General features: G+C 33.8%; 2 protein-coding genes and 3 non-coding genes across 5 annotated transcripts; 3 read left to right on the top strand and 2 right to left on the bottom strand.

Moving 5' to 3' along the window:
- The first annotated feature begins 4365 nt into the window (after positions 1-4365).
- Positions 4366-6049, top strand: LOC105794322 (U-box domain-containing protein 21). The gene has a single exon (XM_012623454.2). The coding sequence runs from the start codon at positions 4522-4524 to the stop codon at positions 5854-5856; it is 1335 nt and encodes a 444-aa protein (XP_012478908.1). The 5' UTR covers positions 4366-4521; the 3' UTR covers positions 5857-6049.
- Positions 6050-15708: 9659 nt separating this feature from the next.
- On the top strand, positions 15709-15815 carry LOC128040124 (small nucleolar RNA R71). Its single transcript, XR_008194783.1, has one exon. It is a non-coding gene; the product is annotated as a small nucleolar RNA R71 (small nucleolar RNA).
- An 18701-nt stretch (positions 15816-34516) lies between these two features.
- LOC128040078 (small nucleolar RNA R71) lies at positions 34517-34623 on the bottom strand. Its single transcript, XR_008194737.1, has one exon. It is a non-coding gene; the product is annotated as a small nucleolar RNA R71 (small nucleolar RNA).
- Positions 34624-43288: 8665 nt separating this feature from the next.
- Positions 43289-44341, bottom strand: LOC128039957 (uncharacterized). Its single transcript, XM_052628899.1, has 3 exons — positions 44008-44341; positions 43697-43839; positions 43289-43621 (listed from the first exon to the last, which is right to left on the bottom strand). The coding sequence occupies exons 1-3, from the start codon at positions 44339-44341 to the stop codon at positions 43289-43291; spliced, it is 810 nt and encodes a 269-aa protein (XP_052484859.1).
- A 9500-nt stretch (positions 44342-53841) lies between these two features.
- Positions 53842-53948, top strand: LOC128040089 (small nucleolar RNA R71). The gene has a single exon (XR_008194749.1). It is a non-coding gene; the product is annotated as a small nucleolar RNA R71 (small nucleolar RNA).
- The last annotated feature ends 18141 nt before the right edge of the window (positions 53949-72089 follow it).

The following is a 72089-nucleotide window of genomic DNA, read 5'->3' as shown; positions in this document are numbered from 1 at the left end:
GGGCGTGTCTCTCATACGGCCTAGCCACACGGGCGTGTGTCCCTTGTACCTTTGAAAATTTTACATGTTTTCCGAAAATTTCTTAAGTACTCAGTTTAGTCCCAAACTATATCTAATGTCTATTTGGGGCCTCGAGGGCTTGTATTATGGACTATATGAATGAATTTAAATGGTTTTTGATTTGAATGAGAAAAGGATATGATATGTATGATTGTTTTATTTATAAGTCTGGTAATGCTTCGTAACTTTATTCTAATGTCAGATACGGGTTAAGGGTGTTATCTATGACACGACTATGTGACCCTATTTCAAATACTCACTTGGGCAAACGCACGGGCTGGGATACAACTGTGTGTCGAAATTTCGATTACCCACACGGTTTAGGCTATGTCACAAGGCCGTGTGACACCTGTTTTCAAAATTTTTGAATTTTTCTAAAACTTTCTGTTTTATTTCAAATTAGTCAATGATTGTTTCTAAATTATTTTTAAGGCCATGTAAGCCCGATTTAAGGTAAATAATTATATTTATGCTATGAATGATATTTGAATTTGATTATATGTTATTTAATTTGATATTTGAATGGTTAAATGCTAGTAATTGTTATGATATGTGTTGTAATGCTCTGTAACCCTAATTAGGCGACAGAGACGGGTTAAAGGTGTTACAGTCTCAGTGTCAGAGTCTTATTTGTAATTAGTTTTGATAAGAATATTATTTCCAAAGTAAGTAAATATTCAATATGTTTAAACTACTTTGTAAAATATTTAGATAACAATATTTTAATAATAACTGCATTAAATCAGAATGGCAAAATATACATTAAAGAATGTGTTAGTTAATTTACGATTATGAAGTGTAGCACCCTGTAGTCCGAATCCAATGATCGGTTCGAGTATGGGGTGTTACATGCAATCCTTAGAATACATTTATGGCGAACTTTCAAAGGTTTTGATATAACGCTTGACTATAAAATAAAGCTAACATCCGGAGTAACTTGTGAAAGAGAGAGCTAACAGATCAGGGTGCCTCAAGGAAGGCCATTTTATAACCCTCCTCTCAACTCGAAAGGGGGAATACTGTTGTATCTCTATTCGTGTCAAGACACGTGGCAAGCCAGAAAGATGCTTGAACACTAAGCCTGTCACCAGCAAACTGGGAGGCCACCCTTAAGCTCTCATTTTTGAGATGACCATCCGGACAAGCACATACCATATGTCATCCGGATCCCTGAGCTTCATTGGGAACATGAAGTTGTTGGTTACCAAACATCACGTGGTCTAAATTGCTTTATTGCATCAAGTCAGAATGAATGATAAGATCTGTCTTGTCACAGACATCATTGTCCTATCGAATACATTCCTCCACGGGCTCCATAATGATGGCTAGATGGCAAGTCCAACACGTTAGCACTATCTTACATGAGACCCTTGCCTATAAATACTTCTAGGAACAATGAAGAGAGGATTGATCCTTCAAGAATACTAAGCCTACACTTTGTCAATACTCCTTCAACCCTTAACCTTTACCTTCTCTTCACCTCCACTCTCCATAACCTCCGACTCTCCGTCCTGACTGGGTGAACTAGCCCTCATAGTAATCACCCTTCTCTCCTTTGTGCTCCTCCCTTGTTGTACACCGCGTAAACAAATAGTGAGTTAATGACCTCCATTAGCAAGTTAATGGAAGGGTGACTTAAGTGATCAATTTTAAATAGTTAAATGATTAACTTATAACTTTTCATAATTAGATGATTCAAGTGTAAACTTACTAAAAGTTAAATAATATAGGTGTAGTTTATCCAAACTTTTATTTTTATTAATTTCTTTTGTTTTCTCAGTTTTCTGCCATCTCTATCCTTTCTCCTTTTAAAAACAAACAAAATAAAACAAAGTTGAAAAAATATTTTATTTTCTTTTTATTTATCTCTAGATTTTGCCTCATTAATTTTCGAATGTGAAATAGTAATGATTTCACAACGCAAATGGATTTTTATATAAGATTGAATCAAAATCGGGTTTGATCCTAATAATTCCAATCCAAATCTTTACCAACAAAAATACTTTTTGTTTGTTTATCGGAAAAATTTGGAGCGAAAGTCAAAAAAAAAAAAAAAGAAAGAAGAGAAGAATGACCACCGACGAAGTATGGGAAATCAAAGAGAAACATCTAGAATGAGATTTCAAATAAAATCATTACCAACACAAGAAATATTATGTTGGTTTCTTGAAAAAATCAGGGAAATTGTCCTTAGGCATTTTATTGGATTTTCATGCCACATGAGATAACGTTATAAATGGAATGAAAATATCAAACTAAGAATTTGAATGTGATATAAAAAGTCAAAATAAGTTTTCTAAAGTATAAGCTGTCAAAAGAATTTCTTCAATTTATTTACACAACCTAATATAAAAGAAAAGTACTTTCAAAAATAATATAAAAAAGTGTACTTTGGCAATCTTACAATTCACAAAGTTTTTATGATATCAAGCAATGTCCATTATCGGTCATTATCGAAAATAATGTATATATAGTTGGTGAAAAGAAAAAAAAATGTTATATACAATCCAAATTTTAAAATATCTTATTTTATGTGGAATTCAATCAGCTTCAAGTTTATATATATATATATATATATATATGGTCATATAACACGCATTTTTGCAGAAAATGATGGGAGAGTCGGCCATCTGTTGGTTTTAAGGCATAAGACTGATGACTGATCATATGATATGTTGTATATTAGGTATTTGAAACTTTAAAAACACCAAGGAATAGTCCACGGTCATACTCTCTTACCCTTCTAGAATATGACCGTTAGTCACATATCATACTATACCTCATAACCTTCCTTCTGCTACTACAAACCATCATCGGTGTCAATGCACTTTGCCTATTTTCTGCAACATATGGTAAAGCCTTTGGGACTTCCACTACCACTTTTCTTTCTTCTTTCCCTTTCGGCGACGATCCTCCAGTTTTTCTTCCCACTGTTTGCTAAAGCACTATCATAATCTTTCTTTCTTTGGACCTTTGTTAATGCTAAAATATTTTATTATTTTTATTACCCATTCATTCTTATTCTAGATAAAATGTTTCCCGGATAAAAAACAGTAAGTCCCTGGAAATTATCATCACTGTTGGGGTTTAACTATTAGCTCGTTTGGATGGTTGGCAGTTTTAAGTTAATAATATCAATGAACTATGACTACGGTTCATGACGTTATGTTCTATATCAAACATAATATACCGGCCAAATGGATCTCCTCTTCACTACGAGTTAACAGTTGGATATTAATCACCATGCTATTATAAATATTATTTATGGCTTCTTCAACTAAAAAAAAACTTCATTTTAGTCTTTTTTTTTTTTAATTTTTTTTGTCTTTTTAATCCAACTTGCTTCTTCTTTTTTTTGGTCAAATAACCTCAAAGTAAATGGAAAAATTAACTTTGTTTACTTTTTAACATGAGATACACATGGGTTGCGACGTGAATATTTTTAACTATTTTAATTTTAATAAGAGTTTTATATTTTTAAATTTTAAATTTTAAAATTTAATTAAATGCTGACGTGTCTTTTACGTGTATTCCACATCAATAAAATTCAAAATTGTTAATTTTTCATTTCTTTTAAAGTGATTTAAAATATTTAATATAGCTTCCTGCGTGTTTGGTACTGCGTGAAAATGAAAAATCTCAAATAATAATAGCATTTCCTGTGTATTTTCTAAATAAAATATTAGATTCAAGCATGAAATTTAAAAGGTTCCGTGTAATTTCCAAGAAGTAGGAGTTAGTTCTTGTAATTGTATTTCGATAATTTTTTTTACTTTTTAGATTTTAAAATTTAAATTCAATTATTAATATTGTTAAAATTTTTGTTAATTCAGATTAATTACATCTTTTTTTCAACAAATTAGACCTAAATTTTAAAATCTGAAAAGTAAAACAACTAAAAATAATATAGGGACTAAATTCTCAATTTTGAAAAAGTACAAGAAGTATAGACATATTTTAACCAATTTAAAAATCCGACTCATCTAAACACGGAATTTAATATAATTATTAAAAAAAGACTTTTAACTATAAAAATTGGTCAAAATGATCACATGGGGAGACCGAGAGCGGCCGCTAGTGTCCGTCAGTTCACACCGACTCTCATACTTAGACGGCGCCTTTAATCTTTTGGTTTCGTCAAAGTTTTGATTTTCTCCGTTCCAAAATCCGCACCCTTTTACCATTTCAACATCTCCCATCATTTTTATTTATCTAATTCAACGGTCAAACTTTGAGACCTTCATCACGCCCTCTCTCCCATGCTTTCTTTCTTTAATTTTCAAGCTTTTCTATTTCAAATTTAAATAATATTCTTCGGGTTTTAAACGTTGAACCACCATCCTCCTCCTCGTAATATAACAACAACATATATGTTGCCTTAATCACTCACCCAAAGCAAACCCCAACATTCTTTCTTAGAATCCAAACAAGAAATTTTGAAAAAGAAAAAACTGTTTTCCAATGATGATTTCTTCCTGGAGGAGGAGAAGAGCTGCCAGGCGTGAAGGGAAATTGCAACAGCAAAGGAACGACAATGGAGAGATTGAGCTTACGGTTCCAAGGGATTTCAGGTGCCCCATATCACTAGACTTGATGAAAGATCCCGTCACTTTGTCTACAGGGATAACCTACGATCGAGAGAACATTGAGAAGTGGATTGAAGCTGGGAATTTCACTTGCCCACTCACCAATCAAGTTCTCAGGAGTCTCGAACCCATTCCAAATCATATCATAAGGAAAAAAATACAAGATTGGTGCGTCGAGAATCGATCCTATGGGATTGAAAGAATCCCCACGCCTCGGGTTCCCGTCACTTCCATGGAGGTTTCCGATATTCTTTCCAAAATCAACGTCGCTTGTATGAAACAAAACGGAAAAGGGTGTCAAGATTTGGTTTTAAAGATCAAGTCGTTGGCAAAAGAGAGCGAACGTAACAAGCGTTGCTTTGTTAGTAATGGGGCAGGCTGCGCTTTATCGGAAGCTTTCCAAGCATTTTCCAGGGCGTCTTTTGATGAAAACGTTGCTGTTTTAGAGGAGATATTGTCAGCTTTGGCGATAATGTTCCCCCTTGATGTAGAGGCCAAAGGTTTCTTAGGATCAGCCTCTGCCATGCGTTGCTTGATATGGTTTCTAAGCAGTGGAGACTTGTCTAGGAGAAGAAACGCAGTTTTGGGCTTAAGAGAGCTTGTTTCAATAGATGAGAGAAAAGTCAACGAGTTGTCAGACATGGAAGGTGCCATTGAAGCATTGTTCAAGCTGATTAAAGACCCAATTTGCCCTACATCAACAAAAGCTTCATTACTCGTCATTTACAAGATAATCACATCATCTCCAACAAAGGAGAAACAAGTGAAAAAGCTAGTAAACTTAGGCATAGTATCGTTGCTGCTAGAAACGTTGGTAGACTCCGAAAGAGGCATATGCGAGAAGGCGTTGGGTGTTCTAGATGGTATATGCAACAGCGAGGAAGGGAGACAAATGGCCTGCAACAATGCCTTAAGCATGCCGGTTTTGGTTAAGAAAATCCTTAGGGTTTCCAATTTAACAACCGACTTTTCGGTCTCCATATTGTGGAAGCTTTGCAAGAAGGAGAAAACCGAAGATGATGCAAGCGTTATACTTGAAGCTCTTCAAGTGGGCGCTTTTCTAAAGCTTTTGCTGCTTTTACAGGTCGGATGTGTTGAGGAAACTAAGGACAAAGCTTCCGAGTTGCTGAAAATATTGAATCTTCATAGAAACAAAATGGAATGTGTTGATCCAATGGATAATTTCAAGGATCTGAAAAGGCCATTTTGATTGTAAATGATACATCAGTAGGTGTGAATTTTTGTTATGATTTTAGATACAAGACAAAAAGTTCTCAAGTATACAAATCAAGCTTCATTTAAATGTCGTTTTGCTATTTTCTATTTGATAACAAGAGTGATTTGTAATTTTTCTTTATATTCAACCGTGTATAAAGTTATAGAAGCTTGCCATCTTTTTCAAAGATACTATATAAGTTTTACATTATTTATACTATTATTTAATTTGTTAGTTGAGTTGGTGTCGTGAGTTAGCTGGACACTAGCTCGGTTATAGAAATTACAGTAATTAAAATAAGTTATGTGATTTGAGGGTACTTTATTCTTTTATTTTAACAAAATCAATAAAAATAAAAATGTGCATCTGGTGGGATTTTAAATTTACTACTTAACTAAAACTCCATTTTTAACATTTTTTTATTTTAATACGCACAATTTATTATCTCCATAAGTTGTATATATTAATAATATTATTAATCGAGTTGATGTCACAAGTCAACTCGACAATAATTCACAATTGATGACAACACTATGATAAACATTTGTAGTGCATTAGTATTGTTAATTTAATGTATTTATGTGTTTTAATTTCGTTTTACTCATAATGTAACCTAATTTTTATATTATAATATCGTATATATATTTCATTTGTTATTATGATTAATTAATTTTAAATCATACGTTTCATTATTTAATAAATATTATTTTTAAACATATATTTATATTTTAAATTGTGATTTCGCATTCATTTGTAGTGAGATTTCTAATCCATATTTTAATTATAATTTTGTAAGTAAACTAAATATAAACCAACCTATTATTTCGTTAATTTCTTTCTTTATTTATTATTATCAAGTATCAAAATCTTATCTTTCGTGAAGCAAATAAACCAGTTGATTACATTGCTAAACTAAATCTATCTACCCAGCGAGAAATTTATATTCTTCATCACTCTCCTGCTGGTATAAACAGTAGAAAGATTGAAAATAATTAGATAACTTTTTATAAAAAATATAACATAAAATTACTTACAGAAAATATTTTTGTTTATTTTATTTATTTTAGAAATATATTATCCTATAAAATTAAATTTAAATAATATATCACACAAATTTCATAATTTAAATTTAAATTTTCAATACCTAAATTTTTTAACATTTAATTTGAAATTGATCAAAATCGCACATAAAGTAGCCCATTATATCCATATAAAACCAAAATAAGAAATAAAAGAAAAACCCTACATAATCATCCATTACACAAACAAACAAAATTCCATATACCACATGTAATGCAGTTATAGTCATATATTGACCATTTGATGAGGACACGGTTTTCTAACATTAACTTATTAATTTAGATATCTTTTAAAAGTTGTATAAAAATTGTTTTAATAATATAGTTTAAGATTTAAATGTTTAATAATATTGTCAAAATGTAATGCAAAAAGTTTTATTAAAAGGTCTTTCAAAAATTAAAATATTTACTTTAGATGTAATGTTGTAAACTAAAAACAATAAATTATTTAAATTCATCATAATATATAAATATTAATTTTAAATATCTTTTCAAAAATTAATATAGATTATTTAAAATTTTGATTTAGATATGTAATTATATTTTTAGTATCAAAATCATATATAAATATAACTCTTATAAATTAATAAAAATTATAGTTAATGGAAAATGGAAAATGGAAAATGGAAAATGGAAAGTATCCTTATTTTCTCGTGCAATTATTATTACCAAAATAACATATTAGCATTATTTTAGTATTAACAAATATTTAATTTAGATTATAATAAAAATATTAAAAATAATATATGGTAACTTATTGTTAATGTTACAATATATGGAAATGTAAATTTTAAATATTTTAAAGTAATTAATATAAATTTGGCATCCAAACCAAGTTTTGAAAAGTTAAAATTTGGATTTTCTAACTTTTTTTGTTTAGCTTGAAAGGCTTGTTTCAACTCAAAACTGGTCATCAAGACCATTGTTTATGGGCTAAAAAGTTATTTAACTATGCCAAACAAACAATTTGATCACACCTTTATACAAGTGTCTTGAAAATAAGAAATTACATAAAAGAATAATTTTTAAGAGATGGGCAATTCTTTCAAAATGAAAAATTTAAGATTTCTTTATGAAATTAAAAAATAATTTTATTTTTACAAATTTTATGGTCGTAAATATCTTATTATAAATGAATGTCCATTATGATAAAAACTCTAATGCAATGAATGATAAAAATTATGGTATTTTTATTATTATAACTCTAATGTCTATTAGGATTAGAATTCTATATCACACATGCTTCTTATGTTTATACTTATACAAGTTGGAGAAGTATTATAGCTATCTTATTGATGATGAATAAATAATACATATCCCCTCTTTATTCTTCTATCTCTTGTTCCTTACCTTGTAACACCCTTTACTCGACCTGAATTATTGGATCTAAATGTCGAGTGTTACAAGACTTAAACATTTAATAAAAATTTAAAGCTGGTGTAACCCAAATACAACAAACTCCCTATTTATTTCTTCACAATCATAAAAAGGAAGCTCTCATTAAATACGACAAAATCTTACATATAGTGTACAAGTTATTACTATTTAAATCTTTCTTAAAGATAGACTCAAACATGGCGTAGAATACAATTTGTCATATCTTTAAGCGTCCTCTGTATACATCATATCGCCACTCGATCAACCTCCTTGGTGCATTCCTGGCTTGATCCCCTCTGACATAACAACACTTTTCTCAGAACATGTATCACATCAAACACTAGTAAGTTCAAATGAACTTAGTGAACCTCAATCGAGGATAACCTTAGACTCTTGTTGTTGAACTCCACCATTCATAGAATCATAGTTTTATTATTCAGTCTTTCGCAGACACTCTTCTAAATTCTTGGCATATACGTGTACGCGAACTTCCACACTTGGTCATCATATACACATTTCTCCTGATCAGCGGATTTCTAAAACCACTACTTTATGTAGATATTATTTCCTACACTCTAGGTAGACAGAAGATAAGTACATTTCCCGGAATGATAATCATGCAAAGGTTTCTTCCAGCAGATTCTCACACCGACAAGTGTTGAATATTTCTCTCAGATATTATTCTTGGCGGATACTTATACTAACTGATTTTTTAAGATGAACTTAATATGGATCCTACCTTTGGCAGATTCTCGTAATGAATTTGGCAACTATTAGGATACTAGTAAGATCATATCTTAAATCAACCCAGACCACAACTTATTGTGTTGGATGAAACATTCTAAGTCATTCCTAGGAAATTCCAAAAAACCATGTTACATATCATGAGAACGTCCAGGTTTGATGGATAATCTAGACTCCAAATAACCTTTATACATAGCGTGAAAATACTCAGATTTGGAAGATACCATAGAATTTAGATATCTTTCTTACACAGCATAGAAAAACTGAAGTCCCACGAACACTTAAACCACCCATAACTACGAATACACCAAATTCTCTATACTAAAGAGCTACTATGACAGATTTACTCTTCAGAAACACTATTAAGAACTCTTATAAGAAGTACCCCTAGGGCAAATTTAATTTTTGCCACAAAGCTATCCAAACAAGGTTATCTTCTAACTTACCCAGATCTCTGCCATAGAGTCAACTAGCGGAGAAGTATTAAAGCTTACCCATATTTCGCCACAAACGCGATTAACCAGATTTTACCTCAAGGGTGTTACAAAATATGCCACAAAGGCTTCACAAAATACGCCACGAAGGCATCACATAATACACCACAAAGGCATCACAACATACGCCACAAATGCATCATAGAATATGCCACAAAAGGCACCAAAAATTATATCTTATCATATTGATTTTTAGAAAGTTTCATGACCATGTCTTTCCACAGATTTATTTCGTGATCTATCAGTCCAGTTAGCTTTATAGCCATCCACCGGAGGCTACACAATAAATCTCCATTTTCACATTGATCTAACTGTCCGGTTAGCGATTTACATGCCCTACCAAAGGCTTCACATCCAAAATTACATTTATCATGTCATATACCGACATTCCGCTAAACCCCAATTTCTCTAACATTGTCAACTACGCATCATACATGTAGCATAACTACACATTCATGCAGACTTCGCTCATACCCATAACAGAATCATATTCCTATGTACAAAAGCATAATTGTTTCCTAAAGAACACTAACACTCATGCATACCACATATTATACAATTACACTCATGCAGATGTTTCACAAGGATCACACACATACGTTCAACTGTTACTTCAAGAGACATGCATTGTTACTGGAACAACAATCATATGAAGAATCTCTCTAGAATGACATGCAATGGTCGAGGCCAGTGACTCACTTGAGACTCACCTTTACTTAAACTCAGAGTTTCTGTTCCAATGGTCCTACTCAAACCAGTAGCAGCAAATTTTTAAAAGATTATGGAACTTCCATTAAAATCTAATGCGTCGTAAAACTAACTAAAAATTTGACTAAGGCAAGTGCGCCTATCAATTAATAGTATAACTATGGTGATCAAAGATATTGTTCCCACGAAGACCAAAAGTCCTAGTAATTATTATCTTTCTATTATTTAACTGATAAATTCGAGTGATGGGGTAAAACTAAAATTAGCTAATTAATTAACTACGAACGCAACAAATAAAAATTTAGGAAAATAAAATTTTAACAACCAAGAAGCGAAACAATACCCAAGAAAGATTTCACATAAACTTCATCTGTCACTATCAATCTAAATTATGCAATTTCTTCAGTTAGTATCTTGATCCATAGAAATCCCTAAATTATGCTAATATTTCTTTCGAGAGTAAGAGCAACTGACTCTAGGTTGATTAATTGAAATTTCTTTCTAATTAAAACCCATGTTATCGCATTAACTCAATTTATGGATTCCCCTATTAGATTTTACTCTAATCCAATATATTTATGTCGTCCTATTTTTAGGATCGCATGCAACTCCACTCAATTACGCTAGATCTACTCTTAAACATGGTATATTCCTCCTCTGATTTAAGCACATCAAACATGGATCAATAATCTAGAAATATCAGACCAAGATTTAAGCACACATAATTGAGAACAATATCTAAGTATTTATTGGGTAAAATAAAAATTAAAAGACAAAATTCATCATAGGGTTCATCTTACCTAGGTATTTAGAAAATTAGTTCATGCTTGAAAATAAAAACATCCTAAAGACAGTATATCCTAAAGAAATAAAGAAACTCATTATAATCTCTTGAGAAATCAATTGGGAGTCTTCAATCTTGATAGAAATCTACTTCAGAATTTACTCCAATGGTGTTTTTTGAGTTGTTTTCTTAAGTATTCTACGATGACTCTCCCTTATCTTCTTATTTTTGTCATATGTACGTCTTAGAATGCCCGAAAAACCTAAAAATTGTATTTTTTTACAAGTTTAGAGTGCAAATCGTGAAATCGACACAGCTTGCCATAGGGCCATATGGTAGCCCCTATGGCTCACACGACGGTGTGGAAATGGTCAACTTGTGTGGCTCTTGTAACTCACTTCAAATTTTCAATTTTCACTCGTTTTTCGCTCTTTTTGCTCCCAAATACTCTCCTAAGTATAAAAACATGAATTTAAAGTATTAGGAGCATAAAAGTCACCATTTGCATCGAATAGTCACCCAAAAACACATTAAGAATGAGATTAAAGCATGTTACTTTTAGCACCGATCAAATTGCGCACTTAAGCGTTTGCTTGTCCTCAAGCAAAATCCTCAACCCATAATCAAGTTAACTTCTTTCAATTTATTGTTTCCACCAATAATGTCTTAGGACAATTTACAGATAATCATGCATTGAAAATTTACACTAAAATGACACTAAACAGTACAAGCAATCCAAGTAGAGAATTTTAAGCTTTAAAAACATTAGGAATCTCTCTTATCTCAATAATTACCTAATATTCAAACTCAACAAGAATTAATATTCTTACTAAGGATTCACTCAAAGTGTTTAAGGTTCAAGTAATATGCACTCAACAGTCGAACGAGAAATGTTTTTACCATATGCTTGCTTGGAAATCAAATCTCCACCACTATATAAATGAGATGACACACCAAATCAAGAGGTCTTTAAAGGTTATAGTGGAGCTTAGGTTAAGGGCATGGAAAATGTCAGAAAAGTTATTTACAATCGAGAATCAAGTTGATAAGCTACCAAACTAAAAAAATTAGTTGCTGAACAAAAAGAATTTACATTAACAAGAAATAAGGAGAGGAAATGAGCTTTTCAAAAGAATATGAAACTAAACATTCAAGCTCAATCAATTTTTTTCTTTTTTTATTTCTTTTTTTTGAACAGAGTAAAATTGAACAATACAGATGATGGAACATAGTTAGGCCACTAACCAAATCAAATCTCAACAAAAAAGGGTCAATAAAAAGGATAATTTTACAACATAGATATGGGTTATGGGTTAACATTAACGGGTGATAGAAAAAAATGTGTTAGGATTAACAGGGTTTACTAGGGGTTAATACAACAGGTAAGCTGTTTAAAGGTTATACAAGTTAAATCCTAAGTGTCTCTATTATCTCAATATATCAACTTAATAATGTGATCTCGACATGTATAACCGAAGTAAGTTCTAGAATAAAAAATCAAGTTGACATATTCACAACCAAAAATAAAATAAGCACAAAAAAATATATGCTCTATAGACTCAAAAACTCACAAAAAATTATGGTTTTGATGTTAAACTTGCAAATTTAAAATTTTAAGATAATGCTTCAATTTAGGGAGACAACCTAAAATAATAATTTCTGGAAAAAAAACAGCTTACAATGCTTGAATCTCTCGTGTCTTAAAGTATAAATCACACAATGCACAAAAAAATCCACAAATTATTCTGAAGTAAAATCAATAAAACTCCAAATCAAAAAAAAAAAAACTCTAATGGTAGGTGTGAGAGAATTACTTATACAAAAAAAAATTTAGGATTATTCACATAAGCATATAAGTAACATCCCCACACTTAAGATGTACATTGTCCTCAATGTACAAACAAATATAAATAGAATAAACACAATATCATAAAGGAGGAGAGAAGTGAAACTACCTTGAATTTGGATGATTTCACCAGAATAATGAAATCTGAAATCGTAGAAGAGTTTATATGAAGTACATATTTCCAAGCACACTAACAAAAAAATAAGCAAAAAATAAAATAAGATCAAAAGATTACAAACTAGAAAAAACAATTGAAAAAGCATAACAAAAAAATGCATATTAAAATAAAATAAAATAAAATAAAAGGAACTAAAATAAATAAAAACTAAAAATAGGGCTTGGGGTGGGGAGGAACAAAGCAACAAAAACACAAAAGAAAATAAAACTAGCTTTAAAGGGAAAAAAAGTTCATGGCCATGTGGCCAGGCCTTGTAAGCCACACTTTTGTGTGTCCAGGCCATGTGTCCCACACAATCGTGTGTCAAGCCGTGTCGACTACACAGTCTATCACGCGCCCGTGTGCTAGGTTGTGTGTATCACACGACCACGTCTCCAAGCTGTATGCCTCTACTCAAGCTGAATGGGTCAAAAAATAATTTTGAAAAATTAATTCCAGTGTTCTCACGGCCTGTGACACACCTGTGTGGATCACTCCAGACCATGTGGACCACCATTTGTTTTCAAAATTTTTTGAATTTGCTTTAAAATATCATGAAAGTAAAATGAATAAATAAAATAGAAACACTTGTGTTGCCTCTTGAGAAGCACTTATTTAGAGTCTAAGCTTGACTTCCCTTTTTAAACTAACAGTTAAGGCGAATCTTGAAACCAAAACTCCTCACTCTCGTTATTAGTATTACCACTAAAGTAAAGCTTGAGACGATGACTGTTTACCTTGAATGTGCTATAATCAGAGTGTGTTACCTCAATGGTTCCATATGGGAATACGTTTTGTACCATAAATGGGTTCGACCGTCTTGACTTAAGCTCTGAATGGAACATTTGTGGATCTGACTTGTCTAGAAGCACTTTGTCCCCAACTTTGAATTGGTTTGTCCTCTTTACATGCATATTATGATATTTCTTTGTTACTTTCTTGTACTTTTTTGGTTTCTCATTAGTCTTCGTTCACCATTCATCTAGTTCATGGAGCTATACTATTTTCTATTCACTTGTACCTTGATTTTTATCACATTGAGAAGGATACAGTTTGAACACGTATTCATTAGTGATTTTCTACAAAGAATGTCGAGCCGCATGATTACTATCATTAACATAATAACGAGTATCATCTCGCTCACTAGCAACTCTAACAAAATCACACGTTTGAAAAGTAATCTTTTCATCACTTACACTCAGCACAAGATCACCATTACCCACATCAATAACAATTCTAGCAGTGGCTAAAAAGGGTTGACCTAAGGTAATTGGGACTTCAATATACTCATCCATGTCTAATATAACGAAATTAGTAGGGAATATAAATTTATCTACTTTCATAAGTACATCCTCAACAATACCCTTCGAATCCCTAATTGATCTGTCAACTAATTGAATACTCATCCTAGTGGGTTTGGTTCCCCGAGACCAAGTTGTTTGAACATTTTATAAGGCATAACATTTGTACTAGCCCCCAAATCAGCCAAAAATTTATCAACATTGAAGCTACCAATAAGACAAGGAGTAGTAAAACTCCCTAGATCCTTAAGCTTGGTAGGTATTTTGTTTTGGAGAATGGCCAAGCAATCCTCATTGAGATCCACAGTTGACAAGTTGTCTAACTTTCCTTTATTTGTTAATAGCTCCTTTAAAAATGTTGCATACTTTGGCATCTGTGAAATGTATTCCACAAAAGGTAAGTTAATAAGCAATTTTTTCAAAATTTTAAGAAATTTAGAATATTGTTTGTTTATGTGGTCTTTCTTCAATGTTGTTGGGTATGGAATTCGTGGTTTATATTCTCTAACCATCGGTTTATGATCTTTCTTGATTTCCTCAACCCTATCATTTTTCTCAACAACTTTTAAACTTGACTTCTTTTCAAGCTCGACTAACCCTTCCATGCTTCAAACAGTGGTTACATAGACTTGCTTCTTTAGGTTAGTTTTAGTATTACTAGGTAAGCTACCTTGTTGTCTCTACGAAACCAGTTTAGCAAGCTGTCAAATTTTATTTTCAAGCCCTTGAACCGATGCTTGCTAATTTTTCAAAGTTATCTCAGTGTTTTGAAATCAAGTTTCAGACACCGAAATAAATTTAGCTAAAATCTCCTCAAGGTTCGGTTTCTTTTCTTCTTGCTGATAAGGTTGCTGAAAACCCGGAGGGGGTTGTGACCTTTGATTACTTTGACCACCCAAAGAGAAATTTGGATGATTCCTCCATCATGGATTATAGTTATTGCTATAGGGGTTATTTTAAGGTCTAGAATTATTACCCATAAAGTCAACTTGCTTATGCTCCATGTTAAACTTGAAGGGTGAATATTCTGAATTAATCATCCCCGCTCTAGTTGTATCGTGTTACGTTACCGAATTCCCATGTTTACTGCAACTCAAACCGTCAATCTGTTTACGTAATGCTTCAACCTAATTCACCAACATAGCAACTGCATCCATATTAAAAACACTGGTTGCCTTGATCGGTTTTGTTCTCATGACTTGCCACTGATAATTATTCAATGTTATCTCTTCAATAAATTCTTGGGCTGCCTCAAGTGTTTTGTTATTCAATGTTCCACCGGCTGCTGTATCAATCATCTGCCTATTTGAGGGATTCAAACTGTTGTAAAAGGTTTGAACTTGTAACCACAAAGGTAACCCATAATAAGGACACCTTCTCAAAAGTTCCTTAAATCTCTCCCATGCATCATATAATGTCTCCAACTCAATTTGAGAAAAAGAAGATATTTCGTTCCTCAACTTAGTTGTTTTAGATGGTGGGAAGTAATTCAACAAAAAATTCTCAGTCATCTGATCTCAAGTCGTGAGAGAACCTCGTGGAAGTGAATTCAACCATTGTTTTGCCTTGGTCCTCAAAGAGAATAGGAATAACCATAAGCGTATGGCATTATCAATAACACCATTATTCTTGAATGTGTTGAAAATCACTAGAAAATTAGCTAAATGAGCATTTGGATCTTCATCTTGCAACCCATCAAACTGAACATATTGTTGTACCATCTAAATTATGTTCAGATTCAACTCAAAATTGTCTGTAGCAATAATCTGTCTGGCGATACTTGATTTAGCCCCAATCAGAGTGGGCATAGCATAGTCAAATATAGTATGAGGAGCAAGACAAGCAGGAGGTTGTTGATTATTTTGATTATCTTCGATCTTTGCAATAATATCCTTTTCATCTTGATCGTCTTTGAAAACATATTGACCTTGCCTTGCTTCTCTAACTTCTCTTCGATTTTTGTGAGCAGTCTTTTTAATCTTACTATAAAAAACCAACGGTTCTAACGGGTTTCCTCTACTCATAAACTAAAAGAACCTATTAGAATCAAACAAACTAAAAGAACCTATTAGAATCAAACAAACAAAAATTAGAATGTAAAAATTAAATCAAAAACAAAAATATTAAAATAAAAAATGGCTAAATTAATATAAATAAAGTTTTCCTAATATTTTAGTCCCTAGCAACAACGCCAAAAATTTGATGTCCACGAAACCAACTAGCGTCGTAAAATTGATGCATCGAAACCAAAGATTATGAAACTTCCATTAAAATTTGATGCATCATAAAACTAACTAAAAATTTGACTAAGGCAAGTGCACCTATAAATTATTAGTATAGCTCTGGTGAACAAAAATATTGTTCCCACGAAGACTAAAAGCACTAGTAATTACTATATTTTTATTATTTAACCGATAAATTTGAGTGGTGGATTAAAAATAAAATTAACTAAGTTAATTAGCTACAAACACGATAAAGAACAATTAAGGAAAATAAATGATTAACAACCAAGAAGTGAAACAATACCAAGGAAAGATTTCACCTAGACTTCACCTGTCACTATTAATCTAAATTACGTCCGGTAGATTTATGTCGTCCTATTTCTAGAATTGCATACAACTCTATTCAATTACGCTAGATCTACTCTTAAACAAGGTATATTCCTCCTTTGATTTAAGCACATCAAACATGGATCAATAATCTAGAAATATCAAATCAAGAATTAAGCACACATAATTGAGAACAAGATTTAAGTATTTATTGCATAAAATAAAAATCAAAAGATAGAATTCATCATAGGGTTCATCTCCCCTAGGTATCTAGAAAATTAGTTCATGATTGAGAGTAAAAACATTTTAAAGACAGTATATCTGAAAGAAATAAAGAAACTCATTATAATCTCCTGAGAAATCAAATGGGAGTCTTTAATCTTGAGAGAAATCTATTTTAGAGTCTGCTCCAATGGTATTTTTTGAGTTGTTTTCTTGAGTATTCTATGACAGCTATCCTCTATCTTCTTATTTTTCTCATATATACATCTTAGAATGCCGAAAAACCTAAAAATTATATTTTTTTACAAGTTTTGAGTACAAATCATGAAATTGACACAGCCTGTCACATGACCATGTGGCTTACACGGCCACGTGAAAATGATTAGCCCTTGTGGCTCTTGTAACTCACTCTAATTTTTCAATTTTTTTTCCGTTTCTGCTAGTTTTGCTCTCAAATACTCTCTTAAGTATAAAACCATGAATTTAAAGGATTAGAAGCATAAAAATCAACATTAACATCGAATAATCACCTAAAAATGCATTAAGAATGAGATTAAAACATGTTACTTTTAGCACCTATCAAAATCCCATTTACAGACAGTTTGTAACACCCAGCCCGGCGCCGTCCCAGTTGGTGGTTTTTGTAGGCAGATTGTTGGCTAAAGTATAAGCCAAGGAAGGTTGATTTACGCTCTATCCACCAGGTTAAGTTAGTGTTTATTGTTGTGCTATGATTTGCGCTTTGTTTTGCTATCCCGTTAAGTCTATAAAAAGGTGGTAGAAAGTTCATCTTTTGACAAAGTGCAGTTTATTGATCTATATGTTTTGGCGTGGTCGATGTCGAGAACCCGCTAATCAGTGGATTCTCTCAGCGAGCCTTATATTGGCAAACCCTTATGCTAGTATCTGCTAGTGGCAGATTGTTAGGTCATGGACCTGATAGTTTTCTTTATGAGCATGTGGGTATACTATTCAGATTTTTAATTTGTTTCTTGTTAAGATATAGTTGGAAATTAACTAGAGTATTGTAAATGACAACTTAATGTTTTTAGGTAATTAATTGACAAGTTTAGTTTGTTACTTGAGTACAAGAAAAGTGTACCACTCTGATTAGTGGTGTTTGGTAGAAATGATTTGTCTAGGAATTATTATGTCAGCCATAAAAGGGTGCTGAGTCAGCTTTGTAATAGCCCGTTTTTAGTCAAATTGAAACAGTGATTTTGAGACCATAAATTCGATGAGTAAATTAATTTTTTTTATTTTAATGTCTATGGAATTTTAGTAAGGTCATATAAAAAATTAGTTAAGAATTTTGACATTTGCATGTTCAATTACATAAAAAGGACTAAATTGTAAAAGGTGCAAAAATAGACTTCTATTAGTAAAAAGGGTCAAATGGCTATGAGACTTAAATGTGAGTGGACTTAGATGGTAACTAGACCATTTATAATGTTAGTGGACAAAGATGAGCATCAATTAAGTGTTTTATTTAGTTAATTAACAAGGTTATAAAAGTAATTTAATAATGAAATTAAAGTAAAATAACATAAAACAAAGGTATCATCTTCCTTAGTTTATGTTTATACCGAAAATTAGAGGAAGGAGAAGCCATAGCTAGGGTTCTTCATTCGACCAAGTTCTCCCTTAGCATTTAAGTGATTTTTGAGCTTGTTTTTAATGATTTTTATATTTTTGGGATCGTTATAGCTTAATCTAGCTATCACGGGGATCAATTTGCGAAATTGTTAAATATTTAGGGTTTTTCCATGAATTTTATTACGTGATTCTTGATGTTTAATGGAAGATTATGAGTCATTGTTGATAAATAAAGTAGTTTTGTAAAGTGATTTTGGATGAAAATGACATTTAGGGACTTATTTATAAAATGATAAAATTTCATAGTAAATTTATGAAATGATGATTTGTATAGATTGATATAGGTCCTTAGAGAAATTGGCTAGCTTGAAAAAATGATGAAAATGTTTAGAGTTCAATTTATGAGCTTAAGGGCTAAATTGTAAAAAGTTAAAATGTTAGGGGTAAAATAGTAATTTTGCAATAGTATGAAATATGGATTGAATTGAATAATAGAAGTATTAAATGGATTGAATTTGTATATTTAGATCAAGATAGACCACGTACACCCAGGTCGATGCGACGGGAGCTCGGTTATATTAGTATTTCATTCTTTTTAACTATTTTAAATTGGTTTTAAGTGCTTTGTAAAATTTGGACTGTTTTGGACATTTTACTGTCTTGGTTTTGGATTTTATTTTTGATTCTCGCATGATATTGATAAAAAGATTTATCGAAAATGACTATTTTCCTGCAAACAATCGTTTTCGAGAAAACAAACTTGGTTTCCAAAATATAATGATCTAAGAATTTGCGATGCAAAGTATTCATTTTATTTAGAAAATGTAAACAAGCAATGTTTGCAATTAAATAGTTATGTCTAATACGTTTTCTAATAAAACGGGTTTTAAGTAACAAAAGTTTACAATGTTTTTTAAAATATATGAAAACTGAATTTACAACTATTTTACGTAACATCTCCAAATCTAGCCATAACGTCTAGGTTGGGTTTGGGGTGTTACAGGTGGAGTGGTTGAGGGTTGTGATTGTTTGTGTAAGGTTTGGGGTGCAAGTCCTTTCTTTGGAAATTTTGTTAATTTTTTGTTCTATTCCTATCCTTGATAATTTGACTGAAATCTTATTTCTGTGCATATTAAAATAGAATAAGCTTGCTAGTTCAATGGTAATGTGTTAGCTTACTCTTAAGTCTTGTGTTCAAATCTTTGTGTATGCAATGTATGAATTCTTTTTGTTTCTTGCCTTGTGTCAAAAGTTGAGTTGCTTTAAAATTCTAATTAAATCTGATATGATTTTGTGGGATGGGATTTTAACAAATGTTTTATTTTATTTTATTTTTGAATTATCAAAGAAATATCCCCGTCCAACAACCCTCCCATCTTACGTTGTTTTTCTTTGCAACCATTTTCTTTCTTTCCTTCCTTTCCTTATTCAAGAATTTCCATTGGTTACACTAAATTTTTCCTTTTCCCCATAGTAATTCTATCATTTTGTCTATTCTCGTTCTTTCCTCGTTGTGGTTTTGTGACGAGTTCGGCAAGTTGCTATTAAGGTTGTTATTTTTTTGTGTTGGGAAAATTTGTTAAGATAAGTGAAGGTTTTCGTTAATTCTTCTGTGATTAATATCATATTTGTGTTCTTGTGCTATTACTAGATAATCGTATTGTGTCTAACGATACACTAATGAGTTAAGAACAACTTTGGGTAGCTGTTTTTTTCATGGTAACTGAGTTGAATATCAGATTTGGGGATTTCATGTTGAATCTTAAATATTGAATGCAAGGTTTTGATGTTGTTAATTGGTAGTTAATCATTGCGATTTAATGATTGTTTGTAGGGTCGTGAGTTTCCAGTTGTGTGGTTGTTGGCTGGTTGGTTGGCTGAAGAGCGTCGTGTGCTGTCAGGCAGACTCTACAAGGTAAAACCTTTGATAATCTATACATCTATACATACAAAGATATATGATATAAGCTTCCGTATATACATGCATATAGATTTTATAGATCTTCTAGTTTTATTTTGTCAAGCAAATGATATTTCTATGTTGTTTGGATTCTTAAAATAGAACAACTCAAATAAAAAATACTTAGAAAATGGGGGAAAAACAACTATTCTTCTATTATTTTTATCCTATTTTATGTGGTTGGGTTCAAATTTTAGTACTAGATTGGATCAAATTCATATAGATTGATACTGAAATTTTGATATTTTATGTCAATTTTTAATTTTCTTTAATTATTTTTAATTTTTATTACTCTATTAAAAATATAATTGTCTTCTGTCATTTTTATCCTATTCTATATGGTTGGATTCAAATTCTATTACTAGATTCTATCAAATTCAAATAGATTGATTGAAAATTAAAACATTACACCATGAATTAGAGATAAAAATAATGATCGTGAAAATATTAAAAGAGATGATTAATAAATAAAAAAAAAAATGTTCTTTTTTAGAAAAAAAAGTATAATTTATTTTACCTGAATTAATCAAGGATGAATGAAGATGACACCCTTTTTTTCCCATGCACACAACACTTCAGTTTTTGTACGGTACTAACGCCCAGCTGGGTCATAATAATACTGCACCCATCATGATCATCAACCATTTCTTATTAATGTAAAACTTTCATCATATATTTATTTATTGCAAAACATACAAAAGGGTTAGTTAATTAGAGATAATTAAAAAAAAACAAAAGAGCTAATTAGAGATAATTAAAAAAAAAAGCAAAAGAGCTATCCAAACTCTAGTCCATAAACTGCTTGTTGTCAAGGAGGCTTTAGTATTATCAATAAAGTTTGAAGTTATCGGTTTTTGAGTATCTATATTCGTGTTTTACTATGTATAATGATTATATGTAAGTCTATAGTTCTATCATACACATTTTTCAGGTGTGGGTTCTATCTAATTTGTTTGTGTTTTCTATTGGTTTGATTCTATTTATAATTTCTTGTGCTTGTATTGTATTTTATTGGTACATATAAACTCTCAAGAAAAAAGATACCTCTGATTTGACCACTGAAATCTCACCACCATTTCAGTTAACATTAGAAATGTTAATGTGCTAGGTTAGGTTTGAGCTAGATCCATGTATGGTATCAATATCATACATAGTTGTTCAATCCTAGCTTGATATGTGCTTTAAAAATTAGTGTATCCCACCCATACTGTAAGTGATTAATCTAAGCTCATTTAGATTTACCAATATATATATGAAATCTCTTAAATTTCTAGTGGACCTTCAAGCTTGGGTGAGTAGTTTGGCCCTTGAAAGTTCCAATAATATACGACAGTACAATGCATAACAGACCACGAACCAAACAAAACAAGACAAAATGCAGAGAGAAACTAGACAAAACCCACACAAGCCATATGTACATGGTGCGAGACAAACCCACACATCGCAAATGCGGATGGTGGCACTCAAACCCAAGGCTTCAAGGCAGCCGCAACCTTTGGAAATAGTGCCAAGGCCTTATTGGCAGTTCTAGTGTATCTTGATTTCTTGTTTCAGGTTTATCTGCATTTTCAAGTATTTTTCATACATATATATTTATAGTTTAATTATTTTTAAAAATAAAATATGTATCATAGATTCAAATATATCTAAATTACATAGTATAAATACATATACACATATAAATTTTAAATTTATTAATTAAGTTCTATAATTTAATTTAACAATTACATTTTTAATAGAATTATAAAAATAAAAATTACTAAAATAAAAAATAAAAGAATTGATAGAAAATATCAAAATCATGCATCAATCGATATCAATTTGATACAATCTAGTATTATAATTTGAATCCAACCACATAGAATAGGATAAAAATGATAGAAGACTAGTTGTTTTTCCCCATTTTCTAAGTATTTTTAAGATGAGATGTTGTATTTTAAGAATCCAAACAACATAAAAATATCATTTGCTTGACAAAATAAAACTAAAAGATCTATAAAATCTATATGCATGTATATATGGAAGCATATATAATATATTTTTTATGCATAGATGTATTGATTATCAAAGGTTTTACTCTGTAATGCCTGCTTGACGGCACATGACGCTCTTCAGCCAACCAACCAGCCAACAACCAACTGTAGCGAGGGATTGTTATTGTTAAAGTGCCAAACAGTACCTCCTGATAGTTTCCTATTGCTATTTTGATGAGGCCGATATTTTACTATCTGTAGAGTGGCCACCGATAGCGGCGACAACTGCTTCGGTTCGGGATCTGCCGTTCTCGCCTTTCTTGATGTACAATTTCCCAGAAAGCTATTTTAGAACATTGATGGTCACTGAACTAACTATAAATACGACAAAGGCAAGCTCACCTATCGAACAATAATATAGTTACGGTGAGTAAAGATATCGTATCAACGAGGACTAAAAGTATTAGTAATTATTGTTTTCTTATTATTTAGCCAACAAATTGGAGTGATGTGTTTTAATCTAAAAATTACTAAACTAATTTAACTAAGAAAACAACAGAGAATGGATTAAGGAAATAATCGAATATTAGCCAATGAGAGAGACAATACCCAAGAAAGAATCCACCTAGACTTCACCTATTATTATGAATATGAATTAAACGATTTATTCACTTGTGTCTTGATCCGTAGAAATCCTTAAATTATGTTAATCTCTCTTTCGAGAGTAAGAACAATTGACTCTAGGTTGATTAATTGAAATCTCTTTCTAATTAAAACCCCTATCGTCGCATTAACTCGATCTATGGATTACTTTATTAGATTTGACTCTAATCCAGTAGATTTATGTCGTCCTATTTCTAGGATTGCATGCAACTGCACTCAATTTTGCTAGATCTACTCTTAAACAAAGACTTTTCCTCCACTAATTTAAACACACTAAACATTAATTAATATCCCGAAAATATTAAAATAAGAAATAAGCATACATAATTAAGAATAAGAATCAAGTATTTATCACGTAAAAATATAAATTAAATAAAAGGATTCATCATAGGTTTCATCCTCCCTAGGTATCTAGGGAATTAGTTCATGATCCTGAATAGAAACATTTCAAAGTCATAAAAACCACAAGAAACAAAGAAACTCATAAAAACTTCGAAAGAAATTAAAAGGAGATCGTCTATTTTGATGGAGATCTGCTTCTGATGGTGTTCTTCGAGTGTTTTCTTCGATCTTCTCTGATGGCTCCCTTATGTCTTCTTCTAATTGGTATTTATCAACTATAGAATGCTCAGAAAGCCTAAAAATTGTCTTTTTTTCGCCTATTTGGGAAGCAGGGTGTGAAATCAACACGAGCTGGCACATGGGTGTGTGTCCAACCCGTGTGGAACTGATCGGCTGTTTAACATTACAACAATAATGTGTAAGCGTACACTGTCGATGCAAGTATAGTAGACAGATATGAGTCTGCCAGATATCAATCTCATAAGGATGGTAGTCTTTTGTCTATTAATATCGGTGCAACAACTAGATGGAAACGAGATAAATTATGAGAATAGTTGTCGATGCAATAACTTGAAAACAATAAAATAAATTATGATATTGATAAACTGGGATCCCCAGCATGAATCTTCAGCAGAATACTAAGTGCTTACAAGGTATAAAAAGATAGGTGATTGTTGAAGCAATAAAGTTCAATGTATATGTTACTCAACGTCACTCCTCTATTTAATTTGAGACTTAAACATGCATACTAACCTTTATTTACTTAACGTCACTCCTCTATTTAATCTGAGACTTAAACGTCACTTCCTTTTCTTTTCTTTAGGCTTTGCACGACCATTGGATTGCTCCTCAGTTCCCAGCTCTACCTGGCATCATCGGCTGCTTCCTATGTAGGAGAGGCCACCTGGACTGGTCCAGTGTAGACCACTATTGCCAATGAATTTCATTGCTCATCACTGGTTACCTCAGCAACTTCCGCCGGTCTCGCTCCAGCTCACTCTAAATTATCAATATTTGCACCCACAGACTCGGGTGAGGTGACAATCTTCTCAACAAAATCTTCTTTTTTTTCTCATTTTTAGCAACTTTTCCTTCTTCAGCAACAACTTCCTCTTCAACAGTAGCAACTTCCTTCTCAAGAACAATGTCTTCTTGATCAGCAAAAATACCAACCTCAAACAAGCTATCAATCTTTCGCAGACATTCTTCAATGTCCTTGGATTTCTCTTCTTTCTCATTATCAGAGACCTGCACAATGGGTGGGGATGCCACCGATCTATCTCGGTCTTCTAAGTCGTCATTCAAGGAAGAGAGGTCATAATTTCTAATGATTGGTGGAAATATTGGGAATTCTGGTAGTGGGGATGGGCTTAGTTGGCCTAATGTGGCTACAATAGAACTGTTCTAGGCTCTAGTATAAACATAAAACAAATTCTGGGATTTCTTCATATCTTCTACTATAGCGGCAAGCCTAATCTACCTGTTATTGATGAAATTTACCATTTTTTTGACATCCTTTAGTTTGCGCCATAATGATGTCTCTGCATTTAGGTTTGTTCCTTTGCTGTCAGTTTTAACTTTGCCCTTTCTTGTCTTGCTAGTTTCTGGCTCCTTCAGTATTAGCGTGTCCTTGCCACGAGTCATTCTCTCTAAAAAGGCTTCATTAATTGGGCCCTTATTTTCCAAGACTTCCTCACCAGCACTGGGCACGATTCCTCTTTGCTGGCACAACAACATTACCAGTGATGGGAAGACTGAGATCCTAGTCTGCCTTACGGCGCAGTCAGCAATTTCTTGGTGAAGTATTGCGCCTACATCAATTTTTCTACCCTTGACGATAGAATGTATTAGACATATTCTGTCGAGGCTGACTGTGGTGTTATGAGTAGAGGGCTTTAACCTACAATTGACAAAATGAAACCAAATTTTACCTTGCATCATCAGGAAGCGACGATACATCGTATAATCTTTTGATGGGAACTCGTCCACACTACTCCCTCGACACACAAGTCTTTCACCAATAGGTCTCGTTTTTCATCTGTGATGTCATCAATAAATTCAGAGTGTTCGTCGACATTGACCTTGGTGTTGTACAACTCGTTAATTTTTTCAGCGTCCCATGGTATTAAACCTTCTCGAACAAAAATAAACTCTAACTCATGATCGTAGAGATTAGCATAAAACTCACGTACTAGTGAAGGCAAGTAGCTTCTAGGATGGGTGCAAAAAGTTTCCCACTTTAACTTCGAGATGGTCTTGTAGACTTGTTTACCCAAGTCTTGTTGTGGGAAAAGGGAAATGCCCTGTTCGGGATGGAAGTTGCACTTCAACATGTTGTCATGAAATCGTTCCTTTGTCGCTTTATTTAAAAATATTACTAGCTCATTTGTCTGCACTGGCCTAGGGGATTCCGATTCACAAACTGTAGTAGCAGAGGACGCATGTTCTCTAGCAGATTTGGTAGCTTTCTTGACCGAGCCTCTTGTTTTGGCTATCTTTTGTTGAGGGAGAATGATTTAAAGTTAAAAAGATATGATTTTGAGAAGAGAAAAGAAGTAAAAATGGTTGCTTGAATGCGTTATAGTCAGTACAGTGGGAGAGGATTTATAATGAGTGAAAGAGGAAGATGGAGAGGCATGTTGTTTTGTGGAGAGATAAAAGTCTGGCGGTAAGAGTTATGTCCAATAGAAATTGTGCTTGCTGAGAAGGATCAAATGGCTAAGTGAGTTTTGATCCAACTGTGGAATCTGAATTTCCTTGAATTCTGATGAGATATAAATGGTAGTACAGACTTATGGAATGCGTTGACAGCAAAATTTCAATGTGTCGACAATGGTACCTAATTTATTCTGCAAAAAGGAAGGAAAACAAAATTTAAAAGAACATAAATAAAATAAACTAAAATCACGGAGTTCTAATTAAAAAGTAAACTTTTTGACCAATTTAATGGTCTTTACCTGCTTTTGATCACTATTTCCAAAATAGTGTTTTAGCCTCTGTCCATTTACTTTGAACTAGTGTCCATCACGTAAATCTGGAATTGAGACTACACCATGAGGAAATACGTCAAAAACTTCAAAAGGTCCAGACCAACGTGAATGCAATTTACCTGGGTGCAATTTGAGTGGAAAATTGAATAATAAAACCTGTTGACCCGCGATAAATTGTCGCTGCAAAATAATCTTGTCATGCCATCATTTGGTCTTTTCCTTGTAAATTGTAGTGTTTTCATAAGCATTTCTCCTAATATCCTCTAGTTCAGTGATATCCAACAGTCTTTTCTTTCCAGTCGCTTCATAGTTCATGTTCACTTGCTTAATTGCCCACATTGCTTTGTGTTCCAGTTTGACTGGCAAGTGACATGCTTTCCTAAAAACCAATTGATATGGAAACATCCCTAGTAGATTTTTGTATCCTGTCCACAATGCCCATAAAGAGTCATCCAATCAGAAAGACCAATCTTTCCTCGAAGTGTTTACAACTTTCTCAAGAATGTCCTTAATTTGTCGATTTGATACTTCAGCTTGTCCATTGGTTTGCAGATGATAAGTAATAGCCATTCTATGATTAACTCCATATCTCTTCAATGCGATTGCCACTTGGTTGCAATGAAAGTGTGTACCTTGATAACTAATCAATGCCTTTGGTGTGCCAAAGCGGGTGAGTATATGCTTGTGAAAAAAATTTAGCATTTTCTTTGCATCATCCTTTAGGACTGCAACAGCTTCCACCCACTTCGAGACGTAGTCAATAGCTACTAATATAAAGATTTCTAAATGAACTTGAAAATGGTCCCATGAAATCCATACCCCAAACATCGAATAACTCAACCTCCATAATTGGCTGCTGTAACATTTCATTGCAACGGGATATAGAATCGGTGCACTGACACCTATCGCATTGATTCACAAATAATGTCAACCAATAGAATCTTGGTTGGAAAACTTTAGCCGCATTTCTCACATCACTGAAATGACCTCCATAAGGAGCATCATGACAATGCTTCAGGATTGAAAACATCTCATTTTTTGGAACACAACATCGAATGATGTTGTCATTGCATACCTTGAATAAATATGGCTCGTTCCAATGATACTTCACTATGTCACGAAGAAATCTTTCTTTTTTATGGCCTGTGACACCCAATGGGAGTTTTCCACACACTAAATAATTAACAAAATCCGCATACCAAGGAGTTGCATCTACAGTAAATAACTTCTCATCTGGGAATGCGTCAAAAATTTAAAGTATGTTTCCGTCTTTGCTACCAACTTCCAATCGAGACAGATGGTCTGCAACTTGATTCTCTGAACCCTTACAATCTTTTATCTCGATGTCAAATTCTTGTAGTTGTAATATACAGTGTATCGGTCTTGGTTTGGCATTCTTTTTCGCAAAGAGATATCTCAACGTCGAGTGATCAGTGAATATAACAACCTTTGCACCGACAAGATAGGAATGAAACTTGTTGAAAGTAAAGATTACAACCAGTAATTCTTTCTCTGTAGTTGTAAAATTGAGTTGAGCTTCTGTAAGAGTTTTGCTAGCAGAATAGATGGTGTGAAATATTTTTCCCTTTCTTTATCCGAGAAAAATTGGTGCAACGTCAAAGAAGAATTTTTTAGTCTGTTCCAGCAATGAGCATAAGGGCTTTGCAATTTTCGAAAAATCACTAATAAACCTTCGGTAAAACCCCACATGTTTAAGAAAACTACGAGTACCTTTCACGTTTGTTGGTGGATGTAATTTTTCAATGATTTCCACATTTGCTTTGTCTACTTGAATGCCTTGACTAGAGATGTGATATCCTAACACAATGCCTTCAGTTGCCATGAAATGACATTTTTCCCAATTCGAGACAAGATCTGTGTCCTCACATCGCTTTAGTGCTTTATCCAAATTGTCTGCACAATGATCAAAATCATTCCCATAGACTAAGAAATCGTCCATAAAAACCTCTAAAGAGTCTTCGATCATATCTAAGAATATTGTCATCATGCACCTTTGAAATGTGGCTACTAAGTCGCAAAGACCGAAAACATATGGCGAAAAGCGAAAGTACCAAAGGGGCAGGAGAAAGGTGTTTTCTCCTGATCCTCCGATGCAATAGCAATTTGATTGTACCCAAAATAGCCATCTAAAAAGAAATAATAGGCCTTCCAGCAAGCCGATCTAGCATTTGGTCAATGAAAGGAAGCAGGAACTGATCCTTCTTTGTGGGTTATGAGTTATGAGTTAAAATTAATGGGTTAATCAAGAAACAGTATGTTAGACTCAACAGGGTTCACTAAGGGTTAATTAAAAAGGTAGGTTTTTTTATGGGATAAGTGGGTTAAAACCTAAGAGCCATTATCATATCAGTATATCAAATCAAAGGTGTGGTCTCTACATGTATAATCAAAGCAAGTTATAGAATAACAAATCAAATTGACACATTCATAATCAATAATAAAATGAGCAAGAAAAATGTATGCTTTAAAGGCTTAAAATCTCACAAAAAAATCATTATTTTTGATGTCAAACTTGCAAATCTCAAACTTCAAGATAATACTTCAATTAAGGGAAAAAACTTAAATTTTCTAATTTCAAAAAACTTATCATGCTTGATTCCTCATGTCTTAAATTTTAAATCAACCAATAAACAAATATCTACAAATTAATCCAAAACACATCAACAAAAATCCCAAATTGATAAAAATTCATTCTAATGGGAGTATGAGAAAATCACTTAAGTACCATAAATAATTCGGGATTTTCTAATAATTATATAAATAACCTCCCCACACTTAAGATGTACATTGTCCTCAAGGTACAAACATATATAATCACAGTATAAGCAGAATAGCATAAGAGAGGGAGAAAACTGAAACTACCCTGAATATTTAATGAAATTGCCAAAATGGTGAAAAGTGGAACCGTAGGCAAATCTAAATGTAGTGCATGACTCTGAGCAAACTAATAAGAAAATAAACACAAGCAGTGAAGAAGATTAAAAGGTTACTAACTCGATTAGAAACAACCATAAAATAAAAATATAGTTCAAAAGATAATAAATGAAAGAAGTCTAAGAAAATAAAAATAAAAATAAAAAAACTTAATAACCTATAAAAGTAACATATTTTAATCTCATTCTTAACGTATTTTTGGATGATTAATTATGCAAATTAGTGAATTTGATTCTCCTAATCCTTTAAATTCATGTTTCTATACATAAAACAACATTTGGGAGCGAAAAGAGAGAAAATGAGCCAAAATCGAACAAATAAAGTTGTTTTCAGGCTCTACACGGATTGGGTTTTTCCATACAAGCTGGACACACGTCTGTGTGAGCTACACGGGCTGGCCACACGTCTATGTGACCCACACGGGTGGGCCACATATCTGTGTGAGCCACACGGGCTGGCCACACGTACGTGTGAGCCACACGGGCTAGCCACACGTCCGTGTGAGCCACACGAGCTGGCCACACTCCCATGTGCCAACTTGTGTCGATTACGCACTCTGCTTTCCAAATACGCAGAAAAAGCTAATTTTTAGGCTTTCTGAGCATTCTAAAGTCTATAAATACCAATTAGAATAAGACCTTATGTAACACTCCAAACCTAGCACACACGTTATGGCCGGATCTAGCGATGTCACATGATAGGGTGTTTGAAAACTGTTTCGACGCATTAAAACCATTTCCTTTGGATTCTTTATCTTAATATCTTCTTAGTTCCAAAATTTTTTTCTCATTTAATCAATAGTTTCAAAACCTTATTCATTTGCGGAAGGTTTTAAAACAGATTAAACAATCGTGCGTTTAGGAAAAACATTTGCTTCTTTTGAAAATCGAGGTTTCCAACTACTAGCAGTTATAATCCATAAAGTAAAGAGAATTAAAACCCAAAACCAAAGTCTAAAAGTCCAATTACAACCCAAAAACTTAGCCAGTAAAAATAGAATAGAAATAAAACTAATTATCGTAAATATGGGTTAAAAACCATGAAAGTCCAAAACCGTGGTCACCGCCGAGTCCTCCGCCAGACCGATCCGTCTAGATCTGGGGATTACCTGTGCACATTTAAAAAAAAGGGGTGAGTTTACGAAAACTCAGTGTGTAATTCCACAGAAAACAAACAATAGCAAATCACAGTGCATAGTTAAAGTAGCCTGGGCCTAAGCCCTTTTTCAGTATCAGTAATAGTTTGGGCCTTAGCCCATATCAGTACAGTATCAAATATGTAATAGGGTCTTAGCCCATCATAGTATCAGTAGCAATCATGCAGTATTCAGTAACAAAGTCCTACCCAACCAGCCTCTACACACCATCTCCGTCCAACCCTACACTCCATGTGGCGATCAAATCAACCCACCCATCCCTACACTCTAGGTAGTACGAAATACGGCACAAAACAGTAATTTGCAGCTAAGTTACCAGTATGTTAGGCTTAAGGGCCTTTTAGTACACTTCCTCCAAATATAATTAACTTAACCCCATGCAATGCAACATACAAGTCATGACATGCTATCTCAGGGAATCAGAACATATAACTAGTTCAGTATACAAGCATACTATCATCATGCTCAACACATATATAAATCAAATAGTCAGTTCATACAATTAGAGGTCTAAGTGATGCTTACCGACCCTACAGTAGTTTCACAGTTGACTTGGGCAACCCGTGCAACCTTAATAATCAACCCGTGTGGCCCACTTGGCCCAAATTGGCCTTGGCCGCGTGGTACATTTTTAATGTAACCCGTGCTAGCTAAATATTCATATATGTTTTCACTATTTACTTATATGTGTTCCTTCAAAGCTGTCTACTTGAGTCACTATTACTAAATTATTTACATCTTGAGCTACAGAATTTCAAATTAAGATACGCTTGATTTCTTTGAAACTAGACTAAAATGCCTACCATAAAATTTTCAGAATTTTTGGTTCAGCCAATAAGTACAATAAAATCTTCAATCTTACCCTTATTTTGCTGTCTGACAGCTTTAACCTTTCTTTGCTAAAAATTAATTATCTCTTAGTACAAAATTTGGATGATGTTACCATTTGTTTCTATTAAGAATAGACTCATTAATAATTTAACCATGTAAATTTTAACTCCTAATTATTTTTATCCAATTTTTGATGATTTTCCAAAGTCAGAACAGGGGAACCCAAATTCATTCTGAACTTGTCTCACAAAACTTATTATATATCATGATTTACAATTTCATTACTTACACCGTTTCTTCTATGAGAAACTAGAATCAATAAGCTTTAATTTAATATTTTTTCATCCTCTAATTCAATTTCCACAATCTATGGTGATTTTTCAAAGTTAGCCAACTGCTGCTGTCCAAACTGCAAGCAATTTTGGCTTTTTGCCGAATCCAATTTTTTGCGTTTCGAGTACACACCTTGTTTTGTTTGATGCTAAAATAGTCCCCGAGCACTCTAAAGCCTATAATTGAAAAATAACACTAATTTAATCTCACATAATGTGATCCCAAATTGAACTCGTATCGAGGTTTTAACCCATAAGCGACTAAACCTTACCTTCAACCGATGAACAGTAATTCCCACACAAACTAAGACTTTGATTTATTTTTACGATCCCTTGAATCCTCCCCTAATTTGCATAAACAAAACACTTCATAAAAAAGTTAACAAACAGAGACAAATCACTTATCTAAAACTTACCAAACGATCGCAGATAAACGTGGAGTGACACGAGGCAGAGTGGCAAAAGAAAAATCAAGAAGATGAAGGGTGAAAGAGAGCAGAAATTCGGCAACAATAAAGAGAAAAATGATAAGAGGGTGGAGGGATTTTGGGGAAAGTAAAAAAAAAGAAAAAAAAGATGAACAGAATATTTGATAACTACCCCAATCCCTTATTTCTCTCCATTAAACTTCCCAGTAAATCCACTACTCAGATTTTTAGTCCATCTCAAACTCTCCTGGATGCACGAGCAAAATTAATGCCCACGCCAAGATTCGAACACATGACCTATTTCACACCAAAACTCCACTTATCCACCAGACCAGCAGACCCATTCTATTAATTATTTTCCAACTTTTACTTAAAAGTGACTAACTAAAGATAAAAAATACCAAAATTTGCCCAAGTCCTGGCGTGTGCTTGGGACCTCCCAAACACACCCAGAACACATAACCACTAAAGTAGACAGATATTTTGTGTCACACATTCACAATACCCAAATTAAAATTTTGCGGCGTTACACCTAACGACACAATCAGAGAAGATCGAAGAAAACACTTGAAGAACAGATCGGAATCAACTCGGAAGTGGATCTCGTTCAAGATCGAAGATCTCCTTTTAATTTCTTTCGAAGTTTTATTGAGTTTCTTTATGTCTTGTGGTTATTCTGACTTTGAGATGTTTTCATTCAAGATTATGAACTAAATTCCCTTGATACCTAGGGAAGATGAAACCTATGATGAATCCTTTTATGTAATATCTATTTTTACGCGATAAATATTTGATTCTTGTTTTCAATTATGTATGTTTAATTCTTGTTTTAATATTTTTGGGATATTAATTCACGTTGAATGTGCTTAATTCAGTGGAGCAAAAGGCCTTGTTTAAGAATAGATCTAGCATAGTTGAGTGGAGTTGCATGCAATCCTAGAAATAGGACGACATAAATCTGCTGGATTAGAGTCAAATCTAATAAGGAAATCCATAGATCGAGTTAATGTAACGATAGGGGTTTTAATTAGAAAGAGATTATAATTAATCAACCTAGAGTCAATTGTTCTTACTCTCGAAAGAGATATTAACATAATTTAGGGATTTCTATGGACCAAGACACAAGTGAATAAATCGTTTAATTTAGATTTATAATAATAGGTGAATTCTAGGTGGATCCTTTCTTTGGTATTGTCTATCTTATCGGTTATTATTTGATTATTTCCTTGATTTATTCATAGTTGAATTCTTAGATAAATTAGTTTAGTAATTTTAGATTAAAATACATCACCCCAATTTTTCGGCTAGATAATAATAAGACGGTAATTACTAGTACTTTTAGTCCTTATGGATATGATATTCCCTACTCACCATAGCTATACTATGGTTCGATAGGTGCGCTTGCCTTTGTCATAATTATAGTTTGTTTAGTGACCATCAAGTTTTTGGCACCGTTGTCGGGGACTAAAATATTAGGAACACTTGATTTTTATTAATCTAGCCATTTATTTTTATTACATTTTATTTTATTTTTAGTGTAAATTTTACATTCTAATTTTTTTCTTTTATTTTTTTCTGGCATGTTCCTTTAGTTTATGACTAGAAGAAACCCAGGACCATTATTAGTTGACAGTGAGATTCAATATACTGCTCGCAGAAACCGTAGAGAAACAAGGCAAAGTCGACAGAATATAGTAGATGAACAAGAGGAAATTATATTACTGAGGAGATGGGTAATAACCAGAATAATCGACTACCTCCTGCAATTGTTGCAAATCCTCCAAATCCAGATCCTGTTCCTCGTACTATGCACGATTATACCAAGCTCACTGTAACTGGGGTTGAATCGAGTATTGTGAGACCCACCATTGCTACAAATAATTTTGAACTGAAGTCGAACACTATTCAGATGATTCAATAGTTTGTTAAGTTCGATGGTTTGCAAGACGAAGGTCCAAATACTCACTTAACCAATTTCTTGAAAACCTATGATACTTTCAAGATTTATGGCGTTTTTGACGACGCTATTCGCTTATGGCTATTCCCTTTCTATTTGAGGAACAAAGCTAAAGAGTGGTTAAATTCTTCACCACGAGGTTCTATCACCACACGGGCTCAAATGAGCGAGAAGTTCCTTCTAAAGTACTTCCCACTAGCTAAGATAGCCAAGTTGAGGAATGATATCTCTTCTTTCATGCAAATTGGTTTAGAAACATTATATGATACATGGGAGAGGTATAAGGACTTATTGAGATGGTGCCCTCACCATGGGTTACGTCTATAGCTACAGGTTCAAACCTTCTACAACGGTTTGAATCCCTCACCATGCTTACCCTTCGTTCCTAGCACAGAGAAGGAGCAAGTTAATTATATGGGTAATAATTACAGGCCTCAAAATAACCCTTATAGTAACCACTATAATGCAGGTTTGAGGAACCATCCTAATTTCTCCTAGGGTGGTCAAGGAAATTAAAGAGCACAACCTCCTCCAGGCTTCCAACAACAACCTTACCAGCAAGATAAGAAGTCGAACCTTGAGGAGATGTAGACAAAGTTTATCTCGGTGTCAGAAACACGTTTTCAAAACACTGAGGGAGCATTGAAAAATCAACAAGCATCGATTCAAGTGCTTGAGAACCAAATAGGTCAGCTTGCTAAGTTGATTTCAAAATGACCACAAGGTAGTTTGCCTAGTAATACCAAAACTAACCCAAGGGAGCAGCTTAATGCAATTACCATTCGAGATGGAGAAGGGTTGTCGAATCTGAACAAGAACCGAGGTAAGAAACTATGGTAAATAACGATAAGGTTGAGGTAAGCCAAAAAGAGAAAAAGTCGATTGCTACAGAATATAAACCTTGAGTGCCATATCCTAACGCGAAAAAGAGATACCACACGAACGAACAATTTGGTAAAATTCATAAAATTCTGAAAAAATTACATATTAACTTACCGTTTGTTGAAGCTCTTTCACAGATGCCCAATTCTGTTAAATTTTTAAAGGAGCTTTTGGCAAAAAAAAGGAAGTTAGATGATTGATCGACTGTAGAGTTAAATGCAATTTGCTTAGCCATATTGCAAAATAAACTACCGAACAAATTGAAAGATCCAAGAAGTTTTACTATTCCTTATTTAATGGTAGTTTAAATATTGATAATGCTTTCCTGATTTAGGGGCTAATATTAATGTCACGCCCTATAAAATGTTTAAGAAATTAGGTCTTGGGAAACCCAAACAAACTAGGATGAGTATTCAATTAGTAGATAGAACTATTAGATTTCCTAGGTGTATTATTGAAGATGTACTTGTAAAAATCGATAAATTCATATTCTCAGATGATTTTGTTGTTTTAGACATGGATGAGGATAGTGACATACCTTTAATTTTAGGACGAGCCTTTTTAGCAACTGTGAGAATTATAATTGATGTTGGTACGGGTGAGTTAGTACTTCGTTAGGCTAAATTGAAAATATGCCCCGTGGCCGTGCTCCATAGAAAATATGCGTTGGTTGTACCGATGACTCCGGTGCTCTCCCTCCTACCGGTCAATGTGTGAGCCAAGTTGGCATGAATATAGTGTAAGGCCAGAGGAAGATAAGTCGCCTTCGAATGACTCGGGTCATAAGGTGTTGTACTCGGCATGAGGTCTACCCAGCAAAGTGGTGGTGAGTAGTGGATGTCCCAGTATAATCAGAGAAAGCTGTCAGCACTCATGAACTTTATAGTGTATAGTCGCAATACAGCTCTGAACTCTGGGACACTCATATGTCGTGCCGTACCACCGAGTCTGAAAGTGATTGTGCCCGGCTCGTCATGGGTTATCATCACTTGTTGTAAGAGAAATGCCGAATAGAACCCCAAAGTTAGCTCCATGTATGTGGGCTCGATGATAGATAAAAACAGATCCTAAGGAGTTGTGGCAAGGATGGCGTACATGCTATCTACTAACTAGACCTACTTCAAAGCGGCCCAATCAATACATCAGGCTAAGTTGAGTGGCCTTAGTTAAATAAGCTAATATAAGTCCTCCTAGGGACCCTGTGAAAACCGTAAGAATGGATGGCAGACATCGATTGAAGCGCCCAAGGAGGAGGTTACGTCTAGAGTCTCCTGCTTTTTCGAAGCAAGAACAGCGACTTTAGATTTACTGCATGTGTTCGTCATAATGTGCCTAAAAATAAGACAACCAAATATTAAAACCAAAATAAGCAAATAAATGAACCAATTATAATAGAGGCAATCCATTAACTCATGAAATAAAAATCGAATTCAACATCCACAACTTGACGAATAAATAAATCGACATTAAATATAAAATAAACAAAATAAATAAAAAACAATACCAAAATAAATAAAATTAATAGTAAAAAGAACCAATAAAGATAGCCCTAAAATAAACCTAAGATTGGAATAACAATAACAATGAAAATATTAAGTAATAGAATAAGAAAATGATAAATAAAAATACTAACTAGAAAGAATATGAGAAAATAAGTAGCATTCCACCGAACTAAAAAAAACATATTGAAAGTGATCATATATAATGAATAAATAAAAGTAAGGAATAAAGGAATTATTAAAACAAAACTAACAAATTTCATAACAATAAATGATAATGCAAACATAATAATAACACTAAACTACTAAAAAATAAAATAAAATAAATAAACACAATAAAATGAAATAATAATAGTAATAGAAATAATAATGATACTAAAAAGAAAAAAAGAAATAATAAGAAGAATATATAATAAAAATAAAAGGAATAAATAATTAAAATAAATAAATAAATAATAAAAAATGAAAAGGGCAAGGGTGTAGGACGCCGATTGACGGTGGGGGAGGGGGCTCCAATGATGGCTTGACTAGTGGCAATGGGGAAAGAGGCGAGTGTGGTCGATGGGTAAAAGCAGGAGGGCTAGGGGATGGTTTGCTTGAATAGGTGAGGGGGAAGGAAGAAAAAGGGAAGAAGGAGGGTTGGAGGGCATCTTTGGTGAGGGGCTTGACGAGGCTTGGGGTAGGGTTGTAGCTAGGGGAAGGCCGAGGAAGAGGGAGAGGCTAGGGTGTGGGGGAAGGGAAAGAAGTCGTGAGGGAGAGGGAGGGTAGTCGTGTGGTGGGGGTGAGGGGACGGTTGTGCATGGCTCGAAGGTGAGAGTGAGGGGAAGCGGATCGGTGGCGGGGGATGGTGAGTGGCGGCTAGGGTTTCTTTTTGGGGTAGGAATAAGACAAAAACACAAGGAAAGGGGGCTAAGGTTTAATGGGTGAAGCGGTCGTGTAAGGGCCCACGTTGGGCCACACAACCGTGTGGATCCTTCTCAGCCCGTGTATAGTTAAAAATGCGAACCCTGTCTTCACACAGCCTCGGACATGCCCGTTTGTCCACACCGTGTGGTATTAACGATCGTGTGTCAGGCCATGTGTGATTTTCTTCACTTCTCCCATGCCCGTGTACAAGGTTGTGTGAGGCACACGGTCTCACACATGCCCATGCAGCCCAACCATGTCTCTTGCCCTTGTAACTCTCTGACTTGAATTAAAATTGAAAAAATTAGCTCCAAAATTCACAGGGCCTAGGACATGCCCATGTGTCACACGACCGTGCCTCCAGGCCGTGGACCATTTTAGGCCATGTAACCTTTGAATTTTTTGAAAAATTAAGTCCCAAGACTCACACGGCCAAGGACACATCCGTGTATCTAGGCCGTGTGGGTTACATGGCCATGTCGCCAGGCTGTGTAACACATTGTCAAATGCCCCATTGTGAACACGGCCTGGGACACACCCGTGTGTCTAAGCCATGTGGAAGTTTTTTTTTAAATTAAAATTTAATTTAATTAATTTTAAAATAACATGAAATAAAGTTAAAAGAATTAGCCGAATGTTAGACACTCGGGTTACCTCTAGAGAAGAGCTTATTTAGAGTGCAAGCTCAAGTTACCTTATGCGCACGGTTATGGTGGCTCCCGAAGCCAAGGCTTCTCTTTCTCGTTATCAAAATTAATACCAAGATAAGGTTTAAGTCGAGTATTCTTTACCTTAAAAGTGTCGAATTCAGAATGAGTTACCTCAACTGTAGTGTAGGGGAAGACATTCAGTACCGTATATGGGTTTGATCTATTTTCATCAAGCTTCGAAGAGGAAATTCATGGATCCATTTTGTCTAGTAGTACTTTGTCTCCAACGTTAAATTTGTTCATCCCATCCACATGCTCATCATGACATTGCTTTGGCTCTTCATCGGCTGTATCTAATCATAAATACAACAAAGGCAAGCACACCTATCGAACAATAGATAGCTACAGTGAGTACAGATATTGTATCCACGAGGACTAAAAGTATTAGTAATTATTATTTTCTTATTATTTAGCCGACAAATTGGAGTGATGTGTTTTAGTCTAAAAATTACTAAACTAATTTAACTAAGAATGCAATAGAGAATGGATTAAGGAAATAATCGAATATTAACCAATGAGAGAGACAATACTCAGGAAAGAATCCACCTAGACTTCACCTATTATTATGAATCTGAATTAAACGATTTATTCACTTGTGTCTTGATCCAGAGAAATACCTAAATTATGTTAATATATCTTTCGAGAGTAAGAACAATTGACTCTAGGTTGATTAATAGAAATATCTTTACAATTGACTCTAGGTTGATTAATTGAAATATCTTTTTAATTAAACCCTTATCGTCACATTAACTCGATCTGTGGATTCCCCTGTTAGATTTGACTCTAATCTGGTAGATTTATGTCGTCCTATTTCTAGGATTGCATGCAACTCCAATCAATTATGCTAGATCTACTCTTAAACAGGGACTTTTCCTCCACTGAATTAAGCACATTAAACATGAATTATTATCCTGGAAATATTAAAACAAGAAATAAGCATAAATAATTGAGAACAAGAATCAAGTATTTATCGCATAAAAACATAAATTAAACAAAAGGATTCATCATAGGTTTCATCCTCCCTAGGTATATAGGGAATTAGTTCATGATCCTGAATAGAAACATCTTAAAATCAGAAAAACCGCAAGAAACAAAGAAACTCATAAAAACTTCGAAAGAAATTAAAAAGAAATCTTCGATCTTGATGGAGATCTTCTTCTGAGTTGATTTCGATAGTGTTTTTCCGAGTGTTTTCTTTGATTTTCTCTGATGGCCCCTTTATGTCTTCTTCTAATTGGTATTTATCGACTTTAGAATGCTCAGAAAGCCTAAAAATTGTGTTTTTCCATGTATTTTTGAAGCAGGGCACGAAATCAACACGGGCTGGTAGATGGGCGTGTGTAATCTTCGATCTTGATGGAGATCTTCTTCTGAGTTGATTTCGATAGTGTTTTTTCGAGTGTTTTCTTCGATCTTCTCTGATGGCTCCCTTATGTCTTCTTCTAATTGATATTTATCGACTTTAGAATGCTCAGAAAGCCTAAAAATTGTGTTTTTCCATGTATTTTGGAAGTAGGGAACGAAATCAAAACGGGCTGGTAGATGGGCGTGTGTCCAGCTCGTGTGGCATACATGGGCGTGTGCCCAGGCTGTGTGGTTCCTGAAAACAACTTTATTTGTCTAATTTTGGCTCATTTTTCGCTCCTTTCGGTCCCAAATGCTCTCATAAGTACAGAAACATGAATTTAAAGGATTAGGAGCATTAAATTCACTAACTTGCATAATTAATCATCCAAAAAAGTATTTAGAATGGGATTAAGATATGTTACTTATATAGCTTAATAAACATTTATTACAAGTTAAAGAATTGAAAGTGGATGTTGATTAAGTAGCACATATTTGGAGGGACTTGATAGAAAAAGAGTTTAAATTATTGGATTTAAACTGAAATTAACCAATATATAAAAAAACTTTGTAGTTCTTGTCCAAATACAAACATATTATTATGGTTAATAAGCATCTAATAAATCTAAATGGATTCTCAGTACCATTTGTGTAGAAATCTGAGTCAAAATATTGTGTATTAGCCTCAGGGTGTTCATCGTCCCAGGTGTGATCCGAGTCAACATCTATTGTGTAGCTTCTATTTTGAATTTAATTTTTCAGAAACACTTGTCAAATATTTTTTAAGGTTAATTACCAAAAAAACAGAAGTAAAATTACTAGTTTAGTTATTGCTTATAGATTTATACTCATTTTAAGATTTTCATTTCATTTGAAATTTTTAGTGTTTTCGAGTTTTATTATGTGTAAATCATGTATGAATTTTTAATTCAAAATTTACTCGATTTAAGATTTTTCATGTGTGACCCTATTCAAAATTTTTCTTATTTAAGTCGAATATATTTTAATTATCAATTTTATTATATTTTGTAATAATTAATTTTGATAATAATTATTTAAATATATATTATTTATACTGTAATTTTAATCTTATTTATAATTTTATTTGTATCTAAAAAGTATAATTTACAATTTTAGAAGTGATTAAAAGCATTTTGTTTAAAATATTAAATATTGCTCATGTAATTCTCTTTTCTTTTGCTCTATTGTGTTGCAATACTATAAGTACTCTGTGTGTCACTATGATATGGACTTGTTGTTTGTGGTTCATTTACTTGTATTATCGATGGGTGAGAAAGACCTACACTCTGTGAAGTTGGGTCCATGTAATTCCAGTTGCATCAAGTATTCCCTTGTAAAGCTGTTGAGGCTTTCTAGGTATGATGATGTTGTTGTTTGTGTATCGAGCTTGTAGTACCCTAAACCCGGCCTAGACGTTATGGCTAAATCTAGAATGGTTACGATAAAAGGTTTGAAATCTAGTTTCCGTTTATTTAAAAACAGTGTGAATCTTTGTTACTTGAAAGCCCATTTTATTTGAAAACATGTTTGACATAATTATTCAATTAAAAACTTTTTTTATTTACATTCTCTATATGAACCGAATACTTTGCAGCGGAAATTCTTTAAAACCTTATGCTTAGGAAAATCAAATGTGTTTTCTCGAAAACCGTTGTTTGCAGGAAAATAGTCATCTTATCAAACGTTACGCTAAAAGTAAATCCCAAAATAAAATCCAAACCAGAAATAATCCCAAAAGTCCAGAGAGTCTAAAATTTACAAAACTCTCAAACCAAAATTTTAAATGAGTTAAATTTAAGAAAAATTAGTTTACAATGGAATGGATATAACCGAGCTCCCGTTGCACCGACCTGCCTAAGTCTGAGGGTTACCTGAAATTATTAGACAAATAGATAGTGATTTTTTATAACAGAATGTGTAACTCATAAGAAAATAGAATTTCAGATTTAATTACGTGGTAGAACAGATACAGACATATATCTTATGCAGAATCAGAATCATATGAAAATTTACAATCCTACCCCTATCCAATACACACTATCTCCGACCATCCCTACACACCATGTGGGGTCTTAAAGACCCATCCAACCCTACACACCACTTAGTGTCGATACGAGACTTTTCAAAATAATTGCAGCAGTTCTGCCAGTATAATGACGAGATAACGCCTCACACAGAACACTTCCACCACATAAAATATGTCCCACCCCATAATCAGATATAAATAGAAATAACAGATGCCCAAATTTACATATCATACATACTTGTATAACAAATGTAGAACGTGTTTTATACATAATAGATCATACATATTAAATGTTATTTATGGTAAATTTCATACTAACAGATTTACAGAATTCATGCTGTATAGCTTATATAACCACATACCGACCCTAAGAAGGCCCATAGTCGATAAGGATGACATGAACGACCCTAGGAAAAAATTTGAGTTTTGGGCCCACATGGCCCAAATTGCCTTGCCTATGTGGCCCACACGCTTGTGTGGTCTACAAGGCCCAAAATGGCCTACACCCTGTGTCACACACGGCTTAGCACACGGCATGTCACACTACTTTGTGTTGAACATGGCCTGGCACACGACCGTGTGGCGTCAACAGACTCGAATTTTGACTTTCACCATTCGCTATTTTTCAGGTTTCTCATTACATACATGGTCTAGATTCAATATGAACTCCCCGACGAGTCAACTAGTACCTAAAAACATAAAAAACTTAACAAATTATTCCTTATGAGCTCTCCAATTTACGAAACTATAGTCCGTCGACTTTTCAAAGAATCAAAACTTCAACAACCATAATTATCCCAAATCGACAGAATCACTTACCCTCGAACGAACAACACTTCCCTACTAGAATTAATTCGCCGGAGGAGCATTAAACTCACAATTCCCACCTAAATCAACAGATTCACAACCGTTAATTTCCTGTTACAAAAACCATTACCACAACTTCGTCTCTCCAAAAATCCCTAAACCAAACGAACACACATAAACCCTACTTACCAAACTGTAAGAAGAACCAAAAAATCCAAGCCACAGTGATTCAATCGACCAAAAAGATGTCAGAATTGAAGAAAGCAAAATTGGGCAAGGACCCAAAAAAATAACGTTAGAAGAAAATTTGCAGAGAAACAAAAATGTGGGGGAAAGAGGGAATTTTGGAAACAAATTAAAATTAAAATTAAATTCAAGATAATACTCTCAACTCCCCACTACCCTTACTACCAACCAAATCCCACAAAATCCGACCCACTAATCCTTATCCAACTACAACAGAATTTAAATTCCACCAAAACTCTACTATACAAATGGCACACACACACACAGAAGCAAAAATTATTACCAATCACCCACGAGGGGATTCAAGCACAAGATCTCAGGGCAATCTAACACCTTACCAATTAAACCAGCAGATTCATTTTGACATGAGTTGACTGAAAATATTATTTAGGCCTAACAAAAAAGGACAAGGCTAGGAACAAAAATAATTGAATTTTCCAAAATCATATTTGAACCCATGACCTCAAACTCACACCCATTTCACTTAACCACTGAAACGAGTGCTCATTTACGGTAGAATTCATAAGAACAAAATTTGACCTCAAAATTTACTTGATTTGAACAGATGTGGATATTGTTGACGAATCGAGTCCACAGGTTCCCACATGGCTTCCTCAATGCCATCATTCTGCCACAGAACTTTCACTAATGGAATAGATTTCCTTCTTAAGACCTTCACATTTCTATTTAGAGTCTGAACCGGCTCCTCTTCAAACGTCAAATCTGGTCTAACCTCAATCTCTTTTACATGAACAATATGAGATGGGTTTGACTGATACCGCCTCAGCATAAAGACGTGAAACACATCATGGATACGGTCTAACTCTAGAGGTAACTCTAACTTATAATCAACTGGTCCCACGTGCTTCAGAATCTGATACGACCCAATGAACCTAGGGCTCAACCTGCCCTTACGTCCAAACCATAGAACTTTCTTTCAAGGAGACACCTTTAAAAACACGTAATCATCCGTGGAGTTCTCAATGTCTATTCTTTTTAGATCTGCATAAGACTTCTGTCTATCAAAAGCTGCCTTAAGAAGATCTTGAATCAGTTTAATTTTATCCTCAGACTCAGAAACAAACACAGGAGCTAAAACTCATTGCTCACCCAACTCAGTCCAACACAATAGAGTACAACACTTGCAAACATACAGAGCCTCGTCAGGTACCATCTGAATACTAAACTGGAAGTTTTTATTGTAGGTAAACTCAGCCAACAGTAGAAAATCCTCCCAACTATCTCAAAAATTGATCACACAAGTCCGAAGCATATCCTCAAGTATCTGAATCACCCTATCAGATTGACCATCTATTTGAGGATGAAGCGCAGTACTGAAGTTCAACCTCGAACCCAGAGCCTCATGAAGTTTTCTCCAAAACTGATAAATGAAGCAAGGATCTCTATTAGAAATAATCAAGACCGGTACCCTATGAAGTCTCATGATCTCTAAAACATATAACTTGGCCAACTTCTGAAGAGAGTAGTTTGCCCGAACAGGAATAAAGTGGGAAGACTTGGTCAACCGATCTACGATGACGCACATAGAATCCTTCTTAATAGATGTTAAGAGAATCCTACTAATAAATTCCATAGTCACATGTTCCCATTTCCATAAGGGAATCTTAATGGGTTGAAGTAAGCTCGAAGGCAACTGGTGCTTAGCCTTAACTTACTGGCACGTCAAACAACGATAAACAAAATATGTTACCTCCCGTTTCAAACTAGGCCATCAGCACAACTCATAAAGATCCCAATACATCTTATTTCCACCGGGATGCATAGCATAAGGGCTACTATGCGCTTCCCTCAGAATGGGCTACCTCAATTCAGAATCATTAGTACACAAACTCACCTTCAGAAACATAGAATCCCATCACTACCCAACCCAAAATCATAAGTACTACCATCCTCCACTTAACGAAATCACAGAACCAAAGAATCATCCCGAAATTATTTATCCCGAATCTGATCAATCCAAGTTGACTTAACTTGCAACTCAGGTAACAGATTCCAATCATCACACAAACTTAGGCGAGCAAACATCGCCCTCAAATCAGACATTGCCCTATGACTAAGAGTACTGGCCACCAGGTTGGCCTTAGTAGGGTGATACTTAATCCTGCAGCCGTAATCCTTAAGCAACTCAATACATTTACGCTGTCTAAGGTTTAACTCCTTTTGGGTAAGGAGATACTTAAGGGTCTTATGATCGGTGTAGATGATACACCTTTCACCATATAGATAGTACCTCTAAATCTTTAAGGTGAAGACAACTGCAGCTAATTGAAGATCGTGCGTCGGATAGTTTCCCTCATGTCACTTAAGTTGTCAGGACGCATAAGCCACTACCTTACCATATTGCATCAGAACACATCCCAAACCGATGTGCGACGCATCAATGTATACCACGAACTCCTTACTAGATTCAGGCTGTTTCAAAATTAGAGCTTGAGTCAAAACAGATTTACCCTCCTCAACCGTTAACCACCATTGATAGGCCTCATCGTGTATCAAAGATACTCTACCCTTCAATTTCTGCTCAGGGGTGCAGTCAATATCATTCATAATCCTCTCGGTGGCCTCCAACCAATATTTGGCCACAGTCGGAGCGACTCTAGTGACTCTAGTGACTCTAGTTACCGACCTGAGGCTCCCATAACCAAAATGGGGTCCAGTGACCCTCTCCAACACTCTAAGCATGGCTTGGGACAATGTGTCATCCCCAGCGGAGTGACTTTGAGACGCAGTCTCAGCAGTAGGTGTAGTCGGTGTCTCACTCGTATCTAGATTGGGCATACTACCCATCGAGGATGACTCAACTCGAGTCTCTCTATGGCACCTGCCACGCCCACGAGTACCATGACCATGTATTCCACGAGTACTCATCATATTCATAGATTATCTACATTACAAAGTTTTATGTATTAGTTTCAGTATTCAGTAGAAAGTATTTTATGCTTCGAATAAGTATCAGAAGAAATTTTAAGAGTCTTAGAAATGTTTCAGTCTCTAGCTAACTTATTAGAATTTTCTACACTAAAGTATTTCTAAGTTAGAAGTACTTATAAGATCGGTGTTGGAGACTCGGTATTCCGCAGCTTACTTTTTAGATTCCTTTAGAAAATATAGACTTTACTCAGAAAAATAATTTTTTACAAATACAATTTTGAACCCAAAATTTTCACAACCTCAGTTTTGCAACCTGACTCTGATACCACTAAATGTAACACCCTAAACCCAGCCTAGATGTTATGGCTGAGTTTGGAGTGATTACGATAAAAGGTTTGAAATCTAGTTTCTATTTATTTAAAAACAACGTGAATCTTCGTTACTTGAAAGCCCGTTTTATTTGAAAACATGTTTGACATAATTATTCAGTTGAAAACAATGTTCATTTATATTCTCTTTGTTACTACACAAACAACACACACACACAGAAGAAAAATTATTGCCATTCACCCACGTGGGGATTTGAACACAAGATCTCAGGGCAAATTAACACCTTACCACTTAAACTAGCAAGCTCATTCTTACATGAGTTGACCAAAAATATTATTTATGCCTAACAAACAAAGACTAGGCTAGGAACAAAAATAATTGAATTTTCCCAAAATTAGATTCGAACCCATGACCTCAAAGTCACACCCAAATCACTTAACCACTGAAACAAGTGCTCATTTACAACAATATTCATAAACATAGAATTATAATAAGTTAGGGTGTTATAGAGGTGGAAGAGTAGTGGCAATGTCCTTGGAGGTATGCTAATAAGCCTCTAAATCCTAAATTTTACCAAGCTGTTTTCAAATCATCTCTCTCTCTCTATATGCATAAGATTCATATTTGTTTTGATTTGTTTGTAGATGATTTCATACTCGAGTTTGTTGTTGTCTAAAAAGATAGAAAATTGGACCCATTCCGAGCTTATTCTTTCTAGATGTCTTCCATATGGTAGAAAATCTATACACCGCAATATTTGTTACGCTTATTGCCCGTATTGTTATATTTTGTGTCATTCCTAGGTACCCTTCAGGCAAATGGTTTTCATTTATGTATAAATTAGTAAAACAATATTAATTATGACATATATATATATATGTAGGTGATCATTAGTACATTGATATGGTCAATTACAACAATGTAATTGGTCAATTACAAAAACCAATTATGAAATTTATATTTTTGTCGATCCTACCTTGCTTCTTTACGGTTTCTGGAGCAGCACTTTTAATTTCATTGTAAAAAATAAATGGTCTCGACGGGTTTTTTCTAGTCATTAACTAAAGGAACTTGCCAGAAGTAAATAAAAAATTAGAATGTAAAAATTAAACTAAAATTGAAAATATAAAAAATAAAATAAAAATGGATAAATTAATCAAAATCAAGTGTTCCTAATATTTTAGTCCCTAGCAACGGCGCCAAAAACTTGAAGGTCACTAAATTAACTATAAATACGACAAAGGCAAGTACACCTATCAAACGATAGTATAGCTAAGGTGAGTAGAGAATATCGTATCCACGAGGACTAAAAGTATTAGTAATTATCGTTTTTTTATTATTTAGCTGATAATTTGGAGTGATGTGTTTTAATCTAAATTTACTAAACTAATTTAACTAAAAACATGCAACAATGAATGAATCAAGGAAATAAGATTATTAACCAATGAGATAAATAATACCTAGAAAAGAATTCACCTAGACTTCACCTATTATTATGAATCTGAATTAAACGATTTATTCACTTGTGTGTTAATCCATAGAAATCCCTAAATTATGTTAATATCTCTTTCAAGAGTAAAAACAACTAACTGTAGGTTGATTAATTGAAATCTCTTTCTAATTAAAACCCCTATCGTCGCATTAACTCAATCTATGGATTCCCATACTAGATTTGACTCTAATCCTGTAGATTTATGTCTTCCTATTTCTAGGATTGCATGCAACTCCACTCAATAATGCTAAATCTACTCTTAAACAATGACTTTTCCTCCACTAAATTACGCACATTAAACATGAATTAATATCCTAAAAATATTACAATAAGAAATAAGCATACATAATTGAGAACAAGAATCAAATATGTATCACGTAAAAACAAGCATTAATTAAAAGGATTCATCATAGGTTTCATCCTCTCTAGGTATATAGGAAATTAGTTCTTAATCTTGAATGAAAAGATCTCAAAGTCAGAATAACCACACGACATAAAGAAACTCAATAAAACTTCGAAAGAAATTAAAAGGAGATCTTCGATCTTGATGCAGATCCACATTCTAGTCAATTTCAATGGTGTTCTTTGAGTGTTTTCTTCGATCTACTCTAATGGCTCCCTTATGCCTTTTTCTCATTGGTATTTATAGACTGTAAAATGCTCAGAAAGCCTAAAAAAATTTTTTTTCCCCATAATTCTGAAGCAGGGGACAAAATCGACACAGGTTGGCACATGGGCATGTGTCTAGCCCGTGTGGAAATTGCCCAGGCCGTATGGCTCCTGAAAACAACTCTATTTGTATGATTTTGGCTCATTTTTCACTTATTTTTCTCCCAAATGTTCTCCTAAGTATAGAAGCATGAATTTAAAGAATTAAGAGCATCAAATTCACTAATTTGCATAATTAATCATCCAAAAACTCATTAAGAATGAGATTAAAATATGTTACTTTTATTGCTTATCAAATATCCGCACACTTAAGCGTTTGTTTGTCCTCAAGCAAAATCCTGAACTCACATGTAAGTTAACATTTCTCATCTTGTAATTCTCATCAACAATATCTTAAAATAATTCACAAATAATCATGCATTGGCAATTGAACTAAAAGAGCACTAAAGTCTCAAATAATCCAAGTCGAAATTTTTTTAAAGCATGAAAACATTGGTATTTCCCCTTATCTAAGTAATTACCTTTAATTCAAAATTGACAAGAATCAACATCCTCACTAAAGATTCACTCAAATCACTCAAAGTGTTTAAGGTTCAAGAATAAGCACTCAGTAGTTAACAAGAAATGTCATTAACATAAGCTTGCATAAATATCAAATCTCCACTACTATAAAATGATATGATACACAAACCAAAAGGTCTTTAAGAGGTTGTAATGGGGCTTAGGTTAAGGGTGTGGAAAAAGGATAGAAAAGTTGGTTAGAATCGAGATCAAATTGATAAATTACCAAACTAGAAAAATAAAAAAATGCTAAATTAATGCAAATGCATAAATCAAGAACAATTCAAGAATAAGAAACGAGCTTCTTCTCAAAATATGAATTTAACTGTTCAAGCTCGATCAATATAGAACTAAATAATATTCGATATGTTTTTGATATTTTTTTAGAACAAAAATAAATAATTCAATAAATCAAAAAAAGAGCATAGTTAGGTAATTAACCATAAAAAATCTCAACAAAAAGGGAGTTAATAAAATGAGAAAAAGTCTCCAAAAAAAAGAGTTATGGGTTAACAGTAATGGGTAAATCACGAAATGGTGTGTTAGGCTCAGTGAGGTTCACTAAGGTTTAATTAAAATTGTAGGCTTTTTATGGGATAAGTGGGTTGAAACCTAAGTGTCTTTATCATCTTAGTATATCAAATCAAATGTGTGGTCTCGACATGTATAATAGAAGCAAGTTCTAGAATGACAAATCAAAATGACACACTCATAACCAATAATAAAATGAACAAGAAAAATGTATGCTCTAAAGGCTCAAAATCTCACAAAAAATCATGGTTTTTCATGTCAAACTTGTCAATTTAAAACTTCAAGATAATATCTCAATCCAGGGAAACAGGCTAAAATTTTTTAATATCTAAAAAATAACTTATCATGCTTGATTCTTTCATGTCTTAAAGTTTAAATAAACCAATGCACAAATATCTACAAATTAATCCAAAACACATCAACAGAAACCCCAAATTGAAAAAAATTCATTTTAATGGAAGTATGAGAAACTTGCTTAAATACAAAACATAATTCAGGGATTTTCTAATAATTATACAAATAACCTCCCGAAACTTAAGATGTAGATTGTCCTCAATATACAAATAGATATAATCACAGTATAAGCAGAATATTATAAGAGAGGAAAAAAACTGAAACTGTCCTGAATATTGGATGAAATCGCCAGAATGGTGAAAAGCAGAATTGTACACAATTCTAAATGTAGTGCATGATTCTGAACAAACTAATAAGAAAATAAACAAAAATAATAAAGAAGATTAAAATGTTACAACTCAATCAGAAACAACCATAAAAATAAAAATATAGTTCAAAAGAAAAAAAAATGGAAAAAAACTAAAAACAAAAATAAAAATATATATGATAATAAACTAAGAAAAATAAACCAACCAATAATAATAATAGTAATAACAAAAGTAATAAAATTAAGGTAGCATGTAAAATAGTAATTGTAACACCCCAAACCCGACCTAGACATTATGGCCGAATCTGACGATGTCACATGGTAGTACTTTTCAAAAAATATGTCGTCACTAAATCCCCTTTTCTATTTAACCATTTTTTTTCAATATCTTATGTTAATTTCAAATCGTGTCATTCGTTTTCAAAACATTATTCATTTACAAATCGTTATTCAATTTGAAAACGTTTTTTTATTGCGGAAGATTTTAAACAGTTGGCGTATTCATGGTATTTTTGATAAAACATTAATTTCATTTGAAAAACTGAGTTTTACCTAACACTAGCAGATTTAAATCATAAAACCGTATAAAATCTAAATTTAAACCAAAATTTGTAAAGTCCATAATTACAACAAAATACTACCAAATAAAAGTAAAATCATAAATAGGTAATAAACAGTGTAAATGAAGTCGTGTGGCCACCAATGAGTCCTCCGCCGTACTGATCTGCCTATATCTGCAGAATAACTGTAAAGATTAAACAGAAGGGGTAAGTTTACGTAAACCTAGTGTGTAATCCCCATACAAATGAACAAATAATCACAGTCTAGACTTAAGCCTTTTTCAGTATCAGTATCAGTTTAGTTTGGGCCTTAGCCCATCTCAGTACAAAAACAGTCATGCAATAAGGCTTTAGCCCATCACAGTATCAGTAGCAGTAATAGATATGCAATCACAAAAATCCTACCCATCCAACCTCTACACACTATCTCCGTCCAACCCTACACTCCATGTGGGGATATAATCAACCCGTCTATCCCTACACTCCAAGTAGTACCGAATGCAGTACTAGACAGTAGTTTGCAGCTGAGTTGCCAGTAAATTAGGCTCGAGGCCTTTCAGTACGCTTCCTCCAAACATTATAATCCCCCAACCCAATGCAATGCAATATACAGATATGACATGCTATGACATAATATCATGCATGTAAACAGGGCATACAGTATCAAATCAGTGGGACATCATCAGGCTTAATCATATCAGTCATACAGTCATTTCAGTCAATTAGGGGTCTAGGTAAGCTTACAGACCCTACAGTAGGTTCATAGTCGACTTGGGTGACCCGTGCAACCTTTTAAGTCAAACAGTGAAAATGGGCCTATAAGCCCATAATGTTCGCCCATGTAGGCCCACACGCCCATGTGGCCCACATGACCCAAATTGGCCTTGGCCTCATGATCCATTTTAATGTAACCCGTGCTTGTTAATTATTCATATGCGTTTCCACTATTTACTCATATGATCCTTCAAAGCTATCTACTTGAGTCATTGTTACTAAATTATTTGTATCTTAAGCTACAGAATTCTGAATTAAGATCTGCAAATTTTCCCTGAACCCAGACTCACATATCTTCTTACCATAAAATTTTTAGAATTATTGGTTTAGAAAATAAGTACAGTTTATTCTTTAAAATTTCCCTGTTCTGCTTTTTGACAGTTTTGACCTTTCTGCACTAAAACTTAATTATCTTCTCGTATAGAATTCTAATGATGTTTCTATTTGTTTCTCTTGAAAGTAGACTCATTCAGGATTTTAAAAATATATTTTTATAACCTATAATTATTTTTCTCTAATTTTTGATAATTTTCCAAAGTCAGGATAGAGGATTCTGAAATCATTTTGACCCTGTCTCACTAAAATTCAACTATCTCATAACAAGAAATTTTTTTGCTCACTTCGTTTCTTCTATGAGAAACTAGACTCAAATATATTTTTGTGGTGATTTTTCAAAGTTATCCTACTGCTGCTGTCCAAACAGAAAGCAATTTTAGCTTTTTGTTGAATCCCTTATTTTTGTGTTTTGGGTACACACCTGGTTTCGTTTCACTGCAAATATGCTCCCAAGCACTTCAAGACCTAAAAATAAATAATTAGATCCCAATTTAGATCACTAACAAAAACTCACAACTGAAAATCGTCTACATCAAAATCGATAGAAAACCCAAACACTTATCGACAATGAACTGAAATTTCTAACGCTCAATTTGCTTGTGTAGCCGCAACTGATTTCTGATTTTTGCCTAAACCAAGAGAGCCAAAACAATCCTTTTTAGGAACTAGCTAAGAAACGATAAAATAAAGGCATTCAGATACTTACAGAACAAGTGTATACAATTGCTGGCCGGAAAGTAGGCTAGTAGAAAAATCAAACAGAGAGGGTGGACTAGGGAGTAAAAATTCGGCAAAGCAAAGAAGAAGAGGATGGCAGAAAAATTGGGGAAAAGAGGAGAATGCCAAAATTTGGGGAAAATAAAAACCAAATAGAAACTTAGATGATATCGATAGCTACCCCCACATACCTAAATTTTCTCCCACTAATCCTACTTACCTACAACCACTACAGAATCCCACTCTGCCGAAATACTTGACCATCACTGCGTAAAAACAACGCCTACGCTCCAACATGGATTTGAACTTAATACCTCATGCAATCAAACACTCCACTTAACCACTAGACCAGCAAGCCAATTCTGTTATTTGATTACCAACTATTAAACTTAAGCCTTTTAGGCCAGGTTAAGGCTTTATTTATAAAAATACTAAAATTTTCCCAAGTCATGGCTTGAACTTGGGACCTCCCAAACACATCCAAAACACATAACCACTAAAGCAGATAGATATTTGTGTCACACATTCACAATACCCAAAATTAAAATTTTGGGGCATTACAGTAATAAAACAATAAAATAAAAATCACTAAACAGAATAAATAAAATAAAATAAAATAAAATCAAGCAAAAGAAATTAATAAAGAGATAAAATAAAATATTAAAATAATAAATAAATAAAATAGGGAAAATATGGCAAAAGACCAACGGGGGTTGGAGATAGTGGTAGGAGACGTAGCGGTGGGGCGTGGCAGGGAAAGGGGTGTGATGGAATGGAAGAGAAATGGGAGGTTCTTAGGGAGTGGGTGGTGGTGCGATAAGGGGGTGACGAGGTTTGGAAAAAGAGAAAGAGGGAGGTTGTTTGTGGGAGGAAAAAGATAAAGCGAAAATAAAATATTTAGGGTTTGGGGGTGAAAAGATGGACACAATTGTGTAAGGGCCCGTGTTGGGCCACATGGCCATGTCACATGCGAGGGTGGGGCTTTACCAGCCCGTGTGCGATTAAATATGCTAACCTAGTCTTCACAAGGCCTCGGACACGCCCGTGTGTCCAGGCCGTGTGGACTACGTCAGGCCGTGTAACCTTCAAAATTTTTAAAAATTAAGTCTCAAGACTCACACGGCCAAGGACATGCCTGTGTGTCCATGCCGTGTGGGTTAAATTTTTTATTATTAAAATTTTATTTAATTAATTTGAAAATACATGAAATAAAGTTAGTAGAATGTTAAATACTCGGGTTGCCTAGATTATTCATTCTGCCTCTATTTATCTCGCATTACATTACCGGATGTACCTGTGTAGAAACATGCAAACCATCAATTTTCTTATTTAAAAGTTCTACCTGATTCGATAATATGGTGACTGCATCAATATTAAAAACACCAGCAGCTTTAATCGGCTTAGTCCTCATGACTTGTCACTGATAATTATTTAGTGCCATTTCTTCTATAAATTCATAAGCAGCTTCAGGTGTTTTCTTGTTAAGTGTATCACCAGCTGCTACATCGATTAATTGCCTCATTTAAGGGTTCAAACCATTGTAGAAGGTTTGAACTTGTAGCCATAGAGGTAACCCATGGTGAGGGCTTCTTCTCAATAAGTCCTTGTATCTCTCCCATGCATCGTACAAAGTCTCTAAATCTATCTGAACAAAGGAAGAGATATCATTCCTCAACTTGGTTGTCTTAGCCGGTGGGACGTACTTTAGAAGGAACTTCTCGATCATTTGAGCCCATGTAGTGATGGAACCTCGTGGTAAAGAATTCAACCACTACTTTTTTTTGTTCCTCAACGAGAAAAGGAATAGCCTTAGGCGAATAGCGCCGTCAGTGGTGCCATTAATCTTGAAAGTATAATAGATTTCTAGGAAATTTGCCAAATGAGTACTTGGATCTTCGTCTTGTAAACCATCGAATTGAACAAACTATTGTACCATCTGAATAGTGTTCAACTTTAGTTTGAAATTATTTGCAGCAATGGTAGGTCTCACAATAATTGATTCAGCCCCAGTTAGAGTGGGCTTGGCATAATCATGCATAGTACGAGAAACAGGATCTCGATCTGCAGCAACTGCAAGAGGTAGCTGATTATTCTGGTTACCACCCATCTCTTCATTAATAATAATGTCCTATTGTTCGTCTACTATATTTTGTTGATTTTGCCTTGCTTCTATACGATTTCTGCGGGTAGTACTTTCAATTTCACTGTCAAAAATCAATAGTCCTAATGGGTTTCTTCTAGTCATAAACTAAAGAAACCTGCCATAAGCAAATAAAAGAAAAAAATTAAAATGTAAAAATTAAATTAAAAAAATAAAAAATAAAATAAAAATGGCTAAATTAATAAAAATTAAGTGTTCCTAATATTTTAGTCCTCGGCAACGACTCCAAAAACTTGATGGTCACTAAACTAACTATAAATACAACAAAGGCAAGCGCACCTATTGAACAATAGTATAGCTATGGTGAGTAGAGAATATCATATCCATGAGTACTAAAAGTATTAGTAATTACCGTTTTTCTATTATTTAGTCGATAATTTGGAGTGATGTGTTTTAATCTAAATTTACTAAACTAATTTAACTAAAAACACGCAACAAGGAATGAATCAAGGAAATAATTTAATATTATCTAATGAGATAGACAATACCCAAGAAAGAATCCACCTAGACTTCACCTATTATTATGAATCTGAATTAAATGATTTATTCACTTGTGTCTTGATCCGTAGAAATCCCTAAATTATGTTAATATCTCTTTCGAGAGCAAAAATAACTGACTCTAGGTTGATTAATTGAAATCTCTTTCTAATTAAAACCCCTATCGTCACAGTACCTCGATCTATGGACTCCCCTATTAGATTTAACTCTAATCCGGTAGATTTTTGTCTTCCTATTTCTAGGATTGCATGCAACTCCATTCAATTATGCTAGATCTACTCTTAAACAAGGACTTTTCCTCTACTGAATTAAGCCCATTAAACAATAATTAATATCTCTGAAATAATAAAATAAGAAATAAGCATATATAATTGAGAATAAGAATAAAGTATTTATCGTGTAAAAATGGTTCATAATCTTGAATGAAAAGATCTCAAAGTCAGAATAACCACAAGACATAAAGAAACTCAATAAAACTTTAAAATAATTTAAAAGGAGATCTTCGATCTTGATGCATATCTATTTTCGAGTCGATTCCGATGGTGTTCTTCGAGTGTTTTCTTCTATCTTCTCTGATGGCTCCCTTATGCCTTTTTCTCATTGGTATTTATAGACTTTAAAATGCTCAGAAAGCTTAAAAATTGTGTTTTTCTGTGTATTTTAGAAGCAGGGTATGAAATCATTTCTCATTGGTATTAATATCAATTCTCGGTTCTTTGTACGCTACATCTCTGATCTGCAATCTGTTTTATCGTTGTTGGTAAGTGGTTATGGTATGATAAGGAGTCATCTGTTACTTTTTGAGAAACAGTATTGAGTGATAAGTGGGGTGCAATTGAGATGGTTTGTCAAGTAGCAGTCTAATATAAAAATGGTGACTTTTGTGTAGGTGGTGGTCGAGGTTGATTGGCACATTGCCTAGGAACTAAGGGTACGATGATCATTGATTTTCGGAACAAGAGTGTTCGAAACGAAGGGAATCTGCAAATCACATCAGGTGTGTAAGCACCCCACTGTAACTGTAGAACGATAAAAGTTGAAAAGCTAGAAATAAGGCATTTGAGACCAAACGAGCATGCGATCGCTCGTGTGGTAAGCCAAACCCGCGAATCACAAGCCTCCGCAAAATGGGCCATGTGGGCTCCACACAGATAAAATGCATGATTTGTGGCAAATACTGGACTGGGCTATGTAGATCTCATAGCCTTGGCGAAATCTACGCTGAACGAGTCGTACGAGCGTGTGGGCCCACTTGGGCCGAGTAATGGGCCTTAGGCCCATTTACACTGTTCTGACCATTTAGGTTACCTGAGCTGCTCGAGGTGACTGTGGACCTTTCGAGAGGTTGATATATACACTGAAACCCTAAAATAGGTAAAATGACGAAAATACACCCTTAAAGTAAAATGACCAAAATACCCTCATAGGGTAAAATTACTGAAATACCCCATAGGGTAAAATGATTGTTATGGCCTTACGTTCTGTATGACTGATTTGCTCTATGATATGTATGACTATGATTGAGCATGACATTTTGCACATACGTATGATATTATGTCACGATATATTGCATGGGGATGAGTTGTTATATTTGGAAGAAGTGTATCGTACTGATAAGGTCGCACAGGTCGCTCAAAACGACTGTAGACCTATTGATGGCTATATGCTATTTATTTTACTGGCAGCTTTGTTGCAATACTATTTAGTGCCGTAATCGATGCTAATCTTGGTGTGTCTGGCTGGGTGGGTCGATTTTATCCCCATATGGTGTGTTTAGCGAGATGGAGTGGTGTGTAGAGGTTGGATTGGGTAGGATTTCTAACTGCATATCTGTACTAATTAATGATTTTGTACTGTTATTGCATCGATTAATGATATTACATATTGTTCATTACATGACTGATATATGTTACTGTTATGGGCCAAGGCCCCACTCATGCTATTACTGAAATTGGGCAAAGGCCCTACTGATTACTAGCATTGTGATGGGCTCAAGTTCAATCGTTTACTGTTACGGGAAAGGGCTTAGGCCCACACTGACTGGATTGTTACTGTAACGGGATCAGGGCCAAACTGTATTTATCTACAGTTTAAATGACTGTTTGCTTGTTAGGGGATTACACACTGAGTTTTCGTAAACTCGCCCCTCTTTTTAACTGTATAGGTATTCCCTAATTGTAGGTGGGTCGGTGCTGCAAGGGACTCAATGATGGCCACACAACCGCATCAGCTTTTGTTTTTAGCCTTTGATTTATAAGTAACTGAATTTGGGTATTTTTATGTAAAAAGGCCTCTTTAAAGTTATACACTTTCAATTGGGTTTTATTTACTTAGTTTGATATAAACTGTTAGTTGTAGAAAAAGACGGGTTTTCAAAAGGTAACTGTGTTCAAAGACACCATGTTTTCGCAACATTTCCAAAAAAATTCCGCAATAAATGAGATTTTGGGAAGTTTATAACGTTTTAAAAGTGCTTAGCTTTTAATGATGCACGCTTGGAAATGAACAACCTATTTTGGAATCATCGTTTAATAACAAAATGATTAATTGGTTTTAAAGATTTCAATGAAAACAAGTTTTATGCTAAACACCTGAATGTGACACTGCCAGATTCAACCTTAACTTTTAGGCCAGGTTTAGGGTGTTACATTTAGTGGTATCAAATCCAGGTTACAAAACTCAGCTGTGGAATGGGTTTTGAAAATAGTTGGAATTTCTAGGAAACAATTCTTGAAGTGTTTTGGAAGGTTTACAAGTGTGGCACACCGAGTTTCCAGCGCTAAATCCGTAAGTTTTCTTTATACTATAGACTGCTTAAACTGAAATATACTGAGAGACTACTATAGAGAGTAGGACTGTACTGAAACTCTTTAGTGAGAGTAAATTGAAACTGTAGGGATACCTTGATTTGCGAAAAGAAAACTCTGATTACTTTTTTTCAGAAGACATCTGTTAATAATTACTGGAATTTCAAACTGATACATAAAAATTCTTAAACTGATAATACGTTATTTGATATGAGCACAAGAGCTACACACGGACGAGGTATAAGAGGCCATGGTAGAGGCCGTAGAGGTCTTCGAGTTGGGTCCTTGTCGCTTTGGCCATATACCTAATTTGGAACTAGAGTGCGCAACGGAAGCATAGTGGTGGAGTCTGTATTATGTGACTGATCTGATAATTGGAAATTTTGAGGACGGAATTTCTTTAAGGAGGGGTGAATTGTAACTCCCCAAATTTTGGGCTTAGAAGAAATAGGTTTTTAACAAGGGAACAGTTAGGAGACTGCACATAAATATTTAGTTGTGCAAGGAAGTGACATAAATGAATGTCTGCTTCAGTAGTTAAGTGATTTAGGAGTGTTTGAAAGTGTCTGAGAAGTCAGGGGTTTAAGCCTTAGCTTATGCAAAAATTTTATTTTAAGTAAATAAAATCCTTGGATCTAGATAGTAGGTTCTTAAATTATTGTGGTTAAAATATGATACAAAGGAGTTGTTGGTCTAGTGGTAAGGGGCGAGTGGAGTGTACATGGGGTCTAAGGTTCGAGTGGTGGCGCATAAAAAAGGGAGTATTTATTTTGTTACCTAATTCATGTGGGTGGTAGAGTTGGATTGAAGTACTGCTAATTGGAGTTTGAACTGGTCATAGAGAGAATTGAGGAGGGATATTTGGAGAGATTTGAGGAGAGAATATTGGGATTTGGGGAGGTTGTTGTTGTGGAGAGATAATAGTAGAAAATTAAGGGATAGGAAGTGGATGGAGAGTGTGTAGCCAAATTGGAGGAGGAAATTTTGGGATTTGGGGTTGTTCTTGATTTGGTGAGAGTTAGAATTAAGGTTTCATTACTTTTCTTTCAACCTTGACCGAATACAGCTTCTCTCCTCCTTCACCATTTTTCTTCTCGATTTTCTCTCATAGTCGATTCTCCCTTATTCTTTTTTTAACCTCTGCCGAATAGCTCTCGGCTTTAGTAAGGGTTCGTTGATTAATTGGGAGCGCATGATTTTTCTCTTTCCCTCCTTCAAGTGCTCTCCATTGGCTGAATACTGATAGATTAATCTCGATTCTTAGTTCTTTGTACGCTACATCTCTGATCTGCAATTTGTTTTATCGTTGTTGGTAAGTGGTTATGGTATGATAAGGAGTCATTTGTTACTTTTTGAGAAACAGTATTGAGTGGTAAGTGGGGTGCAATTGAGATGGTTATCAAGTATGGGTCTAATATAAAGATGGTGACTTTTGTGTAGGTGGTGGTCGAGGTTGATTGGCACATTGCTTGGGAACCAAGGGTGCGATGATATTGATTTTTGGAATAAGAGTGTTCAGAACGAAGGGAATTTGCAAATCACATCAGGTGTGTAAACACCCCACTGTAACTGTAGAATGGCAAAAGTTGAAAAGCCAGAAATATGATGTTTAAGACCACATGAGCGTGCGATCGCTCGTATGGAAAGCCAAACTCGCGAATCATGGACAATAGACAGTGGAGGCCTCTATGAGCATTTTCATGGGCTTAGGCCGTAATGGGTCACATTAGGCCAAAATGGGCCGTGTGGGCTCAATGGGCTTGTGGGCCCCACACAGATGAAATGCACGATTTATGGTAAATACTGGAGAAATCTGGGCTAAATGGGCTGCATGAGCATTTGGGCCCACTTGGGTCGAGTAATGGGCCTTGGGCCTATTTACACTGTTATGACCATTTAGGTTACCTAACTTGCTCGAGGCGTCTGCGGACTTTTCGAGAGGTCGATATCTGCATCGAGACACTGTAATAGGTAAAATGATCGAAATACCCCGTAGGGTAAAATGACCGAAATACCCCCATAAGGTAAAATAACCAAAATACCCCCATAGGGTAAAATGACCAAAATACCCCCATAGGGTAAAATGACCGAAATACCCCCATAGGGTAAAATGATTGTTATACCCCTAGAGATGAAATGACTGTTATGGCCTTATGTTTTGTATGACTGATTTGCTCTATGATATGTATGACTATGATTGAGCATGACATTTTGCACACACGTATGATATTATGTCACGATATAGTGCATGGGAATGGGTTGTTATATTTGGAGAAAGTGTATTGCACTAATAAGGTTGCATGGGTCGCCCAAGACGACTGTGGTGGACCTACTGATGGCTATATGCCATTTATTTTATTGGCAGCTTTGTTACAATATTGTTTAGTGCCGCAACCGGTGCTAATCTTGGTGTGTCTGGCTGGGTGGGTCAATTTTATCCTCACATGGTGTGTTTGGCGGGACAGAGTGGTGTGTATAGGTTGGATTGGGTAGGATTTCTAGCTATATATCTGCACTGATTAATGATTTTGTATTGTTACTGCATCGATTAATGATATTACATACTGTTAACTGCATGACTGATATCTATTACTGTTATGGGCCAAGGCCCTACTGATACTACTACTGAAATTGGACAAAGGCCCTACTGATTACTGGCATTGTGATCGGCTCAACCCCAATCGTTTACTGTTAAGGGAAAGGGCTTAGGCCCACACTGAACTGGACTGTTACTGTAATGGGCTCAGGCCCAAACTATATTTATCTACTGTTTAAATGACTGTTTGCTTGTTAGGGGATTACACACTGAGTTTTCATAAACTCACCCTTCTGTTTAACTGTACAGGTAATCCCTAATTGTAGGTGGGTTGGTGTTGCGAGGGACTCGATGATGGCTACACAACCGCATCAGCTTTCGTTTTTAGCCTTTGATTTATAAGTAACTGAATTTGGGTATTTTTATGTAAAAAGACATCTTTAAAGTTATAAACTGCTAGTTGTAGAAAAAGACGGGTTTTCAAAACGTAATTGTTTTCAAAGACACCACGTTTTCGCAACATTTCCAAAAAAAAAAACTTCCGTAATAATTGGGATTTTGGAAATTTTATAATGCTTTAAAAGTGATTAGATTTTAATGATGCACGCTTGGAAATGAACAACCCGTTTTGGAATCACCGTTTAATAACAAAATGATTAATTAATTTTAAAGATTTCAACGACAACAAGTTTTACGCTAAACACCTCAATACGACATCGCCAGATTCGGCCATAACTCCTAGGCCGGGTTTGAGGTGTTACATATATAAAACATCAAAATAAGTATCTAATTGCACAATTTTAATTAAGTGATTGTTTGTTCTTTTATTTAACGTACATGGACAAGTATGTTCAGTTTTTTAGTGAAAGGATGAAAGTGCAATCAATAGCCTCATTATATATATTTATTTGTTTATTTACTATAAAACATACAAAAGGTTAGTCAATTATAGATAAAAAAATCAAAACAACAATCCAAACCCAAGTCTATAAACTACATTGTCAACCATGCTATGGTATTATTAGTAAAGTTCCATGTTATGGGTGTTTGAGTATTTATGTGTACAATTGTTATATATGAGTATGTAGTTCTATCATATATAATTGTGCGGTGTGGATTTTATTTAAATTTTTATCTTTTTTATTGATTTTATTTTATTTTGTAATCACTTGTACATATATTTATACTTATAAACTATCAAGAAAACAATATACCAATATAAATATATAGTTTTTTAAGCCTAGCTTGTTATCTGCTCCAAATTTTATTGTATCCCACCCATACTTGTAAATGGCTAATCTAAATTCAATTAGATTTACCAATATATATATTAAACCTCCTAAATTTCTAGTAGACCTTCAAGCTTGGATGAGTAGTTTGGCCCTTAAAAGTTCCACTAATATAGGTCAATACAATGCACAGCAGACGAGGAACCAAACAAAATAGAACAAAATCCGGAGAGAAACCAGGCAAAACCCACACAAACCATATGCACATGGTGCAAGACAAACCCACACATCTTAAATGCGGCTGGTGGGGCTCAAACCCAAGCCTTCTAGGCTCGCGGCCATAACCTTTGGCAACAGTGCCAAGGCCTCATTGGCAGTACTAGTATATCTTGATTTAGTATTTCAGGTTTATCTACATTTTCAAGTATTTTTCACATATATATATTTATAGTCTAATTTCTTTTCTTTTTTTTTCATAAAATACATATCATAGATGCAAATATATCTCAATTACATATTTTAAATACATATACACACATATAAATTTTAAAATTATTAATTAAGTTCATTAACTTAATTTAACAATTATACTTTTAATAAAATTATAAAAATAAGAATAATTAAATAAAAATTGACATAAAATATCAAAATTTTGTATCAATTTATATGAATTTCATAGAATCTAGTATTAAACTTTGAATCCAACCACAAAGAATAGGATAAAAATGATAGAAGATTAGTTGTTTCTCCCCATTTTCTAAGTATTTTTAAGTTGTGAGGTTGTATTTTAAGAATCCAAACAATATAGAAATATTATTTGCTTGACAAAATAAAATTAAAAGATCTATAAAATTTATATGCATGTATATATGGAATCACATACATTTGTATGAATAGATGTATGGATTATCAAAGGTTTTACCCTGTAGAGCCTGCCTGACAGCACACGATGCTCTTTAGTCAACCAACCAGCCAGCAACCAACTATAGTGAGGGTCGTTGTTGTCAAAGTGCCTAACAGTACCTCCTGGTAGCTTCCTATTGCTCTTTTGAAGAGGCTGATCTTTTACATTCTGCAAAGTAACCACCAATAGTGGCAATAATTGATTTGGTTTGACATCCGCTGTTCTTGCATTCCTTCTTGAGCATGACTCACCACTTGAAGTCACTATGACCACTAAAATGCTAATGCTAAAATGTTTATGCATGTGTTGTTTCCGGGTGTGTTTTTGCACCCTTTATAGGCCCTTGGAGGGTTGGTGTGCTTTTCTCTTTTTAGGATTTTGCAGTTTTTGCTCTCAATTTTGCTATTGTTTTTAAATTAGTCCTAATAGGTTGTTTCATTTCTTTTATTTGAGCTATTATTCAATACTTTGGTTGAGGAAGCATAGTTTTTCTATTGATATACCCCTATCTCATTTTGGACATGCGACGTGCATGCACGAATAATATTACGTACGTTGCATGAAATTGTGTACCGCGTGTATTTTTTATTTTAAAATTTGCACATATATTTTTTTTAATTTTTGGTTTTTAACTTAAGCATCAGAAAACTAAAAGTATTAATTAAACAATTGCATTATGGATTACTATTTAAGTAAATGAATCATCATATGTGTGCTGCTACATTAATTATTCTTATAGAAAATAGTATCAACATGATAGTAATAGTGTTTCGTGATGTTATCAATATATAAATCTATACACTTAAATTGTATAATAGTTGTATTTAATCTTTCAAAAATCTTAATAAAATTCCCATAAAATTAGTAGTTCTTGATATAGAATTTCCTAAAAGCTATTTTAGAACATGGATAACAAGTTAAAGAAGTGGAAGTGGATGTTAATTATGGAGTAACACATATTTGGAGGGACTTAATAGAAAAGGAGTTTAAATTATTGGATTTAAATTGAAATTAACCAAGATATTAAAAACTTTGTAGTTCTTGTCCAAATACAGACATATTATTATTGCTAATATACATCTAATAAATGCAAATGGATTCTCATTGCCATTTGTGTAGACATCCTAGTCTGCATTTATTATGTAACTCCTATTATAAAATTATTTTTAAAAATGCCGGAAATGTTTTTAAGGTTAATTACCAAAAAGAATTAAGTAAATTTATTAGGTAAGTTATTACTTATAGATTTATACTAATTTTAAAATTTTAAATCATTTGAAATTTTTAGTGTTTTTAAGTTTTTCCCGTGTAAATTATGTATGAACTTTTAATTCAAAATTTATTTTTAATTTAAAATTATTTATATGTGATGCTATTCAAAATTTATAATTTACAATTTTAGAAGTGATTAAAAGCTTTTTGTTTAAAATATTAAATGTTGAGCTAGTTATGGTATATGTACACCTTTTTAAGGTAACAATTTATAAGTATTTATTGACAAAAAACTATTTAGCAATTAATTGACTCAGCTGGCATTGACCATGTGTGAACCCACCATTTTTTTTTTAAATTTGGGTCCACTATTTGTGAAATGTTACGTTTTCTTACCCATTTCTTCCTTTAATTGTTCCTATGGTTTTGTTTTCTAAGGTGGATTTTCCCTATATGTCCTAAATTATTTAAAGCTTAATTTTTAAAAATATTGTTCGAATGGAGAAGATTTATATTAAAATTTTCTCACTTAAATGAGTATAAAATTATACCATTTTAAATGTATTTATTTAATTTGATAATCATATTTTGTACTCTATTAATATATATACATACATATATTTTCCATTCTCAATGAGTAAATTTATTTTCCTCTTAGTCATACGTAAAATGTTTTAGAGTAAGTCAAATTTATCACAAATTAACAATTTGCTCTCAAAATCTTGAACAAGATGACAAACTCAATTGTTCGATATATCAAAATTGCAACAATTAAACTCAGAACGAAAAACAAAATTTTATTTAAAATTCTAATAAAAATTGAGTTTTCAACATTAATTAAAGGATGAGTAATTTTGCAAATCATCAACAAAATGATGATAATTTGGATAAGAAAACTAGATTTTAGCAATTTAATGATGAGAAACAAATTGCCTATTACAATTTTCAATAACCCACACAGTTGCTTCAGCTGTGCTTTGTTTAATAACATTGCCAATAGGTTGCTTCTTCATTGTCATCACTTCAATGTTGTTTTTGTTGTTGATTTCATTGCCACCTGATCCATCCCATTATTTGAAGGGAATTTGGGTTAGATAGTACAATGGTTGCTCATACTTTTGTTTTATTGATTCTCCCAATTTTTCCCATATGATAAATAATGACGGTTCGAGAGAAATTGACAATGGGATCAGCTTCAATACCGTGAACTTCTTCATGTATTCTGGATACTTTTTTGCTTCTTTTATCATTTCATTTTCTATCATAAGACAATAAAAATCTATTGATCCGACATAAAATTAATATGAATAAAATAAATTTCTAGCATAAGAAAAATAGTTATGATATATATTCTTGATTTTTTTCTTATTTTTCCATTTAATTTTCTATCATAAATAAAAGGAAAAATAAAAGTATTGATAAATGAAAAATAATTAAATAATTGATTCATATATCATTGATTCTTTTTCCTTCTTTTATCACTTCATTTTCTAGCATAATAGAAAATAAAAGAAAAACTATATACACAAATAATTCATACAAAATAATTAATTCATAGCCAAAGGAAAAGAAATTAAAAAAAAAAGAATTGAAGTATTTAAGAATAATAAAATAAATTTTAGCTTACAAAATTGAAATCAACTTAGCATATGTATAGAAATCAACCAGCTCTTTCTTGAATGCTTCCCTATCTTGACTGCTTTCTCCATTCACAACAACAATTTCCTTCTTATTATTTGATCTTTTATTTTCCTTTTTTAATAGATTTGTAACGTCCAATTTTTTTAAGTTTGGAATGCTAAATTATGTCAAATAATTTAATTTGGTTGAGTGGTTGAGGGTTTTGATTGTTTGCATAAGGTTTAGAGTGCAAGTCCTTTCTTTGGAAATTTTGTTAATTTTTTGTTCTACTCCTATCATTGATAATTTTACTTAAATCCTATTTCTGTGCAAATTATAATAGAATGAGATTGCTAGTTCAATGATAATGTGTTATCTTAACTTTAAGTCTTGTGTCCAAATCCTTGTATATGCAATGTGTGATTCTTTTTGTTTCTTGCCTTGTGTCAGAAGTTGAGTTACTTTCAAATTCTAATTAAATCTGATAGGATTTTGTGGGATGAGATTTTAACAAATGTTTTATTTTATTTATTTTTGAATATCAAAGAAATATCCCTAATTTTTCTCCTCCTTCGCATGTCCAACAACCCCTCCCATCTCACGTTCTTTCCTTTTTTTTTTCTTTCCTTCCTTTCCTTCTTCAAAAATTTCCATTGGTTACACTAAAGCTTTCCTTTTCCCCATAGTAATTCTATTGTTTTGTCTATTCTCGTTATTTCCTCTTTGTGGTTTTGTGACGAGTTTGGCAATGCTATTAAGGTTGTTATTTTTCTGTGCTGGGGAAAATTCATTAAGATAAGTGAAGGTTCTTGTTAATTCTTATGTGATTAACATCAAATTTGTGTTTTTGTGCTATTTAGAAGATAACCGTATTGTGTCTAACGATACCCTGACGAGTTAAGAACAGCTTTGGGTGGCTGTTATTTTCATGGTAAGTGAGTTGAATATCATATTTAGGGATTTCATGTTGAATCTTAAATATCGAATGCAAGGTTTCGATGTTATTAATTCGTAGTTAATTATTGTGATTTAATGATTTTTTGTAGGTTCGTGAGTTTCCAATTGTGCGGTGAACCAGAATTAGCATCAAATGTGTTAACTAACTCGAAAAACTCAATTGAAACTCAAAAAACTAGGAAAATAGGGGTTCTTTTTGAAACTGCCCAGCGTCACACAGCTGTGTGATAGATCGTCTGTAGCACACGGCCATGTGGTTGGCCATGTGCCAAGCCGTGCGGAGCACACGACTGTATGTGATTGCGTGACCTGAACAGGTAAACCGTGTGGACCACATGGCTGTGTGGGCCCATTTTGACCAATTTGAAGGCCTGATTGGGGTCCGATTAAGGGACTCAAAAATTGGGTTCGTGGACATTCTGTAGGCCCAGAATAGCGTAAGATTCATTGTACTTCACTTGGAAAAAAATTAGGAATCATGATAAATAGGTTGCATTTGTATAAGTATGTGATATGATATGCCCTGAAAAACGTGTAAGTTTAGGTATGCATGCCATAAAATTTATAAGACATTTATGCATGTTATTATGATGTTGAATATGCATTGGGATGGGTTTTGATATGTTGAAGGAAGTGTATGTGACAGTTTTACTGCAAATTTAGCGGTTAAATCGCAAATTCTATCTGCAGCTCGGCTGCACATATACAAATGGCATACCGCCACATATTGGTTTGATTGGATGGATGGACTCTTGTAGTTCTATTTGGTGTGATTGGTGGACGGAGATGGTGTGTAGTGGATGGGGGTAGGATATGCTCTGATATGCTTTATGATCTGAAATTATTTATTAATAATGTATGTTTTGGAAATATGAATATTTCGATCCGACTTTTTTTTGTATTTGGGAACTATAAGTGAATTCTGTTTGTAGGCCAAGTTGCACACTGGGCTTCTAGCTCACTCATTTGTTTTGATTCGTTTCAGGTGATCGTCAGGCTTAGGATTGGACAACGATCCCGGGGCTCGGTTTGCATAATTTGGTTTAATTATGTTTTGGACCATTTTATGGACTCTATGGACTTTTGGGACTATTAATTTCGGGGGGGGGGACTTTAACATTGATTTTGGTATTTATTTTGCAAAATCTCTATTTATAACTGGTAATATAATTGAGATGACGTAACTAACATTATACTATATTTTATAAAACCAAGTTACTAATTAGTTTTCCACTGCAAAGTTTTGAAATCTGATACTATGTTTTTACCACGCAAGTGATTAAGCAAATTGAGTCTGTGTTAATAAAGTTAATATTCCGCGATTTTCGTCAAAGTACTCACATGATTTTTGAAATGTCTAAGTGTTCGACGATTTAATTTGTTCGATTTACCTAAAAGTTAAAAATGAGTATGTTTAAAAACCAAGCAACAATTTTTTCACGTAGGATGTAACCTTCATAATCTGACCGTAACACTTAGGCCGGGTTTGAGGTTTTATAAGATTTTTGTCTATTATTAATTCTAAGTTTTGATTTAAATGCTCGTCGGGAATATGACTATCTAACTCGTCGTCATCTGACTCTGTTTCTGAATTCGATAAAAAAATATGATCATTTTTTGGAGGATAAAATCGTTTCAACATATTATAATTACAAAAAAAGAAAAGATAAAGAAAACGAGAAGAGTGGAAAAAAATACAATTGACACTTTGGTTTAGAATTTTATTTATATATTTAATTTTAAATTTCTATAAGTATTTGGTATGACATTTAATGATGAGAGATTATATAAAAGCATTTTGGTTGTAGGGAAATATGTTGTAGAGTATAATTTCTCACAAGGGTCTACCTATTATACATGAATTACAATTGTTGATTAGCAAAAGTTAAGAACGTAGATTCTCCATCAATCTTAAACTATCTTTTACTTTTGGAAAAAAGTACAATTTTGTAATGAAATTAATTAAATAAAGTGTTTTAAACTATAGACTAAAGTTGTATGAATTCTGCTCAAATTGAAAAGATCGAATACAAATATTTTACGTGGAAAATCCCTCTAAAGATGATAAAAAATCACGGGATAAGATAATTTCATTAGAATGACAAAAAGAAAGAGTAAAAAAGATGGAGATAAAACTAAACCTCGAAACCTAAAATAAGAACATTCAAAACGTAAACACAAAATTATCTGAAAGCTTATAAAAGCTAATACCTAAATGTGTTGTGGGTTATTTTTCTGGGGTACAAAAAGGGCATATTTATAGGCTAAATTTGTAGGTGAAATAATATTAAATAACCTGTACTAATCAGAGTTTAAGTGGTTGATGGTTACTAAACTAAATATAAATATGACTAAGACAAGCGTACCTATCGAACAATAGTATAGTTATGGTGAGTAGGGAATATTGTATCCATGAGGACTAAAAGTACTACTAATTACCATTTCTCTATTATTTAGCGGACAAATTGGAGAGATTGTTTTTAATCTAAAATTACTAAACTAATTTAACTAAGAATGCAACATAAAATGAAATAAGAAAATAATCGAAGATAACCAATGAGATGGACAATACCCACGAAGGAATCCACCTAGACTTCACCTATTATTATGACTCTGAAGTAAAAGATTTATTCACTTGTGTCTTGATCTCTAGAAATCCCTGAATTATATTAATCTCTTTTGAGAGTAAGAACAACTGACTCTAGGTTGATTAATTGAAATATCTTTCTAATTAAAACCCCTATTGTCGCATTAACTTGATATATGGATTCCCCTATTAGATTTGACTCTAATCCAGTAGATTTATGTTGTCCTATTTCCAGAATTGCATGCAACTCCACTCAATTATGCTAGATCTACTCTTAAACAGAGAATTTTCGCTCTATTGAAATAAGCACATTAAATTTGAATTAATATATCAGAAATATTAAAACAAGAAATAAGTATACCTAATTGAGAACAAGAATCAAGTATTTATCACGTCAATCAGAAATCAAATAATAAGATTCATCATAAGTTTCATCTTCTTTAGGCATCTAGGGAATTTAGTTCATAATTCTGAATGAAAACATCTCAAAGTTAGTATAACTACAAGACATAAAGAAACTCAATAAAACTTCGAAAAGAAATTAAATGGAGATCTTCGATATTGATAGAGATCCACTTCTGAGTTGATTCTGATGGTGTTCTTCGAGTGTTCTCTTCAATCTTCTTTGAGTGCCTCTTTAGATCTTCTTCTAATTGATGTTTATAGACTTTAGAATGCTTAGAAAGCCTAAAAATTAGGTTTTTCCGCGTATTTAGGAAGCAATGTGTGATATTGTAACACCCCAAACTCGGCCTAGACGTTATGATCGAATCTGGCGATGTCACATGATAGTGTGTTTGAAAATTGATGCTCGTGTTGAAAAAACTGTAACTTTGCTTAAAACATTTTCCGTTTAGATCTCGTCGTTATCTTTTATTAATCCTAAAATAGTGATTTTTATTTAGTCGTTAGTTTGCAAAATATTATACGTTGCGGAAGCTTTTTAAAACAATTTGTGTCATTTTGGGTATTTTGCTAAAACACATGCATTTCTTTTAAAAACTCGTGTTTTATCTACCTCTAGCAGATATAAAACATAAAGCAGTATAAAATCCAAATTTTAAGAAAAAACTCATAGCAACCATTATTAAAGAAAAATAACCCAAATAAAGCTTTAAAAAAATAAACCTAATTAAATACGAAACAGTAAAAAGGAGTCGTGTGGCCACAGCTAAGTCCTACGCCACTCCGATCTGCCTAAGTCTAGGGATTACCTGAACAGATGAATCAGAAGGGTGTGTTTACGAAAACTCAGTGTGTAATCACCCTATAAACAAGCAGACAGAAGCAATCATAGTTTTGGGCCTAAGCCTATTTCAGTAACATTTTTAGTTTCAGTTAGGGTTTTAGCCCATTACAATACAGTAGCAGTCATGCGTTTGGGACTTGGCCCATTACAGTATCTATATTCAGTACAGTAACAGATATGCAATACCAAATCCTACCCAGCCAGCCTCTACACTCCAACTCTGTCCAACCCTACACTTCATGTAGGGATATAATCGACCCACCCATCCCTTCACTCCAAAAAGTAGCGAATGCGACACTAGACAGTGGTTTGCATTTGAACTGCCAGATAATTAGGCTTGAGGCCTTTCAGTGCACTTCCTCCGAACAATATAAACCCCCACCCCAATGCAATGCAATATACAGATATGACATGCTATAACATAATATCATGCATAAAATCATGACATACTGTATCAAATCTGTGGGACATCATCATGCTTATTAACATGCATAATCGTATCAGTCATACAATCATTTCAGTTAATTAGGGGTCTAGGTAAGCTTACCGACCCAACAGTAGATCCACAGTCGACTCGGGTGACCCATGCAACCTTAGCCATCAAATAGTGAAAATGGGCCCACAAGCCCATGACATTTGCCCATGAGGGCCCACACAACCCAAAAAGGGCCTTGGCCGCGTGGATTACACAGCCTGGCCTAATAATCCCACACACTCGCGTGGCCCACACGGCCCAATTCGGTCTGACCCGTGTATCGCACATGACCAGCCTCGTCGATCACACGCCTGTGTTCAGTCGAACGGCCTACCGCACGGGCGACCACACGCCCGTGTGTCGTCGACAATCCCACTTTTTAGCTTTTCACCGATTATCGATTTTCAGTGTTGTGTTTACACACCTGTTTTTGTTTGAAGTTAACCCGCACTCTGAGTACTCAAAAACCTAAATTCAACCAAAACATCATTCACTCAACTACTTAACTCGTTATTCAATCAAAGCCTAATGAAGTTAAAAATTGATCAACAATCGAAACCCTCTTATCAAAATCAACCGAAACCGCACCCTCAATTCCTTGAAGACGCACCAACCAACCCTAGGTCTCCACCTAAAACGAGTGTCACAAACCTTTTCATTAAACCTTTATTCGAATTACACTGCAAACTTCAATTAAATCATACTTACCGATCAAACACAACCATTCATTCAGTATCTTATAAAACGAGACAACAAAACACCTAAATCACTTACCCAACTGACGAAAGAACAAAGTGCAATTTGGCAAAGCAAGAAAGAACGAATCGAAAAGGGGAATCCAAGACTGAAAAGAGGCAAAATAGAAGGGGTGACGGTAAGAAGAGGAAAAAGAAAATGATGAGAAAGGAAGTGCAAAGCCGAAAAGGGACAGAAGGTAAAGCATAACTCACCTAGAAATATTCGGCCAAGAAGAGGAGCAAGATGACGCACAGTCGGCTTGGGGGGAAGGGAAACTAGTGTAAAAAATTTCAGAACAGAAAAGGGGAACCGAATTTTTTATAAAAAAAGGGCAGCAAGTGGGGATATTTTGGCTAAAAACAAGAAAAGAGGAAGAAAAGATGGAGAGTAGAAAATTGACAAAACACAAAAAGAAAGGAGGAAGAAAACTTTTCAGCCAAAAATTCTATTCTGGCTGAAATTCCTCAAGATAATGCCTATATCCCCCAAAACACTTCCCTCAAACCACAATCCCTAAAATCTCTCCCCCCAAACCATCCACCACTTCCCTCCTACACCTTAAATTCTCAGCATTTGACTGCAATCCAAACTCCTTCACAGCACAAATAATAAAAATAATACTCCTGATTAGACTCGAACACAAGACCTTTAGCACACCAACTCACTACTTAACCACCAGACCAGCGAGCCCATTCTGTCATATTTTACTAACATTTATTTATAAGTCAACTGGTTAGATATAGACGTTTGTTCATTTAAAAACCAAAAATTTACCCAAGCTAAAGCTTGAACTTAAGACCTCACACACACACCCAGAACACTTAACCACTGAAGTGGACAGATATT

The sequence above is a fragment of the Gossypium raimondii genome, chromosome 3 (genome assembly GCF_025698545.1).
Source record: "Gossypium raimondii isolate GPD5lz chromosome 3, ASM2569854v1, whole genome shotgun sequence".
NCBI lineage: Eukaryota > Viridiplantae > Streptophyta > Magnoliopsida > Malvales > Malvaceae > Gossypium > Gossypium raimondii.
The sequence above is the reverse complement of the archived record's forward strand: the minus strand, read 5'-3'. Positions and strand labels throughout refer to the sequence as shown.

What these genes read in the sequence shown, in the direction of transcription:
- LOC105794322 (XM_012623454.2), top strand. Translation starts at nt 4,522, where the DNA reads ATGATGATTTCTTCCTGGAGGAGGAGAAGAGCTGCCAGGCGTGAAGGG.
- LOC128039957 (XM_052628899.1), bottom strand. Translation starts at nt 44,341, where the DNA reads ATGGAATTTATTAGTAGGATTCTCTTAACATCTATTAAGAAGGATTCT. An exon ending in TGAGGATATGCTTCGGACTT is followed by an intron (nt 43,840 to 44,007) that starts GTGTGATCAATT and finishes AATGAGTTTTAG; the next exon opens with CTCCTGTGTTTGTTTCTGAG. An exon ending in ATGATTACGTGTTTTTAAAG is followed by an intron (nt 43,622 to 43,696) that starts GTGTCTCCTTGA and finishes GGGTCGTATCAG; the next exon opens with ATTCTGAAGCACGTGGGACC.